We start from the raw sequence: 72089 nt of genomic DNA, 5'->3' as shown, positions 1-72089 counted from the left end.
TTAGGATTAGATATAGAGGAGGAGTAGGTAATATTAGGAGTAAAAAATGTGCCAAGTTTAATAGATTTTTGTTCCTATACTGTGTATTTTTGGCAGCGCCAGCCGATCTGGAATAATGATTCAAAGCCGCTTGTTCTCCAATTATAGGCCAGTCTAAATGAGCCTAAAAGCGTTACTGCCTATGCTTATGCTCTTTTCTTGGGCTCCTTCTAGCATTCTTATAGTTGGAATAATTCACAACTATGACTGTACCCACTAATAACCTCTCCTGGGTCTAAGATTAGAACAGTAGTTACTCCATTCTGGTTCCCCTCATGGTGACAGTCCCCACAGCCACAGCAGACTTTCTCAGCAGTAATTTTCCCACCCAGGCTGGAAATCTTCTTTGCCTACATCACTTCAGCAATGGTCTGAATAGTATACCTGCAAACTCCATCCCTTCACGGTTAGCCAACCTATCCCCCAGCTGAGTTATCTCACTGTTTGCTTCCATGATTATATAGACAATCGAACCGAACTACCAGCGTTGTGCAATCTATATAGAAAATAGTGCACTGGGAACCCCAAATAGAATCAACAAACCTACAGAGAATACGGAGTAAATTCCCACTCAAACAAGAGATATTAGTGATTAAAAACACATATTTATTTGATCATTTAAAATATAGATACAAAAAATATACATATAAAAATAGTAAGTCATTCAGGGTAGGAGTCACATAAACAGAGCCACAGGGGTACTTAAATCCTCATGCCCTCAAAACAACGGTATATATAAAGTTTAACAGAGTAGTATCAAACAGCAGCAAAACAGCATCACCATGCACAACACTCCCATCAGAACCAGTCTCTTCCTGGGCCCCCTCACTATCCGTACCTCCCTCCATCTCAGAAGACTGTCACTCACGCGGTCATTCATTGCAGCCTGTCGTGGTGGTACTGCACGGCGTATCAACAAGAGCATCAAAAACAAGACATTTACAGTTTATACAATTATATATGTACAGTACAGACCAAAAGTTTGGACACACCTTCTCATTTAAAGATTTTTCTGTATTTTCATGACTATGAAAATTGTACATTCACACTGAAGGCATCAAAACTATGAATTAACACATGTGGAATTATATACTTAACAAAAAAGTGTGAAACAACTGAAAATATGTCTTATATTCTAGGTTCTTCAAAGTAGCCACCTTTTGCTTTGATGACTGCTTTGCACACTCTTGGCATTCTCTTGATGAGCTTCAAGAGGTAGTCACAGGAAATGGTTTTCACTTCACAGGTGTCCCCTGTCAGGTTTAAAAAGTGGGATTTCTTGCCTTATAAATGGGGTTGGGACCATCAGTTGTGTTGTGCAGAAGTCAGGTGGATACACAGCTGATAGTCCTACTGAATAGACTGTTAGAATTTGTATTATGGCAAGAAGAAAGCAGCTAAGTAAAGAAAATGAGTGGCCATCATTACTTTAAGAAATGAAGGTCAGTCAGTGTGAAAAATTTGGAAAACTTTGAAAGTGTCCCCAAGTGCAGTTGCAAAAACCATCAAGTGCTACAAAGAAACTGGCTCACATGAGGACCGCCCCAGGAAAGGAAGACCAAGAGTCACCTCTGCTTCTGAGGATAAGTTTATCCGAGTCACCAGCCTCAGAAATCGCAGGTTAACAGCAGCTCAGATTAGAGACCAGGTCAATGCCACACAGAGTTCTAGCAGCAGACACATCTCTTCAACAACTGTTAAGAGGAGACTTTGTGCAGCAGGCATTCATGGTAAAATAGCTGCTAGGAAACCACTGCTAAGGACAGGCAACAAGCAGAAGAGACTTGTTTGGGCTAAAGAGCACAAGGAATGGACATTAGACCAGTGAAAATCTGTGCTTTGGTCTGATGAGTCCAAATTTGAGATCTTTGGTTCCAACCACCGTGTCTTTGTGCGACGCAGAAAAGGTGAACGGATGGACTCTACATGCCTGGTTCCCACCGTGAAGCATGGAGGAGGAGGTGTGATGGTGTGGGGGTGCTTTGCTGGTGACACTGTTGGGGATTTATTCAAAATTGAAGGCATACTGAACCAGCATGGCTACCACAGCATCTTATAGCGGCGTGCTAATCCATCCGGTTTGAGTTTAGTTGGACCATCATTTATTTTTCAACAGGACAATGACCCCAAACACACCTCCAGGCTATGTAAGGGCTATTTGACCAAGAAGGAGAGTGATGGGGTGCTACGCCAGATGACCTGGCCTCCACAGTCACCAGACCTGAACCCAATCGAGATGGTTTAGGGTGAGCTGGACCGCAGAGTGAAGGCAAAAGGGCCAACAAGTGCTAAGCATCTCTGGGAACTCCTTCAAGATTGTTGGAAGACAATTTCCGGTGACTACCTCTTGAAGCTCATCAAGAGAATGCCAAGAGTGTTCAAAGCAGTCATCAAAGCAAAAGGTTGTTTCACACTTTTTTGTTAAGTATATAATTCCACATGTGTTAATTCATAGTTTTGATGCCTTCAGTGTGAATGTACAATTTTCATAGTCATGAAAATACAGAAAAATCTTTAAATGAGAAGGTGAGTCCAAACTTTTGGTCTGTACTGTACATATTACTAAAGACAAATACATATATAAACCACTAAGCAGTCTCTCGGCTAACTAATCAGCAGACAACAGCAGTGCAAGTGCTGTAAAATGGAGAACTTACAAGTCTCAAAACTTTTTCCATCATGATGGAGCACCATGTTACAAGGCAAAAGTGATAACTAAATGGCTCGGTGAGCAAAATAATTAAATTAAAGATCCATTGCCAGGAAACTTCCAAGATCTTAATCCCATTGAGAACCTGTGGTCAGTCCTCAAAAAGCAAATGGATGAAGAAAAACATAGAAATTGTCATAAACTCCAAACATTTATTAGATTTGGCCCAAAAGTTGATCTTCAGCCATGCCAGGGCAAATTGCAGAAATCTTGAAAAATAAGGGTCAACTCCGTAAATATTGAGAGTTTGCAAGAACTTGATGTAAGTTTCAAAACTTATGAAATGCTGATAATTGCACTTCAGTAACCACAGGAACATCTGACTAAAGAACTAAAAACACTGAAGCAGGAAGCCGAAAGCCAAAATTTGTGTCACTCTCAAAACTTTTGGCCATGACTATAGTTGTCAGCAAAAATGACCCATTTTGACTTTAATTTTTTTTCTGATGGCGACGTTTCAGAACAGTTGTCCAGAGGTTACTAGCAGCTATGTGTGGCATAATGACCTATTCACCTCCATGTGAAATGTTGAGGGGAATGTGGCACTACTACTTTACACATATCATCACTTACATCTGGTATCGGTTCCTGTTTTTATGCAAATAAGAGAAAATAAATTTGACATACATAAAAGTAAAACCCCATGTCAACACTAGTGGCGTGTAATACAGGGAATCAAAAAGATTACTGCTGCCCAAACCAAATGAACAGACTCCTCAATGAGGGCATCTGTTTCAGGGGTAATGTGTATTCTCATTCATCTTAAGGCTTTCACAAAAGCATGAAGGCTCCACCATGTTATTGGCCACCTACTAAACAAGTCTGAGAAAGTTACTAATGAATAACTATAGGAAGCGGTAACATTTTGGAGTTTCCTACTATGATACCAGCATTGTCTACATCAATGTTTCTCAAACTGTGAGGCAAAAGCTAGTTGTTGATGAGGAGCAGCTGGGAAGCAATTTCATAGAAGTGAATCTATCGATACACTGAGCTTCAAAGAAAATACAAGTCCATAAAGTTCAACGTATAACCTAATATGTTGATCAAGAGGAAGGCAAAAACCCCACAATGCAGATGCTAATTGTCCCATATTAGGGGAAAAAATTCCTTCCTGTTAACTGTGACCCAATCAAAGCGTCTTCCATCATTAACCACCCTCTGTTTCCTATCAGTGAGTCAGTGAGTTGTTAACCCAATTACACAATTTCACCCAGTCCCACTATTCTCATTTTATGCATCAACTTTTTATGTGGCACCGTATCAAATTCCTACGAAAAGTCCAAATAGACAACATTCATGGCGTTACTCTGATCCAGTCCGGAACTCAACTCCTCATAGGAGCTGATGAGATTAGCTGGACTGGACCAATCCCTCATAAACCCAAGTTGATGCTTGGTCATGAGGTTTTTTTACTGAGATACTCCAGGATAGCATCTCTTAGAAAACCCTCAAAGATTTTGCCTACAGTGGAGGTTAGACTTAATGGTCTATAATTTCCAGGCTCAGTTTTTGAACCCTTATGGAATATCGGTGCCATATTTTCTATGTGCCAACTCCTTTGCAACTATCCAGTCTATCCGGTCCTGGTGATTTGTCTATTTTAGTGTTTTTGAGGCAACGCTATACTTTCTGTTGGGTTAAGTAAGTGACATTTAATGGAGGAGTTATGGTATCCCTGAATATGTCATCTGTAATGGAATTTTTTTTCATAGTTTTTCATAGTTTTTAAGGTTGACGGTAGACTTAAGTACATCGAGTTCAACGTATAGCCTAACATGTTGATCCAGAGGAAGGCAAAAATCCCATGGGGCAGACACTAATAGCTCCATATTAAGGGAAAACTTCCTTCCCGACTCCACATACGGCAATCAGACTAGTTCCCTGGATCAATGCCCCATAGCAGAATCTAGTGCCCATAACGTGTAATATTATATTTTTAGAGAAAGGCATCCAAACCTTTCTTAAATTTTAATAGTGAATCAACCATTACAACACCATGTGTCAGAGAGTTCCATAGTCTCACTGCTCTTACAGTAAAGAATCAGCGTCTGTGATTATGATTAAACCTTCTTTCCTCTAGACGTAGAGGTCTATCGCAGGCTTAAGTGTAAGAAGATCATTAGAAAGATCTCTGCATTGTCCCCTCATATGTACCCTATATACTCGAGTATAAGCCGAGTTTTAAAGCACATTTTTTGTGCTGAAAAAGCCCCCCTCGGCTTATACTTGGGTATATACTCGAATATATAGAAATTCCCATGGGCTTGGAGAAGAATAAATATTCATTCTCTTTAGTAGTGGGCACAGAGGAGCGCAGAGCTGCAGCTCCTGCTGATAGTGCCCGCTACTAAAGAGAATGCATATTCACTCTTCTCCACGTCCATAGTTCCAGTGTGGAGAGGAGTGAGTATGCCAGCAGCTCACATTAGCATCTGAGAGCGTATGGCAGTGACGCCATGCGCTGCTCAGATGCTGGCATGAGCTGCTGCTGCAGCAGAACAGGACGCAGCGCTGAAGCAGAAGAGAGGAAGGAAGGTGAGTATAAGTGTTTATTTTTTTATGTGTGCAGTGATGGGGCTATACATACCAGGATTGGGGGATGAGGAGGCTATACATACCAGGATTGGGGAATGAGGAAGCCATGCATACCAGGATTAGGGATGAGGAGGCCATGCATACCAGGATTGGGATGAGGGGTGCCATGCATACCAGGAGTGAGATGAGGGGTGCCATACATAGCAGGATTGGGGGATGAGGAGGCCATACATACCAGGATTGGGGGATGAGATCATGCATACCAGGATTGGGGATGAGGTGGCCATGCATACCAGGATTGGGGATGAGGGGGCCATACATACCAGGATTGGTGTTGAGGGGGACATACATATCAGGATTGGTGTTGAGGGGGCCATGCATACCAGGATTGGGGATGAGGAGTCCATGCATACCAAGATTGGGGATGAGGAGGCCATGCATACCAGGATTGGGGATGAGGAGGCCATGCATACCAGGATTGGAATGAGGGGAGCCATGCATACCAGGATTAGGATGAGGGGTGCCATGCATACCAGGATTTGGATGAAGTTTGCTATGCATACCAGGATTGGGATGAGGGGGCCATGCATACCTGGATTGGGGATGAGGGAGCAATGTGTACCAGGATGGGGAAATTTACCAGTAGCTGCTGTACCCTGGGCTTATACTCGAGTCAATATGTTTTCCCAGTTTTTTTGTGGTAAAATTAGGTACCTCGGCTTATACTCGGGTTGGCTTATACTTGAGTATATACGGTACATTATAATAAGATAGCCTGTAAGCCTTTGTATTTCCAAACTGAATAACCCCAAGAATAATAGCCTGTCTTGGTATTGTAGTCCACCCAGTCCCTTAATAACCTTGGTTGCTCTTCTCTGCACCTGCTCTAGTCCAGCTATATCCTTCTCATACACTGGAGACCAAAATTGTACACAGTTTTCTAAGTGTGGCTGCACTAGTGACTTATAGAGGGGCAAAACTATGTTCTGGTCATGAGCATCCTATCATTTTATTTGCTTTGTCAGCAGCTGCCTGACACTGGTCACTAAAGTGGAGTTTGCGGTCCACCCATTCACCCAAGTCTTTTTCAATGACAGTTTTACCCAGTGTTTTATAGTTTACTACATAATTATACTTTTTATATTCTCTGCCCAAGTGCATAACCTTACATTTATCTACATTAAATTTAAGTTGTCATTTCTCAGCCCAAGCCTCCAGCTTACATAAATTCTTCTGTACTGGGCACACGTCCGATTCAGGAGGCTTATAAAAGAAAGAGTCCCATTTTTTTGTATACTTTTATTTCTCAGGACATTGTCCCAGTTTGTGGCATTAAGATCATCTCTCAGCCAATGGAAATTCGCCTTCCTGAAGTTTAGTGTCCTTTTTGCCCTTCTACTATACATCTTATTAAAGGATACATGAAAACTTATTATTTTGTGATTATTATTACTCAAGTGACCCCCCAACCCATATACCTGATATGCAGTGGTTAATATTAAGTCTAGAAGTGCCCCCCTTCTTGTTGGGTCCTGAACTAGTTGTGAAAGATAATTGTCTTCACTATTGTCAAAAACCTGTTTCCTTTGGTTTCTGCTCCCCAATTTATTTCAGGGCAATTGAGGTTCCCCATAATAATGACTTCTGCCTGATTTACTGCCTCATCTATTTGCTTTATGATGATATTTTCTGCCACTTCCATTATATTTGGAGACTTATAACAAACCCTATCAGTATTTTACTATTTCTTCTCCCTCCCCTTACCTCCACCCACAGGGACTCTGCATTTTTATTAGCCTCACATATATTATCACGTAGGATGGGTTTTAGGGACGATTTCACATATAAATTAACCCCTCCCGCTTGCTTATTTGTCTGGTCATTCCTTAACAGACTATAGAACTGTAAATGAACAGCCCAGTCATAGCTCTAGTCCAGCCATGTCTAAGTTATCCCCGCCATATGTTACTTCTCTTCCAACATAATAAATTCAAATTCCTCCATCTTGTTGTTTGAGGCTTCTGGCATTAACATACATGCACTTATGTATTTCTCTGTACCTCTAGTCCTCCTCTCTGTACCTCTAGTGCTCCTCCTAGTCCTCCTATCTGTACCTCTAGTCCTCCTCTCTGTAGCTCTTGTCCTCCTCTCTGTAGCTCTTGTCCTCCTCTCTGTACCTCTGTTCCTACTCTATGTACCTCTAGTCCTCCTCTCTGTACCTCTATCCCTCCTCTCTGTAGCTCTAGTCCTCCTCTCTGTAGCTCTAGTCCTCCTCTCTGTACCTCTATTCCTACTCTCTGTACCCCTATTCCTACTCTCTGTACCTCTAGTCCTCCTCTCTGTACCTCTAGTCCTCCTCTCTGTACCTCTAGTCCTCCTTTCTGTAGCTCTTGTCCTCCTCTCTGTAGCTCTTGTCCTTCTCTCTGTACCTCTATTCCTACTCTCTGTACCTCTATTCCTACTCTCTGTACCTCTATTCCTACTCTCTGTACCTCTAGTCCTCCTCTCTGTACCTCTAGTCCTCCTCTCTGTACCTATATTCCTACTCCCTGTACCTCTATTCCTACTCTCTGTAGCTCTAGTCCTCCTCTCTGTACCTCTATCCCTCCTCTCTGTACCTCTAGTCTTCCTCTCTGTACCTTTAGTCCTCCTCTCTGTACCTCTCATCCTCCTCTCTGTACTTCTAGTCCTCCTCTCTGTACCTCTAGTCCTCCTCTCTGTACCTCTAGTCCTCCTCTCTGTACCTCTAGTCCTAATCTCTGTACCTCTAGTCCTACTCCCTGTACCTCTAGTCCTACTACCTGTACCTCTAGTCCTCTTCTCTGTACCTCTAGTCCTAATCTCTGTACATCTATTCCTTCTATCATCTGTATCTCTATTCCACCTCTGTGCCTCTAGTCCTCCACTCTGTGCCTCTAGTCCTCCTCTCTGTACCTCTATTCCTACTCTCTGTACCTCTAGTGCTCCTCCTAGTCCTTCTCTCTGTACCTCTAGTCCTCCTCTCTGTACCTCTAGTCCTCCTCGCTGTACCTCTAGTTCTCCTCTCTGTACCTCTATTTCTACTCTCGGTACCTCTAGTCCTCCTCTCTGTACCTCTAGCCCTCCTCTCTGTACCTCTAGTCCTCCTCTCTGTACCTCTATTCCTATTCTCTGTACCTCTAGTGCTCCTCCTAGTCCTCCTATCTGTACCTCTAGTCCACCTCTCTGTACCTCTAGTCCTCCTCTCTGTACCTCTAGTCCTCCTCTCTGTACCTCAATTCCTTCTCTCTGTACCTCTAGTCCTCCTCTCTGTACCTCTAGTCCTCCTCTCTATACCTCTAGTCCTCCTCTCTATACCTCTGTTCCACCTCTCTGTACCTCTAGTCATCCTCTCTGTACCTCTAGTCCTCCTCTCTGTACCTCAATTACTTCTCTCTGTACCTCTAGTCCTCCTCTCTGTAGCTCTAGTCCTCCTCTTTGTACCTCTAGTCCTCCTCTCTGTACCTCTATTCCTACTCTCTGTACCTCTATTCATAGTCTCTGTACCTCTAGTGCTCCTCCTAGTCCTCCTATCTGTACCTCTAGTCCTCCTCTCTGTACCTCTAGTCCTTCTCTCTGTACCTCTAGTCCTCCTCTCTGTACCTCTAGTGCTCCTCCTAGTCCTCCTATCTGTACCTCTAGTCCTCCTCTCTGTACATCTAGTCCTCCTCTCTGTACCTCTAGTGCTCCTCCTAGTTCTCCTATCTGTACCTCTAGTCCTCCTCTCTGAACCTCTAGTCCTCCTCTCTGTACCTCTATTCATCCTTTCCTTCCAAAGCGTCTTAAGCACACAATCTTAATTCCGATGGCGGGGCCCCAGAAGTTTTCCTAGGAAAAGCTGCTTCAGAAAAATGCCAGGGTTCTTCATACCAAGAAAAATCATTTCAGAACTCTTTCCACCTTTGTCACCTATAATCTGTACAAATCCATTCAGAAAAAAAATGAATCATTTTGAGAGAGAAAATAAAAATTACAAAAATAAAATAATGTGGTTGTGTAATTGGGGATGTGGTTGGGTTCAGAATTAGCCAATCATATTTAAACTCATGTTAAGGGCTGGTGCAGACAAGGGTATTTTTGATCCTAGTGCAATGTGATTAAACATTAGATCACACTCGGACCAATGTTAGTCTATGGGGCAGTGCACATGTCCGATATTTTCCTCAGACAAAAATCGCTGCATGCCTGAGTTTGATATGATATTTAGATCGCACTCGGCCATAACTCTGTCGGGACAGAATGACTGTTGAAACCAAGTGCAGGCGCTCGGTGCACCTGCTTGTTTTCATCTATTTCCAACCTTCTCTACCTCTATGAAGCCAGAGCTGTCAATCAAAGAAGAATGGGAAGGGAGAGATACATGGAAAACAAGCAAGTGGGAAAGTGTATTTAAAAGATTGGCCACAATTTTTAATGACACCGAATTGCAAAAATGATCTTAAGCCCCAAATACATGTATTCAAGTTAAAATAAATAAAATGTCAAGAGAGGTGGTTAATGCCTTTAAGAAGGGATTGACCAGTAATATAGGGAGTTGTCCATGCACATACAGGTGCTTCTCACAAAATTAGAATATCATCAAAAAGTTAATTTATTTCAGAGAGTGATCTCGTTCAAGTGTTTATTTCTGTTAATGTTGATGATTATGGCTTACAGCCAATGAAAACACAAAAGTCATCTCAGTAAATTATAATAATTAATAAAAATATCTGCAAAGGCTTCCTAAGCGTTTAAAAAGGTCCCTTAGTCTGTTTCAGTAGGCTCCACAATCATGGGGAAGACTGCTGACTTGACAGATGTCCAGAAGGCAGTCATTGACATACTCCACAAGGAGGGTAAGCCAAAGGTCATTGCTAAAGAAGCAGGCTGTTCACAGAGTGCTCTATCCAAACATATTAATGTAAAGTTGAGTGGAAGGAAAAAGTGTTGTAGAAAAAGGTATGCACAAGCAACCGGGATAACCGCAGCCTTGAAAGGATTGCTAAGAAAAAGCCATTCAAAAATTTGGGGGAGATTCACAAGGAGGGGACTGCTGCTGGAGTCATTGCTTCAAGAGCCACCACACACAGACGTATCCAGGACATGGGCTACAAGTGTCGCATTCCTTGTGTCAAGCCACTCATGACCAATAGACAACGCCAGAAGCCACTTACCTGGGCCAAGGATAAAAAGACCTGGACTGTTGCTCAATGGTCCAATGTGTTGTTTTTAGATGAAAGTAAATTTTGCATTTCATTTGGAAATCAAGGTCCCACAAACTGGAGGAAGAGTGGAGAGGCACACAATCCAAGCTGCTTGAGGTCTAGTGTGAAGTTTCCACAGTCAGTGATGTTTGGGGAGCCATGTCATCTGCTGGTGTAGGTCCACTGTGTTTTATCAAGACCAAAGTCAGTGCAGCCGTCTACCAGGAGATTTTAGAGCACTTCATGCTTCCCTCTGCCGACGAGCTTTTTGGAGATGGAAATTTCATTTCTCCAGCAGGACTTGGCACCTCTCCACACTGCCAAAAGTACCAATACCTGGTTTAAAAACAACAGTATCACTATGCTTGATTGGCCAGAAAACTCGCCTGACTTTAACCCCATAGAGGATCTATGGGGTATTGTCAAGAGGAAGATAAGAGACACCAGACCAAGCAATGCAGGCGAGCTGAAGGCTGCTATCAAAGCAACCTGGGCTTCCATAACACCTCAGCAGTGCCACAGGCTGATCGCCTCCATGCCACGCCGCATTGATGCAGTAATTGATGCAAAAGGAGCCCCGACCAAGTACTGAGGGCATTTACTGAACATACATTTCAGTAGGCCAACATTTTGGATTTTAAAAACATTTTTCAAGCTGTTATTATAAAGTATTCTAATTTATTGAGATAATGACCTTTGTGTTTTCATTGGCTGTAAACCATAATCATCAACATTAACAGAAATAAACACTTGAAATAGATCACTGTTTGTAATGACTCTATATAAAATATATGAGTTTCACTTTTTGTATTGAAAAACTGAAATAAATTAACTTTTTGGTGATATTCTAATTTTGTGAGAAGCACCTGTACATGGCACCATGTATATTATACTATTAAGTGCTTTCCCAATGTTACCCCTCATACAGGAGGTAAGGATTATATCAGAGGTGTCACTTTAGGCTCCTGGGTTCCAAATCTGTATCTTCCGATAAATCTTCCTTTTCGTGAAGCAGCAGCCTCTGAAATCTCTCAGTCCATAAGAGAGCAGTCCTTATCCACTATGCAGCAGGTGCAAGCACCAGGAATCCAACTCATCGGCCACTAATAAAGAAAGGGGGAAAACTGCAGTACTCCAATCCAGTGTTCAGCGTGCAACGTTTTGGTCACGTTCACACGTTCAGTATTTTACCTCAGTATTTGTAAGCCAAAACCAGGAGTGGGTGATAAATACAGAAGTGCTGACGTGTTTCTATTATACTTTTCCTCTGATTGTTCCTCTATTGGCTTACAAATACTGAGGTAAAAAAACTCCTCAAATACTGAATGTGTGAACGTGGATTTTCAGCTCATTATTCTATATTTTACGTGTCCCCATTATAATGACTGTATATGTGGTGCCCCTGAGGGTTCGACCGCCACAGGAATGCTGCACTTCTTTAATGGAGTGTGGTGTTCCTCCTCGGAGGTAAGTCCGGTGCGATGGTAGTTACCTAGCTTTTTGCATCCAACACCACATTTCCACCAGAGGGAGCTATTATGCACTAAGTGCTGCTCCCCTGGTTACAGGGAGACTGGGGAACACAAAGTGGTAGGAACCAGTTAGTGGGTGTGGGTGGAGGAACAGTTAGTTAGTGACACTTCTAATTTCATATTTAATAGTATGCCATCTTTGATCTTGTTTTTTTTTGGTCCTTCTGTCCTTTGATCTTGGTTCTGCTCTGGTCCTGTGTGGACCTGTCCAGCCCTTCAGACCTGTGTGGTCTCCGACGGTGTGTCTGTCAAGTGGTCGCACTGTGCTGTCAAAATACTGTGTGTTAAGTGACTTCCCTCCGGGAGCGCAGATCCTGTGTGGGCCTGCACCGGCATGGGACACAGCCCTCGTACCCCGCTCTATGGAACGAGAGGGAGGTTGCAGACATGTCTCAACCCGGCCAAGGACCAGGATCAAGAAGGCCCGGGAGCTTTAGAGTGTGGCTCCCTAGCAAATGGGTCCCGGGGAGGATGCAGACGGAGCGGAGCACGCCACCTGTCCTCGCCTACCTGATCTATTCAGAGGGATTCCGGCTGCAAGAGGGGTACCGGTCCCCGACACCCGACCTCGTACTCTATGTCCAGGACGGGAAAGCCCGGTTAGGCCCTGAGGATCCCGCCGGGCTTGGGATGGAGAGGAATTGCCACCCGAGCTATACACCTGAGAGGAGCTCAGAGGGAGACCCGGCCTATCTACACACGCACAGACGGGAAGGGGTAAAGTCCGTAGTGCAGGAACACTCTGGTGTAGGGATGCTGCCTCACACTGGACTTCCTCGGAGGTAGTCGGACCCCCGTCCCTGGTGGCCGCAGGACTCCGCGAGGAGCAGGGAGAAGCCTTGCGCTGCTTATGAGAACTGTGAGTAAAGCCTTGGAAATTCATCCCTATGGCCTCCGGACTGTTCATTACGTGCCATACCACGCGACACGGTGCCCGCACTCCCACACTACTACCCCCCTTTATCCTGCCTTGCCTGCCCTGACGCCGCGCTCCGCCTGTGGGGAGCAGCGAGAACTTTAGCCGCCGTGACATCGGGCCTCAGCGGACTGTTAGCTGCGCTGGTGGCGCATCACCAGACACCACAGGTGGCGTAGTCGACAATTACCACTCAACCCGGAAAGCCCTAACATCATTTTCAATGTGACGGCCCTGGGCACGGAACGGGTCCAGGCCACGACTGCATCCCCGTTCTCAACATCTGACCCGGCTCCGAGTACCCCATCTTCCCAGGGCAGGGCTTGCGAGCGTCACATATACAATTTACCAAGACTTACTCTATTATTGCCCAGGAACTTTCTATATTTGCACCTGTCCTCTTTACACCAGGGATGTCAAACTTAAATACACAGAGGGCCAAAATTAAAAACTTGGACAAAGTTGCGGGCCAACGAGAATACAGTATAATGGCCCCACATAGTCCTCCATAAAGAATAATGATCCCAAATAGTGCTCTGTACAGAATAATGGGCCCCACATAGTGTTCCATACAGAATAATGGGCCACACATAGTCCTCCATACAAAACAATGGGCCCCACATAGTCCTCCATACAGAATAATGGCCCCACATAGTCCTCCATACAGTATAATGGGCCCCACATAGTCCTCCATACAGAATAATGGCCCCACATAGTCCTCCATACAGAATAATGGGCCCCACATAGTAACATAGTTTGTAAAGCCGAGTAAAGACTTGCGTCCATCAAGTTCGACCTGTTAGTTCTGTAATTGCTAAAGTTGATCCAGAGAAGGGCAAAAACCCCAAATGATTTAGCCAATCTTCACTTGAGGAAAAATTCCCTCCCGACTCTGAAACCAGCAGTCAGAATAAATCCCTGTATCAACCTACTATTTTATTTTATTTTTAAGTATACGCTGAAATCTGCCTGGTATCTAGAAATGCATCCAGTCCCCGCTTGAACTGGTGTAGTGAATCTGACATTACCGTCTCCTCACTCAGTGAATTCCATATTCTCACTGCTCTTACCGTAAAGAACCCCTTCCTATGCTGGTGCTGAAACCTTTTCTCTTCCAGTCTTAGTGAGTGCCCTCTTGTTACCGTAATATCCCTCCTTTTGAACAAATCCCGGGCAAGAACTCTATACTGTCCCCTCACATATTTGTACACATTTATTATGTCCCCCCTCAACCTTCTCTTTTCCAGGCTGAATAGTCCTAGTTTTGCCAACCTTTCTGGGTATTGCAGTCCCTCCATTCCCTTTATTAATTTTGTTGCCCTCCTTTGTACCTTTTCAAGCTCATTTATATCCTTTCTATATATTGGGGCCCATAACTGAGCACAGTATTCCAAGTGTGGTCTGACCAGTGCTTTGTACAGTGGAAGAACAATGTTCTCATCCTTTGCAGCTATACCTCTTCTGATACATCCCATTACCCTGTTTGCCCTTACAGCAGCGGCCTGACTTTGGGCACTCCAATTTAGTTTGCTATCAATCAAGATGCCCAAGTCCTTCTCCATCTCTGAATTCCCCAATGATTTCCCATTCAGTGAGTACTGGTGACTTACATTTTTCCTTCCCATATGTATGACCTTACATTTCTCCTCGTTAAATCTCATTTGCCATTTAATGCTCCACCTACCCAGCTTATCCAAGTCCCTCTGTAGGTCTGCACTGTCCTCTTTTGTATTAATTGTTTTACATAACTTTGTGTCATCTGCAAATATTGATATTTTACTATTTATCCCGTGGACTAGGTCGTTAATAAAGATATTAAATAACATTGGGCCTAGTACAGACCCCTGTGGTACCCCACTAGTGACGCTTACCCAATCTGAGTATATTCCATTTATAACCACCCTCTGCCTTCTATCCCTTAGCCAGTTTGCTACCCACTTGCAAACATTTTCCCCCAGTCCCATCATTCTCATTTTGTATACCAACCTATTATGTGGCACGCTATCGAACGTTTTTGAGAAGTCGAGATACACGACATCCACTGGTTCCCCCTGATCTACTCGAGAGCTAACCTCCTCGTAGAAGTCAATCAGGTTTGTTTGGCAGGAGCGATTCCTCATGAATCCATGTTGGTTCGGGATTAAAAGATTATTAGCATCAAGATGCTCCGTAATTGCCTCTTTAATGAAGCTTTCAAAAATTTTGCCCACAACGGACATCAGACTCACCGGCCGATAGTTTCCGGCGTCACTTTTTGCTCCCTTTTTGAATATTGGCACTACATTCGCCTGTCGCCAATCAAGTGGTACAGACCCAGTCTCAACAGAGTCCTTAAATATAAGATAACGGTCTGTCTATCACATTACTTAGTTCCCTTAGTACCCGTGGGTGTATGCCATCAGGTCCTGGTGATTGGTTTATTTTAATGTTACTGAGGCGTTTCTGTACCCCAGCTTGGGTTAGATTTGTCATACTTAGTGGAGGATTAAGCTTGTCCCTTCTCATTTCTCCTCCATACAGTGCTCCATACAGAATAATGGGCCCCACATAGTGCTCCATACAGAATAATGGCCCCACATAGTCCTCCATACAGTATAATGGCCCCACATAGTCCTCCTTACAGAATAATGGGCCCCACATAGTCCTCCATACAGAATAATGGCCCCACATAATCCTCCATACAGTATAATGGCCCCACATAGTCCTCCTTACAGAATAATGGGCCCCATATAGTGCTCCATACAGAATAATGGGCCCAATAGTCTCCTCCATACAGAATAATGGCCCCACATAGTCCTCCATACAGTATAATGGCCCCACATAGTCCTCCTTACAGAATAATGGCCCCACATAGTCCTCCATACAAAATAATGGCCCCACATAGTCCTCCTTACAGAATAATGGGCCCCACATAGTCCTCCTTACGGAATAATGGGCCACACATAGTCCTCCATACAGTATAATGGACCCCACATATTCCTCCATACAGAATAATGGCCCCACATAGTCCTCCATACAGTATAATGGGCCCCACATAGTCCTCCATACAGAATAATGGGCCCCACATAGTCCTCCATACGGTATAATGGCCCCACATAGTGCTCCATACAGAATAATGGGCCCCACATAGTCCTCCATACAGTATAATGGCTACCACATAGTCCTCCATACAGAATAATGGGCCCCACATAGTCCTCCATACAGTATAATGGCCCCACATAGTCCTCCATACAGTATAATGGCCCCACATAGTCCTCCATACAGAATAATGGACCCCACAGAGTCCTCCATACAGAATAATGGGCCCCACAGAGTCCTCCATACAGAATAATGGGCCCCACAGAGTCCTCCATACAGATAATGGGCCCCACAGAGTCCTCCATACAGAATAATGGGCCCCACACAGTGCTCCATACAGTATAATGGCCCCACATAGTGCTTCATACAGTATAATGGACCCCACATAGTGCTACATACAGTATAATGGCCCCACATAGTGCTCCATACAGAATAATGGGCCCCACATAGTCCTCCATACAGTATAATGGGCACCACATAGTCCTCCATACAGAATAATGGGCCCCACATAGTCCTCCATACAGTATAATGGCCCCACATAGTCCTCCATACAGAATAATGGGCCCCACAGAGTCCTCCATACAGAATAATGGGCCCCACAGAGTCCTCCATACAGAATAATGGGCCCCACATAGTGCTCCATACAGAATAATGGGCCCCCCATAGTCTTCCATACAGTATAATGGCCCCACATAGTGCTCCGTACAGAATAATGGGCCCCACATAGTGCTCCATACAGTATAATGGCCCCACATAGTCCTCCATACAGAATAATGGCCCCACATAGTCCTCCATACAGAATAATGGGCCCCACAGAGTCCTCCATACAGAATAATGGGCCCCACATAGTGCTCCATACAGTATAATGGCCCCACATAGTGCTCCATACAGAATAATGGGCCCCACATAGTCCTCCATACAGTATAATGGCCCCACATAGTCCTCCATACAGAATAATGGGCCCCACAGAGTCCTCCATACAGAATAATGGGCCCCACATAGTGCTCCATACAGAATAATGGGCCCCCCATAGTCTTCCATACAGTATAATGGCCCCACATAGTGCTCCATACAGAATAATGGGCCCCACATAGTGCTCCATACAGAATAATGGGCCCCACATAGTCCTCCATACAGTATAATGGCCACCACATAGTCCTCCATACAGAATAATGGGCCCCACATAGTCCTCCATACAGATAAGGGGCCCCACAGAGTCCTCCATACAGAATAATGGGCCCCATATAGTGCTCCATACAGAATAATGGGCCCCACATAGTCCTCCATACAGTATAATGGCCCCACATAGTGCTTCATACAGTATAATGGACCCCACATAGTCCTCCATACAGAATAATGGGTCTTACAAACTCCTTCATACAGAATAATAGCCCCACAGAGGGTTGGCGGGTCTGGTGTCGGGGGCCAAATATAACCACCCTGCAGGCCAGATTTGGCCCATGGGTCGGAGTTTGACATGTATGCTTTACATTCAGTGATAGAGATTGTGCATTATGTCTCTTTTCCATCCACAGAGCATTGAACTCCCTCTACTTGCCGTTATGTCCACGCTCTGGTTGATCTTTACACCTAATGATTTATAAGTTTGGATATTTTGCTTTTTAAAAGCTCAGGCAAAAGCTATAAAAAACTGTTGGCAGGTTCCCTCTTTCAAAATGGCGCTTATTACTCCACCCATGTAGTGAGCATGCTTGGAGCAGCGCACTCTAGTGGCCATGAGTAACTTTGCAGACAAACACATTGGACCGATCTGGGCATGCTCCGCACAAGCAAACAGAGTCGAAGACTGCTGAAACATGTGATAGTACAGACCAGGGACTGGTGAGCGATTATTACTAGACACTTGTGTGCAGGTTATTGACTAATTGAGCAATCATACAGTTGGGAGCTGTGTACGTGCATGTGACATAATGTGTGTTATAGGGGATTACATGGGTTCAGTAGTAATATGACTGCAGGCGCTGCTTTATGTATCTCTCTTCTACATTTTATTGCTTCATAAAGGCTCAGAATGAGCTGGAGGCTGGCACATTTAGGGTTAATAGAGTTTCACGTTTCTTTTGGAAATTGCTGGAGTGCTGCGGTATCTAATCTATGTATCTATCTACATACTGCAGTTGTGGCATTACCCCGGTAATGGGATGCAGTGACTGCAGTGCCGGTGACCCTACTCAGAAGGCTGGGATATATACTGTGTGTGTAATATATATATATATATATATTATACTGTATGCCTGTGTCTTTCTCCAGGTACAGCCAGCCTGCCTCTCCCGGAGGAGGGGCACCTCCCTACCTAGGCACAGGGAGTGGTCTGTGTGCAGCTCACAAGCCGGAAGAACAATAAGTTCCAGTTGTCACCGACATTTGAATAGTTGGTGTGAGAAGCCGGACACTTCCAGCCTGTACGGCCCGTATCACCGACTGTATGAGACATGGAGAGCCGGGCGATGCCTTGAGTGCCCCCCTGTCCTGGTATTGACTGGAGAAGAGAAGGACTCGTCCCTGTAGATGGGGTCCCTGGAGGAGCTGCTCCTGGTCCTCTGTGTACTGTACAGGGGAACCAGTGGAGGTAGGAGACATCATCTCACTACACCTGCTACTATGGCTGGAAGCAGAATCCTAGAGATCACCCTGCGACTGACGCGCCGTGCCCTAGGACATTGGTCTGCAGCATGTGCTTGCCTTTACTCCTGGCATGCTGTTACAAGCCAGCGCCAGAAATTGTAGTTCAACAGGTTCTGGAGATCCACATGTTGCAGACCCCAGCTCCAGTAATATAGGAGCCGACATTGCTGAAGTCTGAGCACTGATAAGATCAGGCTTTTATTTCCACAGACCTGTCAGACCTGTCCTGGTCTCTTTCTTCTCACTTGTAATGTGATGGAAGTCTAAGGCTATGTTCACACAGAGTTTTTTTTTTGAGGTGTTCCAAAAACTACCGTACTTCAAGAAACGCTCTTTTTTTTCGAGAGTATTTGGCAGAGTATTTCATTTTGTGAAGTGTTCCTTGCAGTCCATTTGAATAGTGTCTAGTTTGGAGACGTTTTCTTCAGGATTCTGCTTCAGAGACATGAAATGCACTTTTTCTTTTCACCAGCTTTTTTTCAAAACTTCAGAAAAAAAGTCTCAATAAACAATTCTTCATATTCTTCTAACAAAGTAGATATCCCATATAAATGAATAAAAATGGTATTACAAGTGTATTTGATGAGGATTTTGAAGCAGATCTGCCGCAAAAAACACTGTGTAGACATAGTCTTAATCTCTATTTACCCTCAATTTTTACCTATCTGTAGAAAATTCTCTATGCGTGAAGCTGTAACAATTATCATGGTACAGAACCATCCATCCATGAACTTTTACCTCTGCCATTCCCAAAACCAATGACCCTCCCTTAGACCAGTGTCACACGAGCGTATACATCGGACGAGTGCTATCCGATTTTTTTTATTTTTATCATCAAATAGCACTTGGACCAATGTTATTCACTGGGGCAGTGCTGATGACCAATTTTTTTTATTTATTTTTATTGGCAGAATCTGTCTCTGAAAAAAAAAAATCACAGTATGCTACGATTTCATGCTGAACTCGGATGCCACTTACCTTACATTCAAGTCATTGGGTGCATAGAAAACATCGGACTGCACTCGGATGGCATAATCAATCAGATGAGAGAATCTACGATCGCGTGACCCTGGCCTTAGGCTGCATTCACATCTGGTACTCTTATCCATGGGACAGCACATGGATCCCGAGAGTTTCATCCGTCCATTCACACTTCTATGAAAAAAAATGGAGCTGTATCAGAATCGCCCATTAAAATCTGTAAGGATCTGTCAAAAAATGAAAAACATCAGTTTTGCCTCTGTTGTTCTTTCATCACTAACTAATCAATTGCTAAGTATCAATGGAAGAAAGAGAGTTCAGACCGTTTGCCTCCTTCCGTTTTTAAAATGGATGAGAAAGAAATCCGATGCAAAACAGATGACACTTAAGAGAAAAAAGTCAAATTTTCAAGGGTGTAAAAATGGAAATATATGTGTGACAGAAGCCTTACATAGTGACGTCCTGTGACCAGTGGTCTGATACTAATAGAAGATTTTAAAGGGGTTCCACATTTATTTCAAATTAAAGCTGCTACGGAGCTGCGCTGTGTACACCATGAAGGTGACACAGAGCTTGCTGGAGCACCAGATGATAGGCGGGGGTGCTGAGGATCAAACCCTCACCAAAATATTACCAATGGTCTATCATAAGGATGAAGAACTTGAAAAATACCCTTTAAGGCAGATTTAGCATGTATGTCCATTTTCAGAGAAAAAAAGGGGGACTAGCATATAATGCTTCAAAGTAGTGAAAGAAGCATTACTCCAGTGCCACGTGAATGTTACCCTCTTCTGATATCTGTTCACAGACAAAATACAACTGTACCTTCTTTACATGTCTGCTGCAGTGATATCATGTCTACAACATGTCACCACTAATTCACCTCAAGTTAGTGTTTGCCGGCCATTTTAAATACACAAGGCCCAATTCATCAAGGTGTTTTCATCAGTTTTCTGTCTTAAGGCCTCATTCACACACCCATGTTTAAACACGTACAAGAAAAAAAATGGTACTCGTGTCATCAGTGTATGGTCCGTGCGTCCGTTTTTACCATCAGTGTATGGTCCGTGCGTCCTTTTTTACCATCAGTGTATGGTCCGTGCGTCCTTTTTTACCATCAGTGTATGGTCCGTGCGTCCTTTTTTACCATCAGTGTATGGTCCGTGCGTCCGTTTTTACCATCAGTGTATGGTCCGTGCGTCCGTTTTTACCATCAGTGTATGGTCCGTGTGTCCGTTTTTACCATCAGTGTATAGTCCGTGCGTCCTTTTTTACCATCAGTGTATGGTCCGTGTGTCCGTTTTTACCATCAGTGTATGGTCCGTGTGTCCGTTTTTACCATCAGTGTATGGTCCGTGTGTCCGTTTTTACCATTAGTGTTTTTCACTGACGGATAAATAAATGACAAAGCTCCTCCTTTGCAATGTTAAATACAGTAGCACACGGATGGCATCCGTGTGCTGTACATCTTTATCATGGACCCATAGACTTGTGTTGGTACTTTTCATTCTTGATACCTGAAAAAAGCGGTCATATCTCTGTGTATTTTGCACGGACATACGGTCAGTGAAAAAACACGGACATGTGAATAGCTCCATAGATTACAATGGGATTGTGTAAAAATATGCAGCGTAAAAAGCTCACCAAAGACTCATCCTGAGAACGTAGTTTAAAGCTGTATGCACACTTTGAGTATTTTACATCAGTATTTGTTAGCCAAAACCGGGAGTGGAACAATCAGAGGAAAAGTATAATAGAAACACGTCACCACTTCTGTATTTGTCACCCACTCCTGGTTTTGAGGTCAAGAGCTCACCAAATGCTTAATGTTTGTGACGCGCCCCCTGGGCCGTGTGCTGTGCTGCTGTGCAGGGGGAATACCCGGAACCGGATCGCTGTCGTAGAATGCTGGGGGTTGTAGTCTCCGTGTGGCGGTGACCCGGTCCGTGCCCAGGGTGGTTAAACCAGTGGCAGTCTATTGGTATTGTAATTGTCCGACTACGCCACCCGTGGATTGCGGTCAGTGGGGACCGCCGCTGCGCTGCCGACCGCTGAGGCTGATGTTGGTTGCGCAGCTGAGTATCGGATAACTCCCCACGGGAGGAGTATTGCCTCAGGGCAGCTAATGTGGAAGATGGTGGTAGTGATGGTGTGAGTGTCCCAGTACTGATGGTGCTGGTGCGGCGATGAAACACAGAGACTTGTAATTGCAGTTTCCAAAGCTTTACTCACGGTTGTTATTCAGGTCAATGCTGCAGGCGATGACTGCCCAAGCCGTGCTGCGTCCACCAGGTGAGGGACTCGGTCAACTCCCAGGCAATTCCAGAGCGTGGTTCAAAGCTCCCCTCTCTTCCTTTCTACTGGCCGTCCCCACCAGTGACCCACCTTTGTCCAGCTTCCTCGGGCCTTCTGTTGGCGAAACCTCTCCCGGTTTCCCTGACCCTATGCGGTATGCCTTTCTGGTGGATGTAGTGAGGGGTCGCACCAAGATGTGGTCACAACCTCCGGTTTTGGCTGAGGATTAGTCGCCTCCACCAATTTGGGTTCCGGTACCCTATTCTGCCAACCCTTCACCCAGTATCTCCTCTGGGCATATGGGGTTCCTTCTGCCTTCGTGTCTCTGGGCCTTTCTCTGTGTTCCTTGCTTTCTTTCTCCTCTGTTCCAGTTCCTTTCTTACTTTCCTTTCTGTTCCTCCTCCTCTCTCTTTCTGCTGTTTCTGGCCTCCACTCCAGGCCTGCCTCTGGAGCTGGGCCCAGACTGAGCCACAGCTCAATGTCAGCCCTCTCTGGCTGAGCTCCTGTCTTCTTCTCCTCCTCTCTGAACTGAACCGGACTGAACCGAACCCTGTTCTAAGATGGTGCCCACCTTATATACCTCCTTCTAACACCCGAGCCCAGGTGACTAGCAACCAATGGGCTCCTACCTTTGCCCAGAGACCTACCCCTATCTGCTCCTACACCACTGGGTGTACTTTCCCCTCCCCACTCCAGCCAGGAACAGAAGCTGTCGTGCCTGCACTCTGTCTAGTGGGAGCACCGTTGGTCTGTTCCTCGGAAATGGGGTGTGTGTGGTGCATGCAGCTTACTGAGCCCTGGTCCACACTCCATCCTTACCCGGGAGTGGAATATCACACCTCTGGACTGAGGTGCAATACCCCTGTAGCAGCCGAGCCCTCGGGGTGCTACATTCCCCCCTGGTAAATCACAGCACGTCCTCGGGCTGGAAAAGAGCAAAGACAATTTAAACATACAAGTTTTTAGAATGCATTCGTATATAAGACAATAACTTTTCACTCATCCCTTTATGGGAGGTATTCTTCTCTTTTTAACGTTACTGGTACTCCTTTTCATAAAACATCTTGCTAATGCCACTGGAACTCTTTTAGCATATAAAACATCACATAAAACATTTGTATTATTATTCTAGCAGCATATAAAACTTTTCAATATAAAACTTTTTCAAGTAGAACATTCTTGAGCTCTGGCCGCTGTGCAACTTGCGACCAGGTAAAGGTGCAACAGTCCATTTAATCCTGAGGTAGACGTTGCGGTTTTTGTATAAAACCAGTAGGGGGCGCTTTAAGAAGCACAACTATATACAAGGGATGGCCGCTCTCAGTCCTCGGCCAGTGGGGATAAGGGAGTGGCTGCTCACAGTCCTCAGCCTGGTTTGGGATTAGGGGCAATTTTTAAACAGTCAACAGTTCACTATTTGTCCCAACGGGGACCACACTTTCACAAACGGGAACAATTCCATTTTACCGTTTACTGGTAACGGTGTCCTTCTCGTTCTTCCGGGTAATCTTCTGGTCCGTCCGGATCCTCAGTGTATTCCGTGTCTGGGCGGTACTGCAGTTCCTCCTCTGTGAGCCGGTGAACGTGGAGGGCGTACAGTCCCTTTGCGCCCTTGTGCCGGGTGTAGGTGACCACGTCGCCGGGGTACAGGTCACGTCCGTGATGTCCCTCTGGCAGGTGGCTTTCAACGTCCCTTCTAGTGACGAAGACGTCGGTGTCAGCCTCCGGGTCTCTGACGAAGCCCCAGCCATGCTCCAGCTGGAACTTGACTACGGTCCCGGTGGCTCTGGGTCCGCGGATGGCGTGGGTGTCTTGTCGGGCCCTCCTCTTTTGCTCCGCGCTCCTGGCCTGTAGTCGCTGCTCCCTGATGCGCCTCTGCCGCCGCTCTCTTTCATAGGTGGCTAGCTGCTGACGGCAGCACTCCAGGCGCTGGGCTTCTTCCGCCCGGGTCTCCTGGGTGAAGCCCATGAGGTTCTCGCCAGTGGGGTCCCATGCAAACTGGGCATCCTCCGGCAGGGGTGGAGCGATGTTGGCGGTCTCCGGGGCCGGGATTAAAGGCTCACTCAGGGGTCGCTCTTTCCGGAGACGGGGGTTGGCGAACTCCGGCGGCCATTCAAAGGGTAGCCCGTCCGGGCTGGTATATTGGGCATACAGGTCCGCGCCCAAGGGTGGCACTGTGGGCTTCGGACGGGTGGTAGCGCCCGGGGGCACTCGGCCTTGCCACCAGGCCGGTGGTCGCTTGTTGGTCGCGCCCGGGGGTGGCACCGCCAAGGTAGGGGGCGCTGGTGAGGCAGCGGCGCCCGGGTGTGCTGGGCCTTGCGTCCTGGCCTGTGACGTCTCACGCTGTACGACGCCAGGGTTCAGAGGGCACAGCGCGGGGCGGGGCGTGACGACGGTGCTTGCTGCCTGAGGCCTAGCTGGTGGCGGTGGAGGCGTGGTGTCAGGTACGGTCCCCGGGGCTTCGGGTCCCGCAACGGAGGGTGAGGGCAGGCTGGTGTTCCCCGGGCTTGGGGTGGTGGCGTCCCCATTACCTGCCTCGGTCTCCGTGGCCTCCTCCGCGGCGTCATCTGCAGCTGCCGGTCCCTCTTCTCCGCGCCCAGTGGTAAGCGCGCTGCCCGGTTCCGGCGGGGTCCTCTGCTGGTCACCTCCGTGCTGCCGGGTCATCTCCTCTCTCCACCCGGCAAACACATCCCGCTGCGCCCGGACCATTCTTCTATTCAGATCTTCCAGCGGTGCGCGCGCACGATCCGGGTCTCTAGGCAGTTGGGCCAGCAGTTCTGTCAGGCTGCAGGGTGGCTCCGCTTGCAGCAGGCTGCGGGCCAGGGTGCTGGTGGAGTTTTCTGCTCCCTCCATCTCCGGGTGCAGCAGGTCCAGACTGATCCAGGCCGCACCCAGCCCCTCAGTTTTCTTTCCTATCCGCCCCCATGGGGGTTGGTCTTGGGGGCATCTGCTGACAATCACCTTCAGGGGCAGCCCCCCCACGTTGATGGACATCTCCATTGCTGCATTCATGGCTGGTGGGGGCGGGCTCCTTCTTTGGCGCCACTCTGGGACCTGGCCCACGATGGGAGGTGGCTTCCTGCTGTCCTTTGGTGTGCACATAATGGCGTCCGCTCTGCCAGGGCGGGAAAAACAGATGAAGATGGCGGGAAACAGTCCAAAATGGCGTCGGATGGCGGGAAACGACTCCGGACAGCGGGAAACCTCTGGAAATGGCGGGAGACTTCTTTTTAAGGTACATGTGCAGTTTTCTTCAGGCACGCAATACCCTCTTGTGGCGGGTTGGTAATGATCCTGCCGACTACGCCAAAGTTGACGCGCCCCCTGGGCCGTGTGCTGTGCTGCTGTGCAGGGGGAATACCCGGAACCGGATCGCTGTCGTAGAATGCTGGGGGTTGTAGTCTCCGTGTGGCGGTGACCCGGTCCGTGCCCAGGGTGGTCAAACCAGTGGCAGTCTATTGGTATTGTAATTGTCCGACTACGCCACCCGTGGATTGCGGTCAGTGGGGACCACCGCTGCGCTGCCGACTGCTGAGGCTGATGTTGGTTGCGCAGCTGAGTATCGGATAACTCCCCACGGGAGGAGTATTGCCTCAGGGCAGCTAATGTGGAAGATGGTGGTAGTGATGGTGTGAGTGTCCCAGTACTGATGGTGCTGGTGCGGCGATGAAACACAGAGACTTGTAATTGCAGTTTCCAAAGCTTTACTCACGGTTGTTATTCAGGTCAATGCTGCAGGCGATGACTGCCCAAGCCGTGCTGCGTCCACCAGGTGAGGGACTCGGTCAACTCCCAGGCAATTCCAGAGCATGGTTCAAAGCTCCCCTCTCTTCCTTTCTACTGGCCGTCCCCACCAGTGACCCACCTTTGTCCAGCTTCCTCGGGCCTTCTGTTGGCGAAACCTCTCCCGGTTTCCCTGACCCTATGCGGTATGCCTTTCTGGTGGATGTAGTGAGGGGTCGCACCAAGATGTGGTCACAACCTCCGGTTTTGGCTGAGGATTAGTCACCTCCACCAATTTGGGTTCCGGTACCCTATTCTGCCAACCCTTCACCCAGTATCTCCTCTGGGCATATGGGGTTCCTTCTGCCTTCGTGTCTCTGGGCCTTTCTCTGTGTTCCTTGCTTCCTTTCTCCTCTGTTCCAGTTCCTTTCTTACTTTCCTTTCTGTTCCTCCTCCTCTCTCTTTCTGCTGTTTCTGGCCTACACTCCAGGCCTGCCTCTGGAGCTGGGCCCAGACTGAGCCACAGCTCCCTGTCAGCCCTCTCTGGCTGAGCTCCTGTCTTCTTCTCCTCCTCTCTGAACTGAACCGGACTGAACCGAACCCTGTTCTAAGATGGTGCCCACCTTATATACCTCCTTCTAACACCCGAGCCCAGGTGACTAGCAACCAATGGGCTCCTACCTTTGCCCAGAGACCTACCCCTATCTGCTCCTACACCACTGGGTGTACTTTCCCCTCCCCACTCCAGCCAGGGACAGATGCTGTCGTGCCTGCACTCTGTCTAGTGGGAGCACCGTTGGTCTGTTCCTCGGAAATGGGGTGTGTGTGGTGCATGCAGCTTACTGAGTCCTGGTCCACACTCCATCCTTACCCGGGAGTGGAATATCACACCTCTGGACTGAGGTGCAATACCCCTGTAGCAGCCGAGCCCTCGGGGTGCTACATTTGCATATGGTCTTAGTCATGGTTAATGGATTAGGTGTATCTTAGTCCAACGGTGCCCTCGTAAAGGCTGGCATGCAAAATGCCAGCCATAATGTGAGGTTTCTTGGTCCTGATGCAAAATCTGTAACTGGGGCCCCACCATCCATGTGCTATTCATTACATTAGTATCTTTGGGTCCCCTCTGGCCCCTGGGCCTGGGTGTGACTGTTACCTATGGGCTTAATATAGTTATACTCGAGCCATTTTGTCACAAGAATCTCAGTAATGAAAGCATTAGAATCCTGTGGTCAATTGAAAGTGATCATTCACAGTAAATGAAAATATATCATGTTTGCATTTATTACTTGTCAGTTAGTTTTTGTTATCACTCACGTAAAGTGCCACCTTTTAGGTTAGGCTCAAATGTAGCAAAATTCTTGCAGAAATTTCCTTGAGATTCATGTTACATTCCTAAAGGGGTGGTCCGAAGGCGAAAGTAAATTTGATCTAAATCCCTATCTATTTGATGCCATAATCTAAGGTATTTTCTGATTGCTTTAAAAATTCCCAATCGTCCTAAACTACACTAACTACTAGTCTATTTTTTTTTTTTTGCACTTACTCTCTGATGACGATTCTTTTGAGAACCCTAGTGCATCGTGGGATACTCAAACGAAGCGTCATCAGAACAGGGGGCAGAGGCTGCGGTCACTGCAACAGCCTCTGCCCCGTCCCTGAAACAAAGGGCTATCAGTGACTCACGTTTCAGGGGCAGAGCTGGTCCCTGCATTGTGCAATGTGCACAGTGACAGCGCCCTCTCTTGTCTGCTCAGATCTGCAGTAATGAGCAGGCAACAGAGCGGTGTCAGAATACCCGTCATGCAGAAGATCAGTGACTCGATACTGCAGATCTGAGCCAACAAGAGAATGGGCACTGTCACTGTGCACATCGCTCAGAGCAGGGACCAGCCTCACCCATGAAATGTGCGTGCGTCACACACAGTTAGTGTAGTTAGGGAACTGCAGGATATTTTTAAGGCAAGTATATTAGAAAATACCTTAGATTATGGCATCAAATAGATAGGGATTTAGATAAAATTTACTTTCGCCTTTCGGACCACCCCTTTAAGGGTATGTGCACACAGTTGGTATTGGCAGCGCTTTGAACACAGCATACTTTATGCTGCGTTCAAAGCTCTGCACGCAGGTGAATCCGCATGTGTTTATTGAACCATACGGATTCACCGCATCATATACATTGCACTGTATATAATTTCTCTTGCGGAGACTGGCGTCTCCACAAGAGAAATTGACATGCTGCGGTCTTTAAAGAAGCGTTGCATGTCCGTGGGTGATCCGCAGGAGCACGGAGACGCATAGTGGGCATGGGATTTCTTGAAATCCCATCCACTATGCCGTAACATATGGCTGCTACGGATTGCACGCAGTGCAATTGCGCTGCTTCCAATCCACAGCAATTACTGATCGCGTGCTCGTACCCTAAGAGTCTCAAATTGTGACATGAAGTCTAGCTGCGCTAAAAAATGTGCCGTTTGCCGGACTCACAAGTGTGATTCTGGTGTATTCATAAACTGAGTGCTTGCATCCAAGTCTCTGTACCTCCCCTCCACTCTTCAGATCTGAGATTGACAGGTTAGGATGTATACCAATCTAGACTGCAGCCTGTCAGTCACTGTTATTAGGGGTGGAGGGAGCGCTCTGCTCATGAATACCACTGGACTTATACCAGCTGATTTGGCTAGGACTAAAGACTAGCTGTAATATGCTGCCGTAACTAGAGCAACATATTATGCTGACATATAGGACGGCTTTAGGGCACATTCAGACTAGTGTATTTTTGTTCTGACTGTACATAGACCTCGTGGGTGTTCGAATCAACCTTGTTACACAGGGAGCGATGATCTGCCTGTAAGAGTTCATTTACATTGCAAGAAAGTTGTGACCTAGCATTCTTATAAATGCTTGTTTCTCAATAATCTTGCAGTCTAAACAGGCTGCCAATCACCTGACAAACCAGCAAACCACTCGACCGTACAGTGAAATGATCTCTTGTCCTGCAAAAAAGTTGATCGTTCTTGGCAGCGCATTGTCCGGTGTAAACAGGACTCGCACTGCTGAGAATAATGGCAGCCTAAGCGCACTGAGTTATCTATTACCGATCGTTATGTGCACATTGTTAAGAGAAGTTTGCCTATGTAAACAGCCTATTAATTGACTGCCGATCAGCAAAAAAATTGTTGATCGCTTGGTTCTGCCAGTCGCTTCTTGTAAACAAATTTTAAAAGTGTGCAGCATTAACTGCTGTGATTTGTTTTTTCGGCTCAACAAAACACAGATGTCATATGAACCCCTTAATGACGGCAATACGTTTTTTTTACTGACCTGAGGAATAAGTGAATAACGTCCCATGAAGGGTGAAAGTGCAGCAGGTATAAGGTGTTTACTATAGGTGACATCCTACTGCAACAGCCACAATTGGTGTTATCACTGATCATGGCTGTTTAACCGGCTAGATGCTTTGGACAATAGCAACAGCAGCATATAGATGGTTAACAGAGGGGGGAGCTCCCTCTTTAAGTCCATCGACACTCCGCAATCATGAATGTGGTCTTGATGTTTGCCATGGCAATCTAAGGCCAAGTAATTGGCTCATAGTCGGCCTGCTATGGTGGTGTCAAAGTAAAGCAGACATCCTGGAAATGTTATTAATTACCTTTTTTGTGTGGTATTACTATCTAGTTTAAAACATGTAGCATTTGAAAATTATTTTTTCAAAATTTTCATAAAATTGCCGATATTTTCATAACATGAATTTACAAGTAATAAAGTACAATATGTTTTTTTAGAAACCATCTTAGAATCACTGGGAGATGTTGAACATTCCAGAGTTATTTCCACATAAAGCTACGTTCCCACGTTGAGCTTTTGATGTTGCAGATTTTCTGCACCTACAGTATTATGTAAATTAGGTTACTTGTGTTTTTATTGCATTTTTAACGCTGTGTTCTTTTGGTATGTCATGTTTTCAACAAAGTTACTTTAGTTTTGATATTTCCTGGTATTTGGTTTTGATAAAACTTTATTGATAGTCATGTGTGCTCCCACCGTGGAAATGCAGTAAAGATGCATGTACGTGTTTTTTTTTACCTGCGGATTTTCCGCATCTATTGCAAATTTCTGGGAATAATCAGCACATAAAACTCGGCGTACTTACAACAGAAATTGACATTTTGACATGCTGTGGATTTGAAACTCGCACCTCAGGTCAGTTTACATAGAGTAGAAAAATAAAAGCCAAGTGGTCATGAGATCTCTATAAATCCCATCTGCTTTGCTGGAACTTTAAGACGCTGCTTTTTTGATGCAGTGAAAATAATACACTATGTCGAAAACTCATTGTAGGAACACAGCCTAAAGTGACACATATCAGATTGGAAAACTGGGCTTGGTCACTAGGAGTTTAAATTTTGATTCCTAAAACTGGATTTCAAAAAGATTTTTTTTAAAATGGACTTGCGGATGACAGATATAGATGACCATAAAAATGTAAAAAAATTGACTATTTATTAATTTATTAATACGGCCATCTGAACCCGACCTTAATATTATGAAAAGGTTCCAGCTCAAAGTTCATAGAGAAGTAGCTCTCTTATCTTTCTGACGCCACACTTGGTAAATAGATTTCTTCTGATCTTCATTAGTAGTTTCCTCAAGGGTAACCTGAAGCCTTATGCACATAGCATTGTTAGATGTGTGTTGTAGGCCATGGAAATCTATGGGCACTGTGACAGTCACTGGGAATATATACGAAGGGAGGTGTGTGTCACTCAGGTTCCTATCCTGTGTGAACTAAAACCTAATAAATTTCTGCCAGCATGTTATATGCTGGGGGGTTAACTCTCTTAAAGGGTGTGGTTTTATGGGAATGGCAAAGAGGGTGGGAGGCCATTCTCCTACCTCCCCTGTGGCTGAGCAAGGTTTAAATGGTCAGTCAGTTTTTTTTTCTCTGAGCAGTGTGTGGCCTGGGGAGTGAAGTCTCCGGGCTGTGTTTGGGTGAAGCCAGAGAGCAACACCAGAGAACTGGTGTTTGCTGCGACTTTATCGTGCTACCCGGAGCGGGCCGAGCCTCGTTTGATATCGGACTCTGTTATACCTTCTCTTTTGTTTTCCCGTTAACCCCGAGAGGGTCTGTTTATTTTTATGGGACACTGCTGGAGTTTATGCCACAGAATAAACCAGCAGGAAGTTTAACCCGAACCGTGTGTCCTGTGTCTGCCTCTGGAGAGCCGTGCAAGTCGCTTTACCACAGCACATATTGTATTTTGATTGGGTTCCTCAGGTATCATATTACGAAGAGATCTCACTACAATGCTGTAATGAGAGAGACCTGATAGCAGCACCTGATGTGTGTCAGCGTTGTAAGGGTGCTTTCATATTGCATTCTAGCCACCCGTTTGTTGGTCCCGTCAGGGCTTACGTCAGAACAAACCAGGATTCAAGCATATGCAACGATGGGGCCATAGAGGAAAATGGTGCAGACAAAGTGAACATACGCTCTGGCGTATACGCCTACTTGAGGCGGACACCCAGACCTAGAGAACTGCATATGAGTGTCCGCCTCCAGTAGAAGAACGTTGATTCTGTCAGCACTATTAGGTTATGTGCACAAAATCCACACAAAGAATGGACAGGCTGCTTCTTTTTTCGCACATGAAATCCTGTCTGGAAAATTCCTGAACATGTGCACAGATCTTCCAAACTCCCATAGAAAATGCTGGGATAAGGTTTGCAATGTGTGTTTGGGGCAAACCCGCACAGATTTGCCGCAGCAAAAACGCATAAAAAATGCACCGTGTGCCTTATAGTCTATGGCCCCGTCAGCGCATACTCCTGAATCCTGTTTTGTGGGGGGTTCAGACATAAGCCTCGACGGTACCAACAAATGGGGGGCGAAATGCAATTTGAAAGCGCCCTAATACAGAGCTGCAGTGACTCCATGTTTCCAGCGGCCGTTTTCCCCCCACAGGGCTTTGCTTTGTGTATGAGGCCTAGCATTGGCGTTTTCTGTGAAGCACAAATTGAAATGTCACTTTTTGCCTTAGGCAGCTAATTACTTCCACTCCTTGGTGTGTCAGAAAAACAGTTACATTCCTTCTTTTCTTATATCTGAACTATAAGGCTAAGTTTACATGTAGAGTTTTTGCAGCTAAACCTTGCTCTCTTGGCGGTAAAAAGCACTGTGTTTAAAATGCAGGACTTTCAGCATTTTTGCGGTGTTTTTTTTGGGGGGGGGGGAGAGGTGGTGTAGAGTATTTGTTTAATAAAGTTAGTTTTATTCACAAAAACCCAGCAAAAAAATGCATCAAAGCCGGTTTGTTGTTTAGTTTGAAGTGTTTTTGCACTCTAATTGCTTTCTATGGGTGGAAAAAAAGCTGCAAAAACACTGAAAAAATTGACATGATGCAGATTTACAAAACAAGAAAAAGAAAAAAAAATAAGCTTGGGTATGAGATTTCTGAAATTTCATAGCTTTTTCTGGTATTGTAAAATACAGCTTCTTATTTGCATACAAATCGCATAAAAAATGCTGCTTGTGAATATAGCCTAATTTCGTACTTGCATTTTTTTTATTAAATAATAGATAATTTGTAGAAAAATGATATTTAATCCTAAGGTCCTGTTGAGATATCCATTGCTGAATTGTCTTTTGGTGACAAAAAGCTGAGGAAAACTGAGGCATGGAAAGGTTGGTGAACACAGGAAGATATACAATGAAACCAAAATATACCTTATATTCACTTGAAAATAACTTTTTTTTTTTAATTTATTGACTATTTTTACTTTGAAGATATATGAATATAAGTTGGATTCTGTCTAGGAGGAGCTCTCACTTGCCATAAATGTTTTCCTACCTGGTGAAGAAGCTGCAGTCCTCCTGAATCTATCATTTGTTTCCTTTTTTTGTGCCTGCACATTTCTGGTCCAGAGATATGTCTCTTTTTTCCCCGTATGTAAATCTGGTCATTTTAGCCAACTGGGCATGGTCCTAAAAGAAGACTTCCACAGAGATGTGTTGAGGGTCACACCCACTTGACTGAAAAGACTAAATTTACATACAGGGAAGAGGGGGCCATACTTCAGTAGAGTGTAAAGCAAGGGGTCTCAAACTCTGCTGGGTATATGGGCCGCACATGGAAAAAATTTGAATTTGGGGGGCTGCATTCTTTGCAGGTCAAAGTGACATTTTTTGTGATACCATTTTTTTTGTATACACCTTTTCAACATTTTTGCTGTGTTTTATTTTTTTATAGCTTGGGTCGTTACGGATGTGGCGATAAAAAACGTGCACTTTTTTGTTTACTTTAATTTATATATCAAACAGCATTTTTAGGGCCAAAATATTTTTCATGCTTTATTTATTTATTTATTTTTTTTAACTTTTACAATTTTGCTTCCCCCAGTTGGCCACATACATTAATATTGTCTTACAATTAGCACCATATAGTAATTCTGGCAAACATCTTGCAGTAATGTGCCCCATCCTGGTCCCAATCTTGTAGTAATGTGCCCCATCCTAGTCCTAATCTTGCAGTAATGTGCCCCATCCTGGTCCTAATCTTGCAGTAATGTGCCCCATCCTGGTCCTAATCTTGCAGTAATGTGCCCCATCCTAGTCCTAATCTTGCAGTAATGTGCCCCATCCTAGTCCTAATCTTGCAGTAATGTGCCCCATCCAAGTCCTAATCTTGCAGTAATGTGCCCCATCCAAGTCCTAATCTTGCAGTAATGTGCCCCATCCTGGTCCTAATCTTGCAGTAATGTGCCCCATCCTGGTCCTAATCTTGCAGTAATGTGCCCCATCCTGGTCCTAATCTTGCAGTAATGTGCCCCATCCTGGTCCTAATCTTGCAGTAATGTGCCCCATCCTGGTCCTAATCTTGCAGTAATGTGCCCCATCCCGGTCCCCATGCTGTGGCTATGTCCCCATCCCGGTCCCCATGCTGTGGCTATGTCCTCTATTGTGCTGTTCTTCACACACATAAAAGAGAGAAAAAAAAGATGATTCTCACCTGTCCTCCGTTCCCTCGGCGTCCTTTCTGCACATGTGGCCCGCAGGCACCAGAGTCAGACCCCTTGATGATGGCGGCTGGCATTGGTAATGCTGTGCTGGGAGACTGTCTATGCGCGGCAATGCAGTGCTGCTGTCGGCGGCTCCTCCTGGACCAGGTCGGGACTGTCATGGGGTCTGACTCTGGTGCCTGCGGGCCGCATAAAGCAGCCTCAGGGGCCGCATGCGGCCCGCGGACCACGTGTTTGAGACCTCTGGTGTAGAGGTACACAAACAAATATTGCCAGATTCAGGAGAATGGTGGCATTTACACCAGGTAAAAAAAATCATATTTACGGGATGTGACAATAAAACAAAACAGCCATATTATATATATATACATATATATATATATAGTGAATTACAAATTATGTTTCTCATTCATTTATAAAGTTACGTAAAGTGGGTTTCCCATTTACATCATTGATTATATAGTGCAAGGATGTGTCATCACTGTCTAGTCACTGTGACGGCTACCATGTGCTACATGTGGCAGTAGCGCCAGTGTTCACCATGCAACATGGATATCCAGCAGTGTACCACTGTATTATAGATTTTTAATGGAGTTTACCATCTTAACACCTTGGTGGCATGTCCTAGTTATATCTCATCAATGTCTTAAGTGGAAATCCCCTTTAAGGCCTGGGTTCTCATTTGTCTTGAGGTTAATCTCTGTATTTTTCCCCTACTTTCACATATTGCAGCTTCAGTATTAATCATCTCTGGAGAAGAGGGTGGACAAGCAATTCTACCATGCAGCACCGTAGCAGAGAATACAAAAGCGGTCATCTGGTTTATGGAGGATACTAAACAAGAAGTACTGAACTGTAGCAATGAAACGAGTTCTAATCCAAAATACTCAAGACTGAACGGGAGTTCTCTTGTGATAAAAGATCTACACATGGACGATGAAGGACTCTACGGTTGCAAAGACTGTTCAGAAACAGCAGACGCTCCGGCTCAAGTACAGCTGAAAATAGCAAGTAAGCACAATATCAAATTCGTTTTACGCGTAAACGGATAATTGAATATTTTTGCATCCCAAAATTAAGATCTCACAATTTTTATATCCCCTTTATAAAGAAATCTTCAGAGAGATTCTTGAGATGACTACAGAGGAGCGCTAACAAAAAGCTCTGTAGAAAACGTGTTTCTGCTGTTCCCACAAAAGCCATCTTCTTGGCTCCTGCCACTGTACAAGGGAGTGGTGGTGGCACGTCCTAGCAAAAGCCACCAGCTCTTCTCCAATCTAATGAATGGTATCCTGAATTTCCATAGGATCATAGGTATAAATCCATATCACCTGTTAGAAGTGGCCTCAGTAGTTGAACATAATCAGAACTTGATTGGCAGTGTAAAGGTGGCCATACATCTTAGGCTAAAACTACCAATTTTCACTGGACTGACCAACATGTATTAGATGTTCGGTTGACAGATGTCTGTGCCTGTTCCCTACTATTCTCCCTGAAATAGATGAAAAAATCTGATAGCTGGGTGTTACCATTCCCCTTGTCAATAGTGTCTCAACCAAGTCTGAGTGATGGTACAGTGCACCTCTGCTCCATTCATTCAGAGCCGGATGCCCAAAGCTCTGCTCTCGGGATTGTTGGGGACCCATTGGTTACAGCCCCAGCGATTGGTAAATTTTCACCTGTCTTATGAATAGGGGATAGCTTACTATTTTGAGACTAACCCTTTAAAGGGAACCTGGTAGCATGTATCAGGCACGTGCTGTATGATTTCAGCCGGGTGTGTTTGACTCTGAAACGCTGCGGTGTTTCAGAAAAAAACATACTTTAAAGCCGCACAGGATACTAGTTGGAAAGACAGGCCCCCGTTGGATTCTCGCCACCTGCTTCCCCTGAGTGATGTGTCTTTACTTACATGCTTGTATAGGGAGAGACCTGACAGTCATTGACAGTGGGCAGGGAGAAGTTGCTGGGGACCTACCTGTCCGACTATTCTCCTGTGCAGCTCGGTCCCCGGCGGCTTTTAAAGTATGTTTTTCTATGAAACGCCGCAGCAATTCCGACTCAATCTCTGCTGTGTTTTCTACACTGAACTATGGCTTTCATGATGTGGAAAAACTTTACTGGACTTTTTTGAAGGGTTATCTTATGAAGACAAAACCCATCCATATGCCCTGCCCTGGACCCATTTTGAAAGGGGCTGTCTCTAATTAAACAATTGTTTAAAGGGGATTTAAAGAGCTATCCCATGACTTTGTAATTGTGCATGTGATGTTGTTTTTACATACAGGTGCATCTCACTAAATTAGAATATCATCAAGAAATTGATGATATTCTAATTTAGTGAGATGCACCTGTACCTATTTAAAAACTATAAGGAAAAAAATAAGAGGTACCCTGAATGTAAATGTTCTTTTAAAGAAATTACTTTGTAGCCAGTGTTAACTTCAGTGTTGAGAGTACAATTTGAATAAAAAGGGTAAGAAAAAATAAATTGTGACATGATGGCATGCAGTAAGTACTTAGGTATTCTCCTCTAGAAGTGCTGCTGTTCTGGGAGAATGGCTCTGTATGTACTTAGGATATAGGAGCACTGGAGACAAAGGCCCCGCTTCATCACCACGTTTTTTTGCGTGAATAACTCAATTAGTGACTTTTTGATTTTGTGAAAAAAATTTATCAAAGGATGAACACAATTGGGCAACACATACCACAAGACAAAAAAAAAGAAAGCAAATTAAAAAATGCCAATAATGAATCAAGGCCAAAATATATGCTCCGGTACAATTTTCTCAATTTATGCTGAGCAAGCAGCATAGACCACAATAGGTTAATTTGCCAAAATCTTAAGTAAATCAAGCAAAGTCTGCTGTTCAGATGTTTCTGTGAAGTTATTACATTCCTGACAATGTATTCTGGATAATCGAAATGTGGAATCAAAAATATGGACTTATACCAATGTATTAGGGAAATGCTGCATATAATAAATAATAATAAATTACACTTTAGTTATCTTGTCAGTTTTTAACTCCTTAGTCTGTATTATTGCCAACCAAGAATTCATGTCAATATTAACTTCCCTTTATCCATTCAGGTGGTCCAAATAATATCACTTTCCTGATATCTCCTACCAAGACTCTTCCAAATGGTACCCATTACACTTCAAGTGGTTCCAACATAAATTTCAGCTGCATTAGTTATTCCATCCCTGAACCGACAAATTCGATTACGTTGCAATCAGGGAACGTTCCTGAGCTTTTTCACTCAGTAAATTCAAGCTCGCTTAATTTTTATTTGAGCAATGTAGCTGCAAATTACCAGGGAAACTACACATGCTCTGTTGTAAATCCTCTTAGTAAGAAGACGCTCAACTACACTCTTCAGCTTCTCGTATATCGTAAGTATGATTCTCCGTGACAATGAATAGATTAAATCTCCAGTGATTTGTCAGAAATAATAAGACTTGCCAACATACTTCATTCACATACTGACTCAAGTACATGTCATATTCCATATTACAGCTCCGTTTTGTACAAAACTATGATAGGACCTCCGTAAATGTGCTTGATCCCCCCCCCCCCCCCCCCATATACTTCTGTTGCGACAGAAAAAAAAAGTGGTATACCTTCTAGAGTTGACTTCTCCATTCACACGTAGTTGATCAGAGCTGTACAGGTGCACCACAATACTTCAGCACTCGTGGAATAAGATTACTGGCCCTGGATACCAGTCAGAAGAGGAGAAGGAACTAGTGAGCCATTGAGAACTCTGCCATTCCTATGGTGTGTGAGTGTGCAGAACCTAAAAAGTTAAATGTGGCCAGTGAACCAGCCCTTAAAGGGGTATTTTCAAGTTGTCTCCTGAGCAGCTCAGGACTAATGCCGTCTCCTTAGTTTCCTTACTTCTGGTTTCTGGCAGGATGGACTCTCCACCTTGATTGACAGTTCTGGTGAATAGCAGATCTGTAGTATAATAGTAGAACTATAAAGCTCAACACAAGTTCTACTGTAACACATTCAGCTATCAGTGTTTTTTTCCATTGTGTACTGCGATCAGTGTATTTTATATAGAGATAACAAAGAATTTGAACAAACACATGCTCAGATTAAACCTGAAGGTCTGAACTGAAACGTAAATTGATGTACATGCATGTTCACACAAAGCCATTAAACAGAGAAACCGAAGTCAAGAAAAATACCCAAATAACTGAAAGTAAATATATAGATCGCACAGTGCAAAAATAATAATAAATAATAAAGGGTATTTAGTTAACATAATTTTGATCAAAATAATGTATAAGCTATCCTGCCACTTCACGGCAACCCTTATGGGACAGTCCTAACTCTAGTATTAAAAACCTTACCATTTGTCAAGTGACATACATATGGAGAAGGGCAGAGAGACTGGATCCCTAGTGTAAGCATAAAACCGAGGCAGAATGAGCGTCTCAGCCCAGACAAAGGGTGGCCACACCCTTTTATATGCGCTAAAGCATACTGACTGCAAAGAAAAAACCTGAAGGTCTGAACCGAAATGTAAATTGATGTGCATGCAAAATGTAGATGCATGTTCACACAAGGCCATTAAACATACTCAGATTAGTGGGAGAAGAGAGCTGAGATTAGCAGACTTGCTGTGAAAGCTGCAGGGCTGGTGATTTATAACTGCGTCTCTTCTGAAGATGAGAGGGAGGGGGAAAAAAAGTGAGCTCCTAACTGCTGTATATAAATCAGTGTGCTGGAGTAGTGTAGCTACTCCGCACTCTCTGCAAGGATCTGGAGACCGAGCTCCATGGAAACAAGCTTTACACTATGAAAGATAAGAGCTCTCATTGCAGGAATATGACAGCAGATAGAAAAAGCAAGTCAATTGCAAACTTATTTTCATGCTTTCTAACTAATTGAAGTAATTTAAGAACTTGAGAATGCCCCTTTAAGCTAGGATTCTATATTTAAAAGTTACCAAAAGGCTACTGGAGGCAAAATGTCCATTTTGTGGGAGTTCATCTTTAAATGGGGTACATTTTGGGGTCTAGTTCTTTCAACCGTAAACAAAACGCTGCAGACTACACTATTCTTGAAAAACGCATGGACACTGAAGTAACGGCACTGTAGCAATGTGACCAGTCTAATGACTCCTTTATGCAAGCCAATCTGGGCTATCTAATGACCACCAATGAAGTACTGGCCTGTGTAGACCAGCTGACAATAGTTCTGTGTTTACACAGTATAGGATGATATGCTGCCAATCACGATTTTAATGCCAACATGAATGAGCGTTTTTCCTCTTTCATCAGGTGGTTGCCACATGTTGATACAAGCCAATCGGGAAACGAGTAATTGCTCATTCTCAATTACTCGTTTAAATGGGCCTTAAATGGAAAACCATTTGGTAATTGAGTGGCTGTGAAAAGTTAATTAATATTATATTCATGCATTTTTTTTTTTTTTCCGACAGATCCACCTGGTTTTCCCATGCAGTGCAGTGCTCAGTACAAAGTGGTTCCCTCAGGGTTGGCATTGACATGCACTTGGCATGGAGGATATCCATCTCCAGTACTGCAATGGGAAAATAGCAGTCATATACTGTCAAATGGGACTTCAGACACATTGGAGGTGACTGTAAATGGCTTCCAGTATCCTAATGGACAAAAGCTTACGTGCAAAGGAAAACACTCTATAACAAATATAATGAGAGAGGAGACATGTGAAGTTCAATTAAGTAAGGAAACAAATTATTGTCTTTACTGCTTCATTGTGCTACACTTTTTTCCTAGATATTCTTGTCAATTTTAGCATCTTAAAAACAGTAATCTCTAAATCTGAGTATCAGGTAATCTATAAAAACCATTATCTACATATAAAACTATTTTAAACATTAAGGGTATATTCACACTGCATTGCTTGGCTTAGAAACTCTTGCCAAATACCTTATCATAGAATTTTAAGTCATATTAGGTTTTTTTTTTTTTTTTTAAAACTTTCATACAAAATTGTCTTCCATTTTGAAAGACACAACATGTCCATGCATTACATGGGGCAGAACTTTAATAATGTGTTTAATTATGTGTTAATTCATTTTTCCTATGGCAGCACTGCTGGAGTACTGGGTGCCTTACACCTAATAGCAAAAGGTACTACCAGTGGGACGCCCATTCAATTAGAATTCAGTGGCTTTCTTCGGAAATAAAAAAAAAAAATAAAAAAAAAAATCATGGGTAATCCAGAAGCAACATAGTGAGCTTCTCGAAAGTCATAATATTGTCCACTTTGTGTATCCTATGGACTAAGGTGGATTTTCAGTGAGCCGAAATACAAGATATGATGACATTGAAAAGTTCAGTATTGTTTTTGGATAGATTCTCATGGCGAGTTGTAGTAGGCATTAAGCTGGTGATTGGCTTGGCCCAATATTGAGAACTTTGTAAGTATCTTCCAGAAGTTGAATAGTGGGAAGACAAAGGAATACATTTTATATAGTATAGAGACGACCTGAATAATGGTTTCTAACCTCCAAAATGTAAAGATTTTGTATGTTTGAGCAGGGGAGAGTAGAAGGCAAGGTCATTGTCCTCTTTAGTAAGAAAGGATGGTTTAAAATCTGGATCTGGAAGATGAGCAGGCTTGTAGCCTTCTAGACCTTGACAAAGTGGAGCCAGACAGCTGTCGAATTAAAAGGGTTGTTTCACAAAACATTTTTATTTTCACAATGGGATGTTTTTTAAAAACAATGTTTTTGTGTTGAGATAATCTTATAAATGTGCCCCTGCTGTGTACTGTGTAATGGCTGTGTTTTACCATGCAAAGCTACACCAGTTTATCGTCTACATATACCACAGGTCCTGGCAAGGGGTCAAAGCATAAGTCACTTATGATAAGTGAGTATCCAGACAAAACAACAAGGGCTCACAGCTGTTTTTGTGTAAGGTAACAAAATATGTCCCTACCTGTTTTATCACAGGAGCGAGTGTTTCTGACATGTCACCAGTCCTGTGAGCTCAACCTAAATTAAGTCAGTGACATATAAGCTTGGCTGCCGCTGGAGCTCCTCCGTCACTGACTTGATTTATGATGAGCTTAGAAAGCTATAGATGTGTCAGAAACACTTGCTCTTCTGATAAAACAGGCAGGGAAATGTATCACAGGAATGAATTTCTGATGAATTTGTATCTTTATCTCCATTATACGAGGTAACAATCCCTTTAAACCTCTTAGGGCAAGTAAACAATGAAATGTAAGAGCCATTGAGGTCTTAAAAAGCCCAGTAGAGCGGGATTTGTGATGAGCAATAGCTCCTCCTGAATTCCGTTTCTAAACCAGGATCAAACTGATGGTTCCTTTAAAATAGGGGATAATGGATAAGGGTAAAGGGAGATTTAAAGCTATAGGAAACAGTTGTTTGCAAAGTGAATGAGTTGGACTTTGATGTCACGTACGTTCTCCTGGGGGCTCTGAGCCCAACCATGGCAATAAGTGTAGAGTAAGGAGAGGGGGGTCACTGTTCTATGAAAAACTCTATGCTATAGGGCCCCATGTCTGCACCAGTCAAGTACCCTTTGGCCGTGAGAGGCCTCAACAACCCTTAATGTTTAAACCGAACACACACAATTCTACCAAAATAAACCTTGTTCTTAGAGGTTTTTCACAATGTTACTCTTGTATTATACTTATGTAATACAAGTTAAACTTTTCCTCTAGATATATTGTCTTTGCTATCCAAACAGTCGACCTTATTGTGTGATCCATGTGATGGGTCGTAGGCTGTTATCAATGAAAACAAGCTATTGTGCTAGAGCCAGTGGGAGATGGAGAATGTATGTGAGTCATGTATTGCAGTCAAGCCAGAAAATACTTTGAATTTTTCATGTGAACTTCCTGAACAGGACTACCAGCATTAGTCGTCAATGAAAGGAATTTTTAGATAATCATAACACATAATTTAGCAAACACTAGAGCTCAAAATCATATTGTAACCCTTTATCCTTCAGAACAGTTTAGGTTATAGAGATTTGTGCGTATATGAGAACAGTACCTTTAATAAGATTAGTGGCATTTTATCAGTTGTCTATATGGAGACTAATGACCACAATTAACATTACACCACTGGGTATTATCTGTGTTTAGTGCTCAATTAAGAATTTTATTACGAGTCAGGTGAGGTTTTATTCTGTCCATTGCACTAATTTGATAAGGTTAAATGAGTTTTTGGTATGTAAAACTGTTTTATAGACACTCACCTGCCCCTGAAATCACCGGGGTTTCAGACAATGCTTCAAGAAAAGGGATGGATTGTCTAAAATATGTTGTAAGTTCCTCTCTAAGGAAAAGTTCTTTACAAGCCCAGAATGATCTTCTCCATTCGAGAATGAAACGAAATCTGGGGTAATATGGGCCCAGTTCTAATTGTTCTATCCTCTTTGAAACCCAGTGGTGCATCGGAGCAGGACGCTATTCTTCCCTCCCTCTGAAATACAACATTGTTTGCAGACAACAGGGTGGGGGAATTGACCGAAGGTTTATGGAAATGACACAAAGACCTTCTTATCAGGCACAAAACCTAGCACTATATTACATTTTGATCTTTGGGACCCAGTTTCTCCTGTGTACACCACTGGCGTGATGAGTCTTCAATGCAAGGGTATTGGTACTGTATGTAATTATTCTTTATATTGTGTGTAGTAGTTGAATCCCTGAGTTCAGATTTTTGGTCAGCACTGATAAACACTGTATCTACAAAAATGTGAAGGGTTTACTCAGTTTTGTAATATTTTATATCTTTTCATGGGACTACACTGAAGATATGACATTTTGATACAATGTAAGCAGTCATTGAACAGCGTGTATAAGGCTATGTGCCCACGATGCAGAAATGCTCAGGATTTTTTCCTGAGCGTTTCTGCATCTCCCTGGCAGAAAAAAACGCATGCGGATTGTACATGCGTTTTCCTGACAGGGACATGCGGAAATGAAGCGTTATTCACTGACATTTCTGCATGCGGGTTGACAAGCGCTTTCCAAGCGATTAGCATCACTTGGAAAGTGCTTGTGACAACTAGGTCACACTATATAAATCCATGCAAACGGCATGGATTTATATAGTGTGACCCGAGAGAGTGGTTAAAAATAAACTAATACTTACCTTCCGATGGCCCCCGAGACTTGCTGCGCTCCTGTGCTGGCTGCTGTCAGATCGCGGTACTGAAAAGACCTGCCGTCACATGACTGTGACAGCGCAGGTCCTTCAGTCCTGCGTGATCTATCAGCAAGCGAAGAGAAGGAGTCCGGGGGCTGTCGGAAAGTGAATATTATCTTTATTTTTTATTTTATTCTTTTTTTTTATGGTACCTGGGTGTGGAGGAGACTCTCCTCTCCTCTACACCCGGGTACCATCCGCACATTAGAACGTGCCAATTACGCAAGTACAGATGCAGTCTTGCGGAATTGGCGCGTTCTAATGCAAGTCAATGGCGGCGAAAACGCAGCGCTTCCGCAAAATAATTGGTAGTGCTGCGTTTTTTTCCTTAATGATAATCCGCAGCGGAAATTTCCGCAGCATGTGCACAGCACATGCGGATTATCATTGGGGAACATTGCTGCCCTTCTACCATGCGTTTTTAATGCGTTTCCGCAGCTGCAAAAACGCTGCGGAAACGCATTAAAAATGCATCGTGGGCACACAGCCTAACAGTGTAAATTTGGTGTGCCCTCTAAATAACTGAATACATATCCATTAATGTCTAAACCACTGGCAACAAAAGTGAGTACACACCTAAGTGAAAATAGCCAAATTGTGCCCAAATAGCCATTTTCCCTCCCTGGTGTCATGTATCACTAATGAGTCATAAGGTCTCAGGTGTGAATGGGGAGCAGGTGTGTTAAATTTGGTGTTATCGCTCTCACACTCTCTCATACTGGTCACTGGGAAGGTCAGCATGGCGCCTCATGGCAAAGAACTTTCAGAGAATCTGAAAAAAAGAATTGTTGCTCTACAAAAAGATGGCCCAGGCTATAAGAAGATTGCCAACACCCTGACCCAGAGCTGCAGCATGGTGGCCAAGACCATACAGTGGTTTAACAAGACAGGTTCCACTTAGAACAGGCCTCTCCATGGTCGATCAAAGAAATCTAGTGCATGTGCTCAGCGTCCTATCCAGAGGTTGTCTTTTCAAAATAGACTCACGTGTGCTGCCAGCATTGCTGCAGAGATTAAAGGGGCGGGGGTCAGCCTGTCAGTGCTCAGACCATACGCTGCACACTGCATCAAATTGGTCTGCATGGCTGTCATCCCAGAAGGAAGCGTCTTCTAAAGATGATGCACAAGAAAGCCTGCAAACACTTTGCTGAAGACAAGCAGACTAAGGACATATATTACTGGAACCATTTCCTGTGGTCTGATGAGACCAAGATAAATTTAATTGGTTCAAATGGTGTAAAGCGTGTGTGGCCACAACCAGGTGAGGAGTACAAAGACAAGTGTGTCTTGCCTACAGTTAAGCATGGTGGTGGGAGTGTCATGATCTGGAGCTACAGGGCATTGAGGGAACCATGAATGCCAACATGTACTGTGATATACTGAAGCAGAGCATGATCCCCTCCCTTTGGAAAGTGGACCGCAGGACAGTATGCCAACATGAGAACGGCCCCAAACACGCCTCCAAGATAACCACTGCCCTGCTAAAGAAACTGAGGGTAAAGCTGCTGGACTGGACAAGCATTTCTCCAGACCTAAACCCTATTGAGCATCTGTGGGGCATCCTCAAACGGAAGGTGGAGGAGTGCAAGGTCTCTAACATGCACCACCTCTGTGATGTCAAGGAGGAGTGGAAGAGGATTCCAGTGGCAACCTGTGAAGCTCTAGTAAACTCCATGCCCATGAGAGTTAAGAAATGAAATAAAATAATGCTGGGCACACAAAATATTAACAGTTTGGGCACAATTTGGCCATGTTCACTTAGGGGTGTACTCACTTTTGTTTCCAGCGGTTTAGACATTAATGTCTGTTCATTGAGTTATTTAGAGGGCACACCAAATTTACACAGTTTTACAAGCTGTACACTGACTACTTTAGATTGTATTAAAGTGTCCTATCTTCAGTGTTGTCACATGAAAAGATATAATAAAATATTTACAAAAATGTGAGGAGTGTACTCACTTTTGGGAGCTACTGTATTTATTGTAGGGATTCACATTCAGCAGTTCACACAGGCAATGCGGTCTGGTCCAAACATGCAGTTTTATTGCTTTCATAAAACTCCAAGGGATTCAAAACAAAAAAGCCTCTTCTGGGCACAGAAGTATCACAGCAAATGCAGTGGCATGTAAAAGATTGGGCACCCCTGGTCAAAATGACTGATATTATGAACAGTTAAGCAAGTTGAAGATGAAATGATATCTAACAGGCCTGAAGTTAAAGATGACACATTTCCTTTGTATTTTAGGCAAATATATGTAATTTGTTTTTTATTTTAAAAATTACAAAAAGGAAAATGGGCTGATGCAAAAATCCTCTAACCTTGTGCCAAAAAACAGCAGCCATGGGTTCTTCTAAGCAGCTGCCTAGCACTCTGAAAATGGTGGAGACCCATAAAGCAGGAGAAGGCTATAAAAAGATAGCAACGTGTTTTCAAGTTACCCTTTCTTTAGTTCGAAATGCAATTAAGAAATGGCAGTTAACAGGAATAGTGAAGGTCAAGATAAGGTCTGGAAGACCAAGCAAAATTTCAATGATAGCTGCTCGTAGGATTGCTAGAGAGACAAATTAGAACCCCCGCTTGACCAGAAAAGACCTTCAGAAAGATTTAGCAGACTCTGGAGTTGTGGTACATTGTTCTACTGTTCAGAGACACCTGCACAAATATGGCCATGGAAGAGTCATCCAAAGAAAACCTCTCCTGCATCCTCACCATAAAATTCAGCGTCGGAAGTATGCAAAAGAAGAATTTTAAACAAGCATGATGCATTTTAGAAACAAGTTCTGTAGACCACTAAGGTTAAAATAGAACTCTTTGGCCACAATGATCAAAGGTATGTGTTGGGGAAAAAAGGCACAGAATTTCAGGAAAATAACATTTCGCCAACCATTAAGCATGGGGGTGGATCAATGATGCTTTGTGGTTGTGCTGCAGCCAATGGAACGGGGGACATTTCACGGGCAGAGGGAGAAATGGATTCAATGAAATTTCAACAAATTCTTGATGCAAACATAACACCATCTGTAAAAAAAAAAAAGAAGCTGACATTGAAAAACAGATCGCCTCTACAAATGGACAATGATCCTAAACGCACGTAAAAATCCACAATAGACTACCTCAAAAGGCGCAAGCTGAAGGTTTTACAATGGCCCACACAGTCCCCTGATCTAAACATCATTGAAAATTTGTGGCTAGACCTTAAAATAGCAGTGCATGCAAGATGACCCAGGAATCTCATAGAACTGGAAGAATTATCCAAAGAAGAATGAATGAAAATCCCTTAATCAAGAACTGAAAGACTCTTCTCTGGCTATGAAAAGTATTTACAAGCTGTTATACTTACAAAAGGGGGTGCTATTAGGTACTAACCATGCAGGGTGCCAAAACATTTGCATCGACCCATTTTCCTTTTTGTAATTTTTTAAAATGTAAAAGATGGGGGGAATTTTTTATATATATATATATATATATATATATATATATATATATATATATATATATATATATATATATATATATATATATATATATATATATATATATAATTAGTACAGACCAAAAAGTTTGGACACACCTTCTCATTTAAAGATTTTTCTGTATTTTCATGACTATGAAAATTGTACGTTCACACTGCTTTGATGACTACCTCTTGAAGCTCATCAAGAGAATGCCAAGAGTGTGCAAAGCAGTCATCAAAGCAAAAGGTGGCTACTTTGAAGAACCTAGAATATAAGACATATTTTCAGTTGTTTCACACTTTTTTGTTAACTATATAATTCCACATGTGTTAATTCATAGTTTTGATGCCTTCAGTGTAAATGTACAATTTTCATAGTCATGAAAATACAGAAAATTCTTTAAATGAGAAGGTGTGTCCAAACTTTTGGTCTGTACTGTGTATATATGTGTGTGTAATATATATATATATTTTTTTTTTTTTTTTTTCTCCCTAAAGTACAAAGGAAATGTGTCATATTTAACTTAAGGCCTTTTAGAAATAATTTAATCTTCAACTTGCTTAACTGTTCACAATAACAGTAATTTTGACCATGGGTGCCCAGATTTTTACATGCCACTGTAAACAGTTCATGCACCAGCAGGTAATGACTACCAACCAGTGCGGACTCACCCCTTCTGAATTCAGTCCTTCTCTCACTGCAGGCTAAATGATGCTAGAGTCTCTCCAAGGCAGCAGTTTAGGTTCCACATTCGCTGGTAACTCACCAGCTCCAACAGCTCTCAGGCTCTGATGGACTATCCACCATTAAACGGTCTTTTTTCCTCTCTAACACCTGACTGCTCAGCTCCCCAGCTGACTGACCAATGAACAACCAGCCTGGCCCTCTAGACATAGCTAGCCAGGTGCATCTAATTAAGACCTATTATGCTTTTCCTTCTTATTTTCTATGTATTACTTTTTTTTTTCAGGATACCCTATGCCCCAGACCGAGGCACTAAGAACCTGCTTTAAAGGAGAAAATGTAACCCTGTCATGTACTGTATTTGAGGCTAATCCCCCAGCTGTTATAACTTGGCTGCGTAATCTGAGCACCCCAAATGTGCAGATCCAGCCAGGGCCAAGATACCAGATCATACAGAGCGGCAAGATCTCCTACCTCACTATTGTCAACTGCTCCAAGGAGGTAGATGAGGGATCCTATATATGCATGACGGAGAATGGCGTTGCAACCAGAGATGTCTATATATATCTTGATATAACCAGTGAGTAGAAGAAAATTACATTATTCTATCCTGATGTTAAAATATTGCTGCTGTAGGTGTTGGTCACGCATCTACTGTTTAACTGGCTTATATGTGACCTATAAATGTTAGATTTGGAGGGGTCTGGGCACTGGGATATCCAACCTTTACAGGGGCATCTTGGTTCCCATATGTCAATGACGCGCCCCCTGGGCCTGTGTTGTGCTGCTGCTGTGCAGGGGGAATACCCGGAGCCGGATCGCTGGGGGTTGTAGTTCTCCGTGGCGGTGACCCGGTCCGTGCCCAGGGTGGTCAAACCAGTGGCAGTCTATTTGTATTGTAATAAGTGTCCGACTACGCCACCCGTGGATTGCGGTCAGTGGGGACCGCCGCTGCACTGCAGACCGCTGAGGCTGATGTTGTTTGTGCAGCTGAGTATGGGATGACTCCCCACGGGAGGAGTATTGCCTCAGGGCAGCTAGTGTGGATAATGATGGGAGTGATGGTGCGAGTGTCCCAGTACTGATGGTGCTGGTGCGGCGATGAAACACAGAGACTTGTGGTGCAGTTTCCAAAGCTTTACTCACTGTTGTTGTTCAGATCACTTCGGCCAGCAGTGACCGCCCGAGCCGTGCTGCGTCCACCAGGTGAGGGACTCTGTCAACTCCCAGGCAATTCCAGAGTGCGGTTCAGAGCTCCCCTCTCTTCCTTTCTACTGGCCGTCCTCACCAGTGACCCACCTTTGTCCAGCTTCCTCGGGCCTTCTGTTGGTGAAACCTCTCTCCGGTTTCCCTGACCCTATACGGTATGCCTTTTCTGGTGGATGTAGTGAGGGGTCGCACCAAGATGTGGTGACAACCTCCGGTTTTGGCTGAGGATTAGTCGCCTCCACCAATTCGGGTTCCGGTACCCTGCTCTGCCAACCCTTCACCCAGTATCTCCTCTAGGAATATGGGGTTCCTTCTGCCTTCGTGTCTCTGGGCCTTTCTCTGTGTTCCTCGCCTCCTTTCTCTTTCTGTTCCTTTCTTACTCTCCTTGCTGTTCCTTCTCTTCTCTCCCTCTCTGCTGTCTCAGGCCTCTACTCCAGGCCTGGCTCTGGAGCTGGGCCCAGACTGAGCCACAGCTCCCTGTCAGCCCTCTCTGGCTGAGCTCCTCTCTGAACTGACCCGGACTGAACACTGTCCTAAGATGGTGCCCACCTTATATACCTCCTTCTGACACCCGAGCCCAGGTGACTAGCAACCAATGGGCTCCTGCCTATGCCCAGAGACCCACCCCTATCTGCTCCTACACCACTGGGTTTTCCACCCCCCTCCCCACTCCAGCCAGGAACAGAAGCTGTCGTGCCTGCACTCTGTCTAGTGGGAGCACCGTTGGTCTGTTCCTCGGAAATGGGGTGTGTGTGGTGCATGCAGCTTACTGAGCCCCGGTCCACACTCCATCCTTACCCGGGAGTGGAATATCACACCTCTGGACTGAGGTGCAATACCCCTGTAGCAGCCGAGCCCTCGGGGTGCTACATCAACATCTGCACAACAGTTTGTATGTTGGATCATGCGAAACCTGAGCAGCAATCAAGTATGTGCCCAGCTGTATGTTATGGGAGTGATAGGAACTGTAGAGGGCAACAATATGCAAGAAATGTTTGATTGGTTCATGGTCCAATCATAGGGACATAATTAAAACAAAGGGTCTGGCGTTCTTTTCCAAACGTCACATTCCTTGATGTTCCATTGGCTACATTCAGGAAACATGATATTGACTCCGTTCCAGTAGAAAAATAATGGCATATCCTTTTAACATGTCAATATTACATTTGGTGAAAGTACCCAAACTGCCATGTACTGTATATAAGGAAAAAAATGTAGTGAACTAGATGTGTTTGGTTGTCCTTTTGTCCATTTTTATTTTCTTTTTGTTACTTTATTCTTCAGCACCCCATAACATTATTGGATTAGTATCTGCTATCTTGATCCTTTGCCTGATAGTGGTCGCTATTATTATAGGAACTGTACTGTACTGTGATCCTCAGTTTTATATAAAAGGTATGTCTTCTCACTTTTATATGCAAGTTTCAGTATTGAACACTATATTAGAAAAAAAAATGTTTGGCTGAACTAAATTTAAAATGATTTTTTTGTGATTTGCTCAGTTCTAGGACATGTTCGGATGAATATATTTGTATATGTCTGTGTGCTATCCGCAAACAAAACAGATAGTACACGGACTCAAAAATTGCAGCATACATTACTTTGATCTGTTTATTTGGAATCAGACTCACCCATTAAACTCAATTGCCCTGACTCCTCAAAGTGATTTTGCCAGAATTCTGGAGTAAATTGCTTTGAAAAATCTCAGAATTTTTGCACAACTCATAGTAGCGCAAAAACGTAACTTTTGTTTGTTATACGCAGCTCTGCAAAGATGGGCGTAACTGGGAGAGGGTGCGGCAGAGGAGTGACGCCGCAGCTCGTGCACCACTTAATGAATCAGGAGCTTCTGACTCCTATGCCACCCCCTCATCAACACTGATGTGAAAATTGCCAGTCTTGATGAATTTGGGCCAATTGATTTGCTAAAAAAAAAAAAAAGTTCTACAGACACCATACAAATGGGAATCTTTTTTGTAAAGATCCATTCCAATTTTTAACATTGAAAATTGTATTTGGCGTCTTATTTTTTTAATTGTTGTTGGATGTAAAAAAATATGAACAAACCGACCGAAGAAATACAGCTGACAATACAGTTGAAAAAAATATTTTTTTTTCTGGATGAAAACCATACAATTTTTACATAGGCTCATCCGTAACTCTGCCTTAAAGGGATCTGTCGGTAGGATCAACCATTCTAAGCCGTCTATATGAGCATGTATGTCATAAGAGGCTGAATAAAAGGATACCTTAATATCTGCTATCAGAAGTCTTATTCCAGAGAAATCCATGTTTTTTTTATATGTAAATGAGCTGTTAAAGACTATGGGCCAGACACTGATCTGCATGAGAATCTGCTTCCAGAGCTTTTAATAAAAGGGGGGAGTTACCAGTGTGAGACAAGTAACTAACACAGAACAGTAGAACTGAAGTTTGTCTCCTTAAACATTTGCTGAAGCTCTCACAGCTCTGCTTTATTACAACCCTGTCTGCCTGTGAGATGGAAGCTGGAGCTGAGAGGAACCTGTAGATGTGACTGTCAGGTATAGTCACACACAGCTCTGCAGTGAGATCAGAAGATCAGAGAGCGGCCATTACACATCACACTGGTAACACCTCCTTTTATTTATAATGAGCTCTGTAGGCAGATTCTCAGGGAGATCATTGTCTGGCCCATAGTGCTGATCAGCGCAATCTGCAGTAGGCTGACAAACTGAAGTCTGTGGACTTCAAAATTACAATAAATTTAGGGAGTCATTTGGTGTTTCAGGGAAAAGTTGCAGTCAGCCATCCATTTCCCTGCGGCTGCAGTTATTAACACAGCACCGAATCAGAGTTTGAAATTGAGAGCTATAACAATGGATCTTTCAACAGCCTCTTTTTGATTATTTCTTAGTGGCAGTAGATTTTATTCTACTCAGTAAAAAGTAGAAATTAAATGAAAAATTGAAATCCAGCGGCATTAGAAAGTCTAAATAAATACAGAAATTCAGTAATAAGAGCTTTAATTGCAATGCAGCAAAATATACAAACGTCAGAACTTTTACTTTATTTTTAATTTTTTTTTACATGGCATTTCATTCATCCATCCATTTTTGTGCTGTTTGATATTTTCGAACAAGATTTTTTACATGGTATTTCATTCATTGCTCCTGTGGTTTTTTTTTTGCTTCTGTTTTAAAGTGTTCAAAGCTATCTATTTCACAGTTTTATGGCCTCTTTGTTCAACATTGGTTGTTTATCCTTCATAGTAATGCCTGCTTTGGCCTTGTGCTAATTGGTTAATTACTCAGTGTGGCCACTCGGTGCTGGATTCTAGCAGACATTTCGTCTCATATATATTCAGCTCTGGCTAGGGGTCACGCGTGCAATAGATGTTAAGTGCAATAGTTTAAAGTGCTTTTAGCAGTTATACAATGGCAGTTGGGCTGGAGACTGGTAAGGTGCATAAGACATTCAAACAAACATGCTTCTTGGTCGGTTGTACTGCATTATGCATTAGTCATATCAATCTGCTTCTTATTTGTTTCAACTTCTGCTTTCTCACAACTCTCCCGCCCTTTAACACATTCTGTGCACTTTCTCTATATCCATCCCTCTCTTCTCCTCTATACATGGGGTATAACTCTGAGGCTCTACTGACATTTCTCACCCACTGCAAACTATCCACTACCTCCATACAGCACTCAAAACGTTCATACAAATCATTGCACCACCTGCTCTTTCTCTTTTTTCTCCTTTTACTAGTCGCAGATGACATCTTCCCCAACCCTGAACCTCCCTCCACTAGCATACATCACTCTCCTCCAGCTGCATATAGAAACCCTGCTAATCTTATTAACGTTCAATGCATGCCCTCTCCTATCGCTTTCTGTTGTGCTCTCTGGAACGCATGGTCTATGTGTAACAAACTAACTTACATTCACGATTTTTTCCCCTCTAATTCTCTTAAACGTCTGGCTATTACAGAAAGCTGGATCCAGCAGTCAGACACCACCGCCGCTGCTGCTCTCTCTTTTGGTGGGCTGAAATTTTCACATACTGCCAGACCTGAGAACAGACAGGGTGGAGGTGTTGGTTTGCTCCTTTCATCACAATGTGCTTTCCAGGTCATCTCCCCAGTTCCCTCACTTATGTTTCCTTCCTTTGAAGTCCACACCATCAGACTCTTCAAACCGTTCTCCCTGCGAGTGGTGGTTGTGTATCGCCCTCCAGGCTCCTCCCGCCAGTTCCTGGATCACTTTGCCACCTGGCTTCCTCACTTTCTATCCTGTGACATCCCCACCTTCATCATGGGAGACTTTAACATCCTTATCAATGATCCCCTCTCCCAATCTGCCTCTCATCTACTTTCTCTAACCTCTTCATTCAGCCTCTCACAGTTTACTAATTCTCCTATGCATGAAGACGGGAATACTCTGGATCTGGTCTTCTCCCGTCCCTGCTCGCTGCATGACTTTGCTAACTCCCCTCTCCCACTCTCGGACCACAACCTTCTTTCCTTCTCTTGTCAGGAATTGTCTTCTCACCCGGGACACCCCCATTTACTACACTTATAGGAATACACATACCATTAATACCCAGCAGCTTATGGACAATCTCCACACATCTTTAGCTCCCATCTCCTCCCTCTCCTGTCCAGACTTAGCATTGTCACACTACAATAATACACTGAAGAGTGCCCTAGATGAAGCAGCACCTTCTACACACAGAAAGACCCCTCACAGACAACGGCAGCCCTGGCACACGATGCAAACACTTTTTTTTCAGCGTTGCTCAAGGTGTGCTGAGCGGCAGTGGAGAAAATCTATTTTAGCAGAAGACTTCATCCACTATAAATTCATGCTCAAATCCTATAACTCTGCCCTTCATCTGGCCAAACAATCCTACTTCACCACCCTCATCACTTCACTATCCAACAATCCAAAATGACTTTTTGAAACCTTAAACTCCCTCCTGAACCCTAAAGCACAGGCCCCCATCACCAACCTCAGTGGTGAGGATCTGGCCACTTATTTCCTAGAAAAAATCAACCACATCCATCAGGACGTCTCAGCCCAATCTCCTCAGTGCCTGGATCCCCTTCGCTGCCGCACTTCAAGCTCGCTTGCCTTCTTTGAGCCTGTTACAGAAGAAGTTGTTACCCAGCTCCTCCCTTCTTCTCGGCCTTCAACCTGCAACAGTGACCCCATTCCTTCACATCTCCTGCAGTCTCTCTCACCGGTGGTGACCAGTCATCTGGCTAAAATATTTAACCTCTCTTTTTCTTCAGGTACCTTTCCCTCCTCATTTAAACATTCCATCATAACCCCTTTACTTAAAAAGCCATCCCTGGACCAGAACTGCACTGCTAACTACAGACCTGTCTCTAATCTTTCCTTCATCTCTAAACTCCTTGAACGCTTGGTCCACTCCCGTCTAATCTGCTATCTCTCAGATAACTCTCTTCTCGACCCTCTACAATCTGGTTTCCGCTCTTTACACTCCACTGAAACTGCCCTCACTAAAGTCTCTAATGATCTACTAACAGCTAAATCTAATGGTCACTACTCCCTGCTGATTCTCCTGGATCTCTCTGCCGCATTTGACACTGTAGATCACCAGCTCCTCCTCACTATGCTCCGCACTATAGGCCTCAAGGAAACCGTTCTCTTCTGGTTTTCCTCCTACCTCTCTGACCACTCCTTCACTGTATCTTTTGCCGGCTCCTCTTCCTCTCCTCGTCCCCTTACTATCGGGGTCCCTCAGGGCTCAGTCCTAGGCCCTCTCCTCTTCTCTCTATACACTGCCCCTATTGGACAAGCAATTAGCAAGTTTGGGTTCCAGTATCATCTCTATGCTGACGACACCCAATTATACACTTCTTCCCCTGACATCACCCCTACCCTAATACAAAATACCAAAGATTGTTTGTCAGCTGTCTCTAACATCATGCCCTCCTTCTATCTTAAACTGAATTTCTCCAAAACTGAACTTCTTGTGTTTCTCCCCTTTTCTAACCTAAACCTACCTAACGAAATTACCTACGAGAGTTCAACCATAACTCCCAATCAGCATGCTCGCTGCCTTGCGGTCATATTCGACACTAAACTTTCCTTTACTCCTTATATCCAATCACTCACTTGCTCTTGTCACCTGCATCTTAAAAACATCTCCAGAATCCAACCTTTTCTCACCTCTGAAACTGCTAAGACTCTTACTGTCGCTCTTATTCACTCTCGTCTGGACTACTGCAACTTCTTCTGATCGGTCTCCCTCTTACCAAACTTTCTCCTCTCCAATCCGTCCTGAATGCGGCAGCCAGGGTCATATTTCTGTCCAGCCGCTTCACCAATGCCTCCATTTTGTGCCAGTCATTATACTGGTTACCCATTCGCTGCAGGGTCCAATATAAACTCATCGCTCTCACCCACAAAGCTCTCCACAGTTCTGCACCGCCTTATATCTCCTCTCTCATGTCTGTCTATCGCCCTACACGTGCCCTCCATTCTACAAATGACCTAAGACTAACATCCCCCATAATCCGAACCTTGCACCTCCGTCTCCAAGACTTCTCTCGTGCTGCGCCAGTTTTCTGGAATGCACTACCCTAAACGATCCGACTGATACCTACCCCCACGTCTTAAAGTGCGCTTTAAAAAAACATCTCTTTAAACAAGCCTACAAACTCAACTACTCAGTAAACTAACTTTCCCCTGTTCCCGCCTTCTAAATATTATTCAGAGTCTGCTCCCTACTATTCATAAGTCTACACACCCTCCATGCACACGATAACTGTACTCGATACTTGATTATTGCACTTAAACATACGGGCTGATGACTGGATCATGCAGCTTTATATGAAAATCCCTATTTATTATAATTGCCAGACCTGAAATAACAAGCACTTTTCACCTATTGTGTCCCTCCGTTTCCTTGTAGATTGTAAGCTTGCGAGTACTGACCTCACTCCTAATGTAACTGTTTAAACTGTCTTACCTTGCATTGAATTTGTCTGTATATGTCCCCACTTAATTGTAAAGTGTTGCGGAATATGTTGGCGCTATATATAAAAAAAAATATTACTTTTTACACATAAGATAAGATTGGCATTTAGGGTCATTGGGATACAGTTACACTGCCTATTTGATATCTTTGTGCAATATCTGAATTTTGACTCATTTACTAATATTTAGATTTTTTTTTTTTTTACTTTTTTTTTTCATTTTCTGGATTATTACAGCCAACCCCTTCCGGTGAGTAGCTCTCTTCATGTTCTTTATATGCATCATCCCATGATTACAACCCATTCACCTTATTTGTGTGTTTAAACGTCATAAAGGCTCCATTCAATAGTCAGTACCAATAGAAAAAGCTTGGGCAGGTCCTGTTTGCAGTGTGGTTGTCTAATTGTATGTGGGTATCATTCATTCTACAGTACATTAAAATTAATTCCTATGTGGTTAGATGTAAAGCATATGGAATTAGAAAAATTACATAAACTAAGATGATTTTCGTTTTATGTCTTGTTTTTCAATACTTCTTTTGGGTGTGCTAAATCTTTTTTATGTACTTGCATATTGAATGCACATTGTACCATACTCTTTTGGAATAATTAGACACAGATCTGGTAAAATAAATCTTGCCTTTCTAATACAGCTCTGTATTGTGTTGCAGAAAGCGCGAATCTGAAGTTTTGGTTCTTGTAGAATCAGAAGAGGAGGAAGAGCTGCAAGAAGTTGGTGATTCAGTTGCAAACACTCAATCCACTTTTGCTGAAATTAGTAGTCCTGCCACTGTGAATGGAAATGTCTGTAAACACGAAGTTTTGTTCCACAGTCCACCTGACAGTACGTACTTGTGTTCCTCTAACGTCATGTAGAATAAACTACGCCTGGCATTAACATGATAGATTATTGCAAATTATTGGGTTACAAAGTTGCGGACTTCAACCTGTTGCTTTTAGGTTGTCATAGTTCCGCCAGGAACAATGGGTTAAAAAGGATTGTTTGAAATAAATATAGGATTATGTAATTACTATATTAGGTGATGGAAAACTCAACTGAAGCAACCAGTGTCAAGACGCTAAAAAAAGGGAAAGAAAGGTAATGTCGTGCTAAGAGAGCCACACTGAGGAAACCACTCACGGCTGGAGTGGCTATAGTGGCTACAATGACGGCTAATAGCAATGTGGTAAATTTTGCATTAAGTCAGTTAGTGAATAAATGAATAGACGTATAAAACAAATAGCTGTATAATAGCTGAACACCATTCAATATACACTGATGCTGGCTATAGTAGAATACTCAAGTGTAGATGTAAGTGTAAATACTGGTGTTTGGTCACCAGCGAAAATAAGTAGAAAAAAAGTGATCCACTAGAAAAAAAGATGTCCTTTGATAGATGGCACTAGGTAATCCTAAGCCTGGATGCAGTGCCAATAGCTGGAATACCCGATATCTTGGGCAGTATAGCCTGATTCTGATTGTCCAGAATTCAAAGTAACGAGTGATGGGTTACGTCCGGAGATAATGAATGATCCTGCCACAGTTCACCGTGCGGTGGATGGGAGTATGAAATGTACTGTGCACGGTGAGGCACCCACCGTTATCCTATTGTAGATATAAATATATCCTCAGAATAAACAAGGGATCCCTTCAAAAAATACAATGCATGACCTAGAAAGAATGTTGAAGGAATAAGTGATCCAAATAATTTATAAAATAAAAAAATATTTTTTAATGAATAGTACTGTATATACACGAGTATAAGCCAAGTTTTTCAGCATATTTTTTTGTGCTGAAAAAGCCCCCCTCGGCTTAAACTCAGGTATATAGAAATTCCGTTTGTGGATAGTGGGGGCGGGTGGGTTGCGGCGACAGAGGAGCGGGGCACACGCAGTAGCCGGCTGCTGCAGCTACCACGTGTGCCCGCTGCTAAAGGGAAATGAATATTCCCTCTTCTCCACTCCCATGGACGTGGAGAAGAATGAATATTCATTCTCTTTAGTAGTGGGCACAGAGGAGCGCTGAGCCGCAGCTCCTGCTGACAGTGTCTGCTACTAAAGAGAATGCATATTCACTTTTCTCCATGCCCATAGTCCCGGCGTGGAGAGGAGTGAATATGCCGGCAGCTCACATCCGCGTCTGAGAGTGCATGGCTGTGACGCCATGCGCTGCTCAGATGCTGACATGAGCTGCTGCAGCAAAACAGGATGCAGCGCTGGAGCAGAGGTAAGGAAGGAAGGTGAGTATAAGTGTTTATTTTTTTATGTGTGCAGTGATGGGGCCATGCATACCAGGATTGGGGGATGAGGGGTGCCATGCATACCAGGATAGGGGATGAAGGGGCCATGCATACCAGGATTGGGATGAGCGGGCCATGCATACCAGGATTGGGGATGAGGGGGCCCATGCATACCAGGATTGGGGATGAGGAAGGCCATGCATACCAGGATTGGGGATGAGGGGGGCCATGCATACCAGGATTGGGGATGAGGGGGGCCATGCATACCAGGATTGGGGATGAGGGGGGCCATGCATACCAGGATTGGGGATGAGGGGGGCCATGCATACCAGGATTGGGGATGAGGGGGGCCATGCATACCAGGATTGGGGATGAGGGGGGCCATGCATACCAGGATTGGGGATGAGGGGGGCCATGCATACCAGGATTGGGGATGAGGGGGGCCATGCATACCAGGATTGGGGATGAGGGGGGGCCATGCATACCAGGATTGGGGATGAGGGGGGGCCATGCATACCAGGATTGGGGATAAGGGGGGCCATGCATACCAGGATGAGGGATGAGGGGTGCCATGCATACCTGGATTGGGGATGAGGGGGCCATGCATACCAGGATAGAGAAATTTACCAGTAGCTGCTGCACTTCCCACCCTAGGCTTTTACTCGAGTCAATAAGTTTTCCCAGGTTTTTGTGGTATAACTAGGTACCTCGGCTTATACTCGAGTATATACGGTACATATAATACTGATAGACGTGATACAGAAACACAAGCACAACATGTCCCCAATCTCTGCATATAACCTAGTCATATTGTAAAATCATATTTAAACCAATGCTACTGACTCAGGTGAAATAATATCAACTGGTTGATCAACATACAATATATAGCCAACCATAATTAATAAATATATGTGCAGGACAGCATATACTAGCCTATGGTATACTCCCTATTCCAGTATATCAAATAGAGAAAAAACTAAAGCTAAATAGCAAGTAAAAATGGCTGCAAATGGAAAATGCAATTCAAACTGGCATAGTACAAAGTAAAATGTTTCTACACTAAATGCTGTAAAAAGTCTAATCTAAGCACAGCACAAATAATGCAATATACTGACTAAGAAACAACCATTGAGACACAGTACTACCTACAAACCAAATAGTGGTGACTCATGGTAACAATAACTATTGTAAGGATCATTATGCACTATCCACCCATACCTGAAGCCATAGCTAAGGATGTAGACAGAGAGAGGGGAGAGCTGCAGTTCACCACTTCTGATATCCTAGTCTTCAACGTGGGTAATGGAATTGGGGTGCTCTGGCCAGTAGCATCCCTGGTAACCATGCACAAATTATGGTTCAGTGTGTGATGTCATTTTGGCTACTACGGTGTCCTGTATAGGTCAGAAAGCGCTACGCGTTTCGAGGACTCACGGTTACTCTTTGTCAGGGTCTCATTGTGTCAAGAAGCTGCTACAAAAGCTAACCCAGAAATGACATACGGTATATAAAAATAGGATGAATGCATTTAACGTGAACCTCCACCTGGGGTCTGAAAATTTCTGATGTATAATCACCCTACTTTTTCCCTCCACTTGCCTCCTCTGCTCAGACTGGTGGTTTGTTCCATGGCTACCATCTTGGTATAGTAGAGTGCAGTGGTAAGTCTAAACCAAGCCTCCCTTGCCTTTAATATCCCACAGTGCCAGGAAGGCATGTCCCGTATGCCAAGGTGATGGCTATATGGGATGCAGGTGTAACAGAATACCAGTCTGCACAGAGATGGCACAGAGATGGCAGCAGGAGGCAAACAGAGGGCACCAGGTAGGGTGACTACACATGAAAAATGTATAATTACTTTTCAGTGCCAGGTGGAGGATCGCTTTAATGAAGATATAAATGTACCTTTACATAAATCAAAAAATGGCCCACATAAGGGACATCTGTATAAAAACATTTTTTGTGCAAAACCTGACAAATTGTGAGGGGATTTAGAGGAAGAAAACACAGACTTTTAAGTGCAACAAGGGGGAAACCCCTTACTAAAGGAAAAAAATCTGCATTCATTTGTGGATGATATTGAAGAAGTTATCCCATGAACGTTACTTATTAACAGGTGTACGATGATCGGGGGGGTCTGACTTCTGGGCCCCCACTGATCACAAGAACAGGGAACCTGGGTCCCCTGTTTGAATGGAATTGTAATGAATATGCATGACCAGCGCAACATTCACCTATATTGATTTATGGAAGCGTTCGTTCTTTACAGTGAAAGGAGTTGTGGTCACGCATTTTGCTTTGTTGCACTATTCACACAGGGGACATGCAGGGCCAGCGTTAGGGGTAGGCAGACTAGGCATTTGCCTAGGGCCCCCACTCCCCAGGGGCCCCCAGCGTCTACAGCAAAAATTAGATTGATAATATCAATCTAATTTCCGATGCCGATGCTAAGACAGCTTTAGGACCTTCCATGACATCACAGACATGTGACCGTGATGTCACCACAGGTCTTGTACTCTGGGGGACTTTAGGACCTTTGTTGACTTCATGATCATGTGACCGGTCACATATCCATGATGTCACCTGTAATGTGTAGAAGTTTAGAAGAACTGAAGAAGAGGTGGCTGGTAAGTATTCTGTTGTGTATAATATATATATTATTATTTTATATTTTTTCCCCTATAATAAACAGGGAGTACAACTCCACTAATATTTCAAAATTGCAAAAAAAAGTTTATTAATAGTTACAAAAAGACAGGCTAAATTACATAACAAAAATATTTAGAAAGTCAATTGCAAAGACACAGATGTTTATGGCTGCAGATCCACAACAATGTAGTTCCTCATTATGTATTCAACATAATATCACCCAAAATACTAGTGACTACTATATCCATTCATGGGAGATATTTAGATTAAAAATGGGCATGTATTAGTGTAAAAAGACAATTTTAAAGCTATTGAGGGATCAATTTGTAAAGTGCTAGTGCATAGCCTGTATAGTCAGCAGCTGGCACAGCTGATCCGCACAGGCTAATTTTGGGTAAGATGATCTGCTATATTTACCTAGATTAATGACAGTCTTTCTACTCTCTGCACATGTATCCTGATTATGACATTATACTTGAGGATTGTTCCTCCTGGTCAATCATGCTGGTTATATAGAATAATATTGTGACATATCAATCTAACTAGATCTATCTACATACTTACAGTTCGAATTATATTGATTATATGTGTGTGTGTGTGTATGTGTGTATATATATATATAATGTGCATGCATCCCTCTGTATGTATGTTCCCCGTGCATGCATGTATCTGTTATCGGGTGATAGGATTGTTTATGGCTGAATATAAATCATTGTTCTCAGCAGCACATCGCCTGGTGTAAACTGCAGATGAGCTGCTGATAACATATGTATGGGGACAGATTGATCTATTAGTAATTGTTCTGTGCCCGTCATTCTTCTTCAGCCAGTGTGAAGAGTCCCATAAATAACGACATGAATATTGTCAATCACGCTCTTTCAACAGCCTTAACTCAGTGCATGTAAATACCTCCAAAATTTTTTTTGTGATGGTGCAATATGTGAGCATTTGGGGTCCCATTTTAAACTTTTGCCCAGGGCCCCTCTTTGTCTAAAACCGGCCCTGGGGGCATGGGACACCTACAGTACAGACCAAAAGTTTGGACACACCTCATTTAAAGATTTTTCTGTATTTTCATGACTATGAAAATTGTACATTCACACTGAAGGCATCAAAACTATGAATTAACACGTGGAATTATATACACAAAGTGTGAAACAACTGAAAATATGTCTTATATTCTAGGTTCTTCAAAGTAGCCACCTTTTGCTTTGATGACTGCTTTGCACACTCTTGGCATTCTCTTGATGAACTTCAAGAGGTAGTCACCGGAAATGGTCTTCCAACAATCTTGAAGGAGTTCCCAGAGATACTTAGCACTTGTTGGCCCTTTTGCCTTCACTCTGCGGTCCAGCTCACCCCAAACCATCTCGATTGGGCTCAGGTCTGGTGACTGTGGAGGCCAGGTCATGTGGCGTAGCACCCCATCACTCTCCTTCTTGGTCAAATAGCCCTTACACAGCCTGGAGGTGTGTTTGGAGTCATTGTCCTGTTGAAAAATAAATGATGGTCCAACTAAACGCAAACCGGATGGAATAGCATGCCGCTGCAAGATGCTGTAGTAGCCATGCTGGTTCAGTATGCCTTCAATTTTGAATAAATCCCCAACAGTGTCACCAGCAAAGCACCCCCACACCATCACACCTCCTCCTCCATGCTTCACGGTGGGAACCAGGCATGTAGAGTCCATCCGTTCACATTTTCTGCGTCGCACAAAGACACGGTGGTTGGAACCAAAGATCTCAAATTTGGACTCATCAGACCAAAGCACAGATTTCCACTGGTCTAATGTCCATTCCTTGTGTTCTTTTGCCCAAACAAGTCTCTTCTGCTTGTTGCCTGTCCTTAGCAGTGGTTTCCTAGCAGCTATTTTACCATGAAGGCCTGCTGCACAAAGTCTCCTCTTAACAGTTGTTGAAGAGATGTGTCTGCTGCTAGAACTCTGTGTGGCATTGACCTGGTCTCTAATCTGAGCTGCTGTTAACCTGCGATTTCTGAGGCTGGTGACTCGGATAAACTTATCATCAGAAGCAGAGGTGACTCTTGGTCTTCCTTTCCTGGGGCTGTCCTCATGTGAGCCAGTTTCTTTGTAGCGCTTGATGGTTTTTGCAACTGCCCTTGGGGACACTTTGAAAGTTTTCCCAATTTTTCGCACTGACTGACCTTCATTTCTTAAAGTAATGATGGCCACTCGTTTTTCTTTACTTAGCTGCTTTTTTCTTGCCATAATACAAATTCTAACAGTCTATTCAGTAGCTGTGTATCCACCTGACTTCTGCACAACACAACTGATGGTCCCAACCCCATTTATAAGGCAAGAAATGCAACTTCTTAAACCTGACAGGGCACACCTGAGAAGTGAAAACCATTTCCGGTGACTATCTCTTGAAGCTCATCAAGAGAATGCCAAGAGTGTGCAAAGCAGTCATCAAAGCAAAAGGTGGCTACTTTGAAGAACCTAGAATATAAGACATATTTTCAGTTGTTTCACACTTTTTTGTTAAGTATATAATTCCACATGTGTTAATTCATAGTTTTGATGCCTTCAGTGTGAATGTACAATTTTCATAGTCATGAAAATACAGAAAAATCTTTAAATGAGAAGGTGTGTCCAAACTTTTGGTCTGTACTGTATACTAGTAATTGTTACCCATTGGATTATTATTATTTATTTATATAGCGCCATTGATTCCATGGTGCTGTACATGAGAAGGGGTTACATACAAAATACAGATATTACTTACAGTAACAAATGAACAATGATAGACAGGTACAGAGGGAAGAGGACCCTGCCCTTGCGGGCTTACATTCTACAGGATGATGGGGAAGGAGACAGTAGGTGGGGGGTTGCAGCAGCTCCGCTTTTGGTGAGGCGCAGGTCCGGTGTTGGTAAGGCAGCAGCTTCAGTGGTGTTGAGGAGGCAGCGGGGTAATGGCAGGCTGTAGGCTTTCTTTAAGAGATAGGTTTTCATGTTCCATCTAAAGGATCCGAGTGTGGTGGATAGTCGTATGTGTTGGGGCACAGAATTCCAGAGGATGGGGGATATTCGGGAGAAGTCTTGGAGGCGATTGGGTGAGGAATGAATAAGTGTGGAGGAGAGAAGGAGGTCTTGGGAGGACCAGAGATTACGTGAGGGAATATATCGGAAGATTAGTTCAGAGATGTAGGGAGGAGAAAGGTTATGGATGGCTTTGTAGCTCAGTGTTAGTAGTTTGAACTGGATACGCTGGGCAATTGGGAGCCAGTGAAGGGATTTGCAAAGGGGGGTAGCAGAGGAGTAGCGAAGCGAGAGATGAACTAGTCGTGCAGCAGAGTTGAGGATGGACTGGAGGGATGCGATAGTGTTAGCAGGTAGGCCACAGAGCAGGGTGTTGCAGTAGTCGAGGTGGGAGATGATGAGGGCATGCACAAGCAGTTTAGTAGATTGGGGGTTGAGGAACGGACAGATTCTGGAAATATTTTTGAGCTGGAGGTGGCGAGAGCTTGGGGTTTTAAGGACAGGGCAGAGTTAAGGGTTACTCCGAGGTAGCGGATTGCCGGTACAGGGGAAAGTGTGGAATAAATGTCATTTATTGTGATAGAAAGATCAGGTGGGGAAGATATGTGAGATGGAGGAAAAGATGATGAGTTCAGTTTTGTCCACATTGAGCTTGATGAAGCGAGAGAAGAAGGAGGATATGGCTGATAGACACTCTGGGACTCTGGACAGCAGAGAGGTGACGTCTGGGCCAGAGAGGTAGATCTGAGTGTCATCAGCGTATAGGTGGTACTGACAGCCATGGGAATTTGAGTTGTCCCAGGCCAAGGGTATAGATAGAGAAGAGTAGGGGTCCTAGGACAGAGCCTTGAGGGACTCCCAACAGGGAGAGGGCGGGATGAAGAGGTAGTGTGGGAGTGGGAGACGCTAAATGTGCGGTTGGAAAGGCATGAGGAGATCCAGGATAGGGCAAGGTCTTTGATGCCAAAGGAAGAGACTATCTGTAGTAGGAGGCAGTGGTCAACTGTGTCAAAGGCAGAGGACAGGTCTAGAAGGAGGAGTATAGAAAATTGTCTGTTTGCTTTGGCTGTAAGTAGGTCATTAGTAATTTTGGTCAGGGCAGTTTTATTGGAATGATGGGGACGGAAACCAGATTGTAGGTTGTCGAAGAGAGAGTTAGATGAGAGATGGGAGGAAAGTTTAGAGTGAACATGTTGCTCATGGAGTTTGGAAGCAAATAAGAGCAGCGATATAGGGCGATAGCTTGACATAGCGATCGGGTCGAGGGATGGCTTTTTGAGGATAGTCGTGATTGTGGCATGTTTGAAAGCAGAAGTTAGTGATAGGTTGAAGAGGTGGGTTAGGGCCGGGATAAGTGTGGTAGCGAGGTTGGGGAGGAGATGGGATGGGGTCGAGTGCACAAGTGGTGAGGTGTGATTTGGAGAGGAGGCGAGAGAGCTCACTTTCAGTGACGTTGGAGAGGAAGGTTATAGGGGAAGGGCATTGGTCTGGTATACAAAGGGGTTGTGGTGGTTCAACAATAAAGACTTGCCTTGTTTGGTCGATTTTTGAAGTGTGTGGCAAAGTCCTCAGCAGAGATGAGGAGGGTCGGAGGGGACAGTGGAGGGCGGAGGAGTGAGTTAACAGTGTTTAATAACTGTTTGGGATTGTAGGATAAGGAAGATACAAGAGTTATGAAGTAGGCTTGTTTAGCAGAGGTGGGGGCTGATTTGAAAGTGAGTGTTGCTTGTTTGAATGCAGTGAAGTCATCTTGTGAATGTGTTTTCTTCCAATGCTGCAACCCTGGACACTTGCCGAAGCTTTCTAGTGAGGTTATTGTGCTAGGGTTGTCTATTGGTTTGTCGCACTCTGCACAAGAGGGGCGACTGCATCAATAGCTGATGCGAGAGTAGCATTGTAGAAGGCAGTGGCGCTATCTGTGTCATGGAGTGAAGATATGGATATCAGTGGTAGAATAGAGTCAGAGAGAGTGTGAGTGTCTAGATGTGCGAGGTTTCTGCGTCGGTGTGCTAGTTGTTGGACAGGGGTGACAGGAGAGGAGGACAGGGATGAGAAAGTGAGTAGATGGTGGTCAGATAGGGGGAGAAGGGAAGATTGTGAAGTCAGATGGGGAGCAGAGACGGGTGAAGATAAGGTCTAATGTATGCCCATCTGTGTGGGTGGCTGCCTAGGACCACTGAGTAAGTCCAAATGATGAAGTAAGTGACAGGAGTTTGGAGGCTGCTGACTGGTGGGTGTCAATGGAGATGTTGAAGTCGCCCATGATGATGGTGGGAATGTCAGCAGATAGAAAGTGAAGAAGCCAGGTGGAGAATTGGTCAATAAATGCAGTGACCGAGCCCGGTGGTCGGTATATGACAGCCACTTGGAGGTTGGAGGGAGAGTAGATGCGGACAGAGTGGACTTCAAAAGAAGGGAGAATAAGGGAGGGTAGAGGTGGGATTGGGTTAAAGGTGCATTTGTAGAAAGGAGAAGACCTACTCCTCTACCATGTCTGTTGCTAGGGCGAGGAGTGTGGGTGAAGTGGAGGCCGCCATAGCACAGCGCAGCAGGGGAGGCAGTGTCAGTCATGTTTCAGTGAGGCCCAGGAAGGAGAAATTGCAGGAGGTAAAGAGGTCATGAATCACGTGGAGCTTATTGCAGACAGAGCGTGCATTCCAGAGTGCTCCAGGGAGAGGGAGCAGGGGGACAGGTTTTAGGTAGTAGAGGTTGCGGTAGTTAATTTTTGGTTTGGAGCGATAGGATGGGAAATAGGTGGGAAGTGGCATCTGTGGGGGTCCAGGATTAGGGGATATGTTGCCAGCAGCTAGGAAAAGCAGAGAGAGGGAGAGCAGGTGGGAGAAGGCGAGTCGCCGGCTTGTTTTGTGTTTTTTGGTAGGATAGATCTGAGGTTGAGGAGCAGGTCGGCAGATCAGGTCAGGTGGGGAGGTAAGAGGGTTGGAGAGATGAATATTTGGTTAGAGGGAGTTAAAGTTTGGGGATAGCGAAGGAGAGTGAGGATTAGTGGAGCAAAAACTGTAAGAGCATATGTTAACCTAGTGAAAGTATAGGAGTAGGTTCAAAGAATAGCTGGGAAAATGTGATAAGCCGTGCTTACTGTTCCTTTCTGGTCTCCTCTGATTTATTCCTGGTATATTACTTTAGTAATAATACTTATTGCCAATGAACTTGCTGCAGATACACAGACCACTGTCATCAGACCTATCTGTGCACATTTATACATCTATGATTAGACCAGGTGTGAGCAGAGGAGAAGAGCCAGGGATCAGAGAAACACAGCAGGGGTTAATTAATACTGAGGAGCTAATGTCGGCGTATTACTTGCTATAGAACAAGGACTGCAGACAGGCCAAAATGGATAGATAGTGAAGTGTGAATGGGGATCAAAGGATTACAGGAAATTACAACCACGAAAATGTACTGGGAGACACATATACACAGGTGTGAATTCAGTGCTATGATTATGAGGGATGTTGCAAGAATTTACAGATAGAAACCAGGACAGATAGATTGATATAACAGGGATCAATGAAAATAGCAGCAAATATTGGATGCAGGAGACATACCCAGGACAGGACAGATAGATTGATATAACAGGGATCAATGAAAACCGCAGGAGACATACTCAGGATGAACCTTTAATGCTCTTGAATACACTGTATAGTTGTACACATGTGCATTGTTCTTATCAAGTCATTTTCTTTCTTTTTTTAATAGATATCAGCTCTGATTTGCTCTATGAGCTTCCGGAAGAAACAAAAGGTGAAAATTTCGTGGAAGGCCTTTAGCGTTCATGATCTATCATGATCTTACTCGCTTTGACTTCAGGGAGTGCACAGCCCATTGCAAAGACTCTTACCGATAAGCAACATCCTGGGAATCAGGAGCGACAGCAATTTACACTCAATTTATCTATTTCTCTGCTCTTTTATACTATGTTTTGTTCTTGATGCACCATGTTATTTCCTCCTAGGGAGGACCATTTGCTGTGAATGCAGGTGCCTAATGTTTTGAAAGCACAATCATTGGACCGCTAATACGGTGTAATGTGTCTGTCTTGTGTGAAAAAAATGACTAGCATAGTTCTTTAAAGGGAACACATCAGCACATTGTTATATATGGAAATAGTGGTACGACTGTATGAGCACTTGTCCCTCAATAATACCTTTTTTGTAAAGATCCGATGAGCCAGTCATGAGAAATCTAGAGTCGAAGCCGCATGCAAATCAGGCTGAGAGTGCACGGGGGGCGTGACAGTGTAATTAGAAAAAAAACAGCCAATGTGCACTGACACGCCCCAGTGCACTTCCAGCCTGATTTTTCACATGGCTTTGACTCTAGACTACTCATGACTGACTGATCGGATCTCAACAAAAAAATTAATAGTTATTAGTGGGAGACAAGTACTTATGCAGTTGTACCCCTACTTCCATATGTAAAAATGCACTGACTGGTTTCCTTTAGGATGGAATGGGAATCCTCATTTGTACATATTGGTGTGTCTATTGGTTTACTAACCCTAAAGGAGCAGTGTTCTTTTTTTCAATGGGGGTTGTCTATGTGACAGGTGTAGGTACAATATGTATTCTTATACACTTCAGGTGGAAGATCTTCAACAATAGCACAGCAAAATAAATCCTATAAATGAATGTGGGTGATTCAGGTTTTTTTTGTTTGGTTGGTTTTGAATAGTAAAAACTGAGAATCTAATGTTTTATTTCCTCTAGAAATGGAGAACTCTTGCAAATGAAATTCCTTCAGTATAGGCCATAAAAACCATTGGCGTTAGCCAGCCAAAATCCATAAGGTTCAAAATTGTCTGGCTAATTCAGTAGCAATAACATCACTGGGAACCTAGATGGATGGAGGGTGCTTTTGTTGACATCAATGTATGTGTTTCCTTTCTCCTGATTGAAATAGATCGATGTTTTTATTTATTTTTTATCCATACTAACAATGGCACTATAGTATGTAACATGGTTCTTACTGGCACCACCATTGCACCAGGCATAAAAACAGCAGCTCTCAAAAGGATCTAAAACAGACACAAGACAAAGCCTATGGGCTTGTCTACGTTATCATTATTTGAACAAATGTGTTAGAGATCTGATTTTTATGTCTAAGCATTACAGGTTCTCCTCCTTCTTGTTAGTGCAGCCTTTCTCATAGACTGCACAGCTCCCATTCTCACTGTGCCAGTTGATGCAGGGTCATGTGACCAGACCTGTCCATTAGTCTCCTCCAATTAAAAAAACACAGTGCAAGGAAAGCTGATTTTCAATTGGAGGAGGCTGATGGACAGGTCTGGTCATGTGACACTGCATCAACTGGCATAGTGAGAACGGGAGCCGTGCAGTCTGTGAGAAAGGATGCGCTAAACAAAAGGAGAAGAACCTGTAATCCTTGGCCTGTGCTATAAAGTCATGTCCCCAACACAATTTTTAAATGGAACCTGTTATCAGGTTTTTATTCCCCTAACTAATGTCACGTATGTAAGAAATCCGTGTTTCAGTTTTAATGAAATCCATCGTTGAAATCTTATGCAAATGAGTCGGGGTGGGACACTGCACTTTTGGCTCTCCTGCCCTCTCTCTTTAATCCTCACCCGCTTTCTGCCTCTCGTCACTGACTAACTAGTCACTCTTCTCTGTGTTCTGCCTTCTGTAGCAAGATCTCTCACCAGCTCCATCATTGCCCGGGGCAGTGTATGTACAGATTGATAGTCTGGTTCTCAGTCATCAGAAACTTACTGTGCAAGACCCACCCCAGGCTATGCTGGCGCTGGCAAGAGAGGTCTCACTAGGGAAAGCAGGTCTCCGAGAGAAGAGTGATCTGTCAGTCACTAAAAGAAGGCGGGCAACAAGGAATAGGGACAAAGAGCAGGAGAGCCACGAGTGCACTGTCCCACCCTGCTGAACTTACGACTCATTTGTATGAGATTTCAATGTTGGTTTTCTCAGAAACATGGCCTTCTAAAAGAAAGGTAATTAACATTAAAGCGACATTACATATATGAAATTCGATTTGGATATAAAAACCAGATGACAGGTTCCCTTTACAATGAAGTTAAAGTAATATATGTGTGTATGTATGTATATGTGCGTGCATAGAGAGTACAGCTCTATTAAGTATTTAGGAAGCACTAGGTGCAATATTTTACATACTTCATGACATGGCTTACTTTGCTGTAAATATGTGACAACTTTACATTTTGTACTCCAGTTCCGACCATGCCTTCATTATGGAAACGTTTTCTAAAGGGGACATCTAGCACTTGCACTAAATTTAGATATACCTGTGCACTAATATTATTAGATGGCAATAAATCAACACTATAAAAAGCATTGAATACAACATATCACCTGCAGGCGAACTATATGAATGTTTAAAAATGGGATCTATAGTCATCAGCCGATTTGCTTTATTTTAACAATGATTTGGCATGATGAGACAATCACTTTAAGGCCTCTTTCAGACGTCAGTTTTGATCATGTACGAGGAAAGCGGACCATTTTTATCAGACTTTGATCAGTGTGTGGTCTGAGTGTCATCAGTTTTTCTTGGACATGTAGGAAAAAAGAAAAGTTTCTCTACTTTCTCGTTTGTGACAGTCCGTGAAAACCAGACCACACCGGGTGCAGTCCGATTTTTTTATTTATTTTTTATTATTATTTAATTCTTTTTTTCACAGATCCGTAGATTTGTATTGCCAATTTTGACCTGACCCTGAGATCAATATCAGACATGTCTCCGTGAATTTCCGCATACCACTCGTTCCACGAAAAATTACGTGCATGTGAGTGGCCCCGCAGACTATCACAAGTATGTGTGCTATCTGTGAAATCCATAGGATAGCACTCGTACGAGAACATCAGACGTCTGAATGAGGCCTAAGAGTGGGGAGTTACTAGGTGTTTGGTAGTAAGTCAAACTCAAGGAGATAAGTTACTGAATGCCGGGGTCCTTCCTCTCCTGACACTTGGGCTACAGACTGCCCTTTTTGTATGTGATGATCTTGCATGGGGACCATTGTTCCATTCATGGTCTGTGGGACTGCTGGGGATAGCTTGTATTCTTGGTACAAACCCCTTTTACTGCAATAACAGCTCATTAAGCTGAAGACCAATGTATGGATAATGTTATTGTATAATTTGCAAGCCAAATTCAGTGCAACAAATAATAATATGCAACTATTCTTTTACTTGCCTAAACATAACATTCAGTGCCTTTCCTTAGTAATACATGCTGTAATACATTTTATTCTGTTCCCTCTAGTTATTTTGTCAGTAGAGTGATGCAGATGAATTTTCAGTGATTTTTGTTTTTTCTTTTGTGTTATAAATGGGTATAACAATCCGTCCTCTGCGTTGTTATGGACTTGGCATGCGGAGTACAAGTTCCAGTTAGCAGAGGGCACATGAGATTTGTGTATTTATTCGTCATTGTCGGTGTCCGTAATGTCATTTTTATTGCTTTTTTTGTCATTTCCTGTGGCTGTGTTTTTTTTTATTTTTCTTAAATTGATTTAATAAAATTTCTTTTAAATAATGAAGTAGACTGATTTCTTCAAGATCGTAATTCATGTGAGCTATTTAGAAAGCTTTATGTATTCTGTAGTGTATTGCACCAAGTGTCTGAAGTCTCATTTAGGATGAAAGCTATAATATCTACTGATATAATCTACTGTTGAAACCAGAAGTTTACATCCACTATATAAAAAAACACATCTGCATGTTTTTCTCAATATCTGACATGAAGTCAGAATAAACCTTTCCCGTTTTAGGTAAATTAGGATTACCATAATTTTTAATATTTGTCAAATGCCAGAATAATGAGAGAGAGAGAGAGAGAGAATGTTTTAATTCATTTTTATTACTTACTGCAAAGTCAAAAGTTTACATACATTTCATTAGTATCTGGTACCATTGCCCTTAAACTGAATTACTTGGGTAAAACGTTTGGGATATCCTTCCACAAGCTTCTCACAATAGTTGGTTGGAATTTGGGCCCATTCCTCCTGACAAAACTGGTGTAAATGATCCAGGTTTGTAGGTCACCCTGCTCGCACCTGCCTTTTCAGCTTTGCCCATAAATTTTTAATAGGATTGAGATCAGGGCTTTGTGACTTTGACTTTGTTACCCTTAAGCCACTTTGTTACCATTTTGGCAGTATGCTTCAGGTCATTGTTCATTTGGAAGACCCATTTCCCCCTAAGCTTTAACTTCCTGGCTGATGTCTTGAGGTGTTGCTTCAGTATTGCCACATAATCTTCTTTTCTCATGATGCCATCTATTTTGTGAAGTTCACCAGTCCCTCCTGCAGCAAAACAACCCCACAACACGGTGCTGCCTCCCCTGTGTTTCACAGTTGGGATGGTGTTCTTAGGCTTCCAAGCTTCTCCCTTTTTCCACCAAACATAACGATGGTATTATGCCCAAAAAGTTAAATTTTAGTTTTATCAGACCACAGGACATACAGTACAGACCAAAAGTTTGGACACACCTTCTCATTTAAATATTTTTCTGTATTTTCATGACTATGAAAATTGTACATTTACACTGAAGACATCAAAACTATGAATTAACACGTGGAATTATATAGTTAACAAAAAAGTGTGAAACAACTGAAAATATGTCTTATATTCTAGGTTCTTCAAAGTAGCCACCTTTTGCTTTGATGACTGCTTTGCACACTCTTGGCATTCTCTTGATGAGCTTCAAGAGGTAGTCACCGGAAATGGTCTTCCAACAATCTTGAAGGAGTTCCCAGAGATGCTTAGCACTTGTTGGCCCTTTTGCCTTCACTCAGCGGTCCAGCTCACCCCAAACCATCTCGATTGGGTTCAGGTCTGGTGACTATGGAGGCCAGGTCATCTGGCGTAGCACCCCATCACTCTCCTTCTTGGTCAAATAGCCCTTACACAGCCTGGAGGTGTGTTTGGGGTCATTGTCCTGTTGAAAAATAAATGCTGGTCCAACTAAATGCAAACCAGAT

General features: G+C 43.7%; 1 protein-coding gene across 1 annotated transcript; it reads left to right on the top strand.

Annotated features, from left to right (window-relative positions):
• The first annotated feature begins 17743 nt into the window (after window positions 1-17743).
• On the top strand, window positions 17744-70642 carry VSIG10 (V-set and immunoglobulin domain containing 10). The gene is made up of 10 exons (XM_073676385.1): window positions 17744-17856; window positions 18286-18604; window positions 34417-34695; window positions 36776-37078; window positions 39139-39402; window positions 47300-47593; window positions 49507-49617; window positions 55445-55457; window positions 55879-56051; window positions 66812-70642. The coding sequence occupies exons 2-10, from the start codon at window positions 18544-18546 to the stop codon at window positions 66880-66882; spliced, it is 1569 nt and encodes a 522-aa protein (XP_073532486.1). The 5' UTR covers window positions 17744-17856; window positions 18286-18543; the 3' UTR covers window positions 66883-70642.
• Window positions 70643-72089: the final 1447 nt, after the last annotated feature.

The sequence above is a fragment of the Phyllobates terribilis genome, unplaced genomic scaffold, assembly GCF_046119375.1.
Source record: "Phyllobates terribilis strain yellow unplaced genomic scaffold, ASM4611937v1 Scaffold_1__5_contigs__length_1240528914, whole genome shotgun sequence".
Lineage (NCBI taxonomy): Eukaryota > Metazoa > Chordata > Amphibia > Anura > Dendrobatidae > Phyllobates > Phyllobates terribilis.
The sequence above is the reverse complement of the archived record's forward strand: the minus strand, read 5'-3'. Positions and strand labels throughout refer to the sequence as shown.

Coding starts and splice junctions, on each gene's coding strand:
- VSIG10 (XM_073676385.1), top strand. CDS start 18,544: ATGGGGTCCCTGGAGGAGCTGCTCCTGGTCCTCTGTGTACTGTACAGG. Junction 37,079..39,138: donor TCTTCAGCTTCTCGTATATC/GTAAGTATGATT, acceptor TTTTTCCGACAG/ATCCACCTGGTTTTCCCATG. Junction 56,052..66,811: donor GTTCCACAGTCCACCTGACA/GTACGTACTTGT, acceptor TTTTTTTAATAG/ATATCAGCTCTGATTTGCTC.